General features: G+C 32.7%; 7 protein-coding genes across 7 annotated transcripts; 2 read left to right on the top strand and 5 right to left on the bottom strand.

Annotated features, from left to right (window-relative positions):
• Positions 1–2,736: 2,736 nt before the first annotated feature.
• LOC100797486 (AT-rich interactive domain-containing protein 5) lies at positions 2,737–10,984 on the bottom strand. Its single transcript, XM_003527201.5, has 14 exons — positions 10,722–10,984; positions 10,327–10,609; positions 10,114–10,247; positions 9,926–9,965; positions 8,947–8,999; positions 7,669–7,714; positions 7,185–7,277; positions 5,129–5,251; positions 4,958–5,009; positions 4,807–4,882; positions 4,145–4,211; positions 3,968–4,018; positions 3,385–3,477; positions 2,737–3,266 (listed from the first exon to the last, which is right to left on the bottom strand). Exons 2-14 carry the CDS (start codon positions 10,606–10,608, stop codon positions 3,162–3,164), a joined length of 1,215 nt encoding a protein of 404 aa, XP_003527249.1. The 5' UTR covers position 10,609; positions 10,722–10,984; the 3' UTR covers positions 2,737–3,161.
• A 7,118-nt stretch (positions 10,985–18,102) lies between these two features.
• Positions 18,103–39,909, bottom strand: LOC100796422 (phosphatidylinositol 4-kinase alpha 1-like). Its single transcript, XM_014777191.3, is given in 27 exon segments — positions 18,103–18,597; positions 18,689–18,809; positions 18,812–18,849; positions 19,058–19,266; positions 19,951–20,091; positions 20,471–20,666; positions 20,768–20,940; positions 22,050–22,094; positions 22,241–22,318; positions 23,023–23,289; positions 24,082–24,232; positions 24,326–24,462; positions 24,655–24,838; positions 26,644–26,858; positions 30,287–30,646; positions 30,756–31,295; positions 31,576–31,758; positions 31,879–32,037; positions 33,896–34,113; positions 35,727–35,895; positions 36,182–36,488; positions 36,642–36,769; positions 36,869–37,027; positions 37,177–37,347; positions 37,760–37,921; positions 38,041–38,382; positions 38,718–39,909. Coding segments are annotated over 27 exon segments (6,105 nt in total). The 5' UTR covers positions 39,711–39,909; the 3' UTR covers positions 18,103–18,338.
• A 2,874-nt stretch (positions 39,910–42,783) lies between these two features.
• Positions 42,784–43,566, top strand: LOC100778169 (protein TIFY 10b). Its single transcript, XM_014777117.3, has 3 exons — positions 42,784–43,024; positions 43,109–43,166; positions 43,310–43,566. Exons 1-3 carry the CDS (start codon positions 42,784–42,786, stop codon positions 43,398–43,400), a joined length of 390 nt encoding a protein of 129 aa, XP_014632603.1. The 3' UTR covers positions 43,401–43,566.
• Positions 43,567–44,972: 1,406 nt separating this feature from the next.
• LOC100792914 (phosphatidylinositol-glycan biosynthesis class X protein) lies at positions 44,973–48,358 on the bottom strand. The gene is made up of 4 exons (XM_003527193.5): positions 47,128–48,358; positions 46,681–47,026; positions 46,428–46,585; positions 44,973–45,968 (listed from the first exon to the last, which is right to left on the bottom strand). The coding sequence occupies exons 1-4, from the start codon at positions 47,230–47,232 to the stop codon at positions 45,699–45,701; spliced, it is 879 nt and encodes a 292-aa protein (XP_003527241.1). The 5' UTR covers positions 47,233–48,358; the 3' UTR covers positions 44,973–45,698.
• Positions 48,359–53,015: 4,657 nt separating this feature from the next.
• Positions 53,016–53,882, bottom strand: LOC102664354 (uncharacterized). The gene has a single exon (XM_006582401.1). It carries the CDS (start codon positions 53,880–53,882, stop codon positions 53,016–53,018), a length of 867 nt encoding a protein of 288 aa, XP_006582464.1.
• Positions 53,883–57,763: 3,881 nt separating this feature from the next.
• On the bottom strand, positions 57,764–59,484 carry LOC100789387 (BURP domain-containing protein BNM2A). The gene is made up of 2 exons (XM_003527186.5): positions 59,172–59,484; positions 57,764–58,961 (listed from the first exon to the last, which is right to left on the bottom strand). The coding sequence occupies exons 1-2, from the start codon at positions 59,226–59,228 to the stop codon at positions 57,966–57,968; spliced, it is 1,053 nt and encodes a 350-aa protein (XP_003527234.1). The 5' UTR covers positions 59,229–59,484; the 3' UTR covers positions 57,764–57,965.
• Positions 59,485–64,481: 4,997 nt separating this feature from the next.
• Positions 64,482–65,385, top strand: LOC100787789 (uncharacterized). The gene is made up of 2 exons (NM_001253120.2): positions 64,482–64,630; positions 64,835–65,385. The coding sequence occupies exons 1-2, from the start codon at positions 64,586–64,588 to the stop codon at positions 65,063–65,065; spliced, it is 276 nt and encodes a 91-aa protein (NP_001240049.1). The 5' UTR covers positions 64,482–64,585; the 3' UTR covers positions 65,066–65,385.
• Positions 65,386–72,089: the final 6,704 nt, after the last annotated feature.

Raw genomic sequence — 72,089 nt, 5'->3', positions numbered from 1 at the left:
AGAATTCAGCTGCTGCTAGCTTGACTTTCTGCGCATCAGTGTAGTCATTGCAGGCAAATACGTGCTCAGTCTTCATTTCCCAGTCCAGGTAGGCATCTGGATCACTTCTACCTTTGAAGGGAGGAACATTGAGCTTTACTCCCTCAACCCGGTTCTGCCTCTGTCCGTCATTACCGCCATTGTTACCTCTATTCCCATCTATATTTCGTCTAGCATTCTGATTGGCTTGGTTCTCCAAAGCTTCTAGTCGTCCATAGACCTCCTCTGTGGTACGGTCTAGCAAACGTTGCATCTGTGCATTCATCGCATCCACTAACAGACGTTGAGCGCCGTCCAACTGATGGTACTTGTCACCACCACCACCTGCTCCAGCCATAATTCAACAGGAAAAAAAAATGTGCAATAAAAATTATTAAGGTTTCAGGACCTCACAACACTCTACTCACGTCTCTTAGATGGTAGTACACTCGTGTTTAATGCTCTCAATAGGCTTTTGTGTAATGTATTCCCTCTTGCCTTTTACCACTCGTGTTTCCTCTTAAGTTCCTGGATGGACCAAATTAGACACACAAGGTAATATAAAATAAAAGGAAAGACAATATAATGATCACAAACATATTTGATTTGGGATAACAACTTGGACTTGATTTGGATAATAATATATTAGATTTGGATTTGGATAACAGGTGAGCTTTAATTTGGGTAACAGATATGATAACAAATAAGATATTATAGATAGGATAACAGATAAGATATTAGGTAGGATAACAGATAAGATATTAGATAGGATAATAGATAAGATATTAGGTAGGATAACAGATAAGATATTAGATAGGACAACAGATAGGACAAGTAAACTTCAAATGCTCATAACTTTTGCTACAGTTGTCCGTTTGAGGCCCACTATATATCAAAACGCTCAGAATTCAGAGGAGAATCTAGATAAGGGGATTTGTTCCACGATTTTCTTTCAAAAAAAACACCTCTAAATGCCTCAATTTCGTTTTCAAAGATCAAACACCCACTTTTTTTTTTTCAAAATTTTTGCAACTTTTTTTTTTTTTTTTTTTGCAACTGTTTCCTTTTTTTCTTTCTTTCTTTCTCTTTCTTTCTTTCTTTTTTTTTCGTTTCTTTTTTTTTTTCTCTCTATTTTTTTTTGTTTTTTTTTTCAGACGTCCAGCTATTAGAATTCGTTCAATAGGCAATCATCATTAGGCAAATTTGACAATTTAGCAATTCAGCAATTAGGCAATTTTTACCCCAAACAGAATTCGAATAGGCTGAAACAAAAGTTATGAACAAAAGACAGAATACAATATGATAGGCACAAGAACAAGAAACAAGAACTCAAACAATTTTTATTTTTTTTTTGACACAAAGTTTGAAAGACACAAGAAACAAGAACAAGAACGTGACAAGAACAAGAACAAGAACAAGAACGCAAATAACAGAACAAGGACAAAAACACAAACCTAGACAAATTACGAAGAAAAAAAATAGGATAGGATAGGATAGGATAGAACCTGTATCAAGAGCCGAAGCTCTGATACCAGATGATGTGAACCTGAGTAGGAGTGGATCGTTTGATACAGGCTACGGAGGTTTGGATGACGCCACTTCCGGTGAAGGAAGATAAGTCAGGGTAGACGCCACAAGGATTACCTTGATAAGTCTGAGATTGTTTCAACAAGGAACTCAGAGAGAAACTCTCACCAAATTTTATCAAATGTCAAAACTTCCTTTTATTGAAAACAAAAACAAATACTTATAGTGTATCTGAAGAAAAAGATAAAAATAGACATGGGCCTTCTAAACAGTTTGGGCCAAAATTACAATAAAAATAAATTATAACTAAAAACTTATTTAACTTGGGCCTTCAAGTTAGTTTGGGCCTTCAACAACAATTAGTAGTCTTGGTAGTGCCTCTGCCTCTGGGCCTTCATCTTTCTCCACTTGGGCCTTCAATCATCATCAATGGCAGCTATACAAATGACCAGCCTTGTCTCTATGACGTGTTGGACTTGTTTAAGTCTGCCTCTGGTCATGGGACCTTCAAGTGCTTCACGGTCCTTGCCCTTGGTTATGTCCTCATCATATAGAATGATGACAAGTTGCCTTTAACATACTAGTTAAGAAATAAATAAATAAAAACTATTATGAACACACCTTATTTGATTTCCAATGTATTTATTTTTTAATGACAATTTATTTCTTAATTCTTTAATTTGGGTCTCGGGACTCTTATTATTTTTTTAAAAGGTCGGGGTTCTTATTAATAAGGCACAATACTTTTTAATTATCAAATAAAAAATGTATTTTTTTCATTTTCTTAATTCTTTAATTAGAAAGAATTGCAGGAAAATTTATAGAATAATATTGTATTATTCCTAATAATTACTGACTGTAACTGTTAATTTTAACCCATGAAAATCGATGCCAGCAAACTCAACTAAAATAGTTTAATATACAGAAGAGAAGAGGGAGTAAAGATAAAATCTTAACACATGTCTAAATTATTTTATTGAGAATTACACGAGAAATAAAAGATAGAGAATCTAAAGTCTTTGAATTCCATATTTGACTCTTGAGAATATACACATTCATCCTGGACGTACCTATATGTTCGTGCACTTTTATTAAAAGGTATCACCATTATAGTAGTATAAAACAAGTTAAAAATTTTAGGAGTTAATTTTAAAAGGTTGATGCAATGTGGGAAAAAAAGTCCTAAAGAGATGCTGGAAAGGGAACCAAAATCATATATACGATTAAAATATTTTCTGTTCACATTTGGATTGGAGTAATGATTAAAATATTTTCTGTTCACATCCACACTTAATTGGAAGACGATGTACAATAGTGTTTTTTTTTTTTTGCCAGACTAACATCTTCATTTAGCATTTTCGAAAGCAACGAGCTTTTGAACGAGTCCTCCACCACTCCACTTCTCGGACTCTTGCTTGTTAATGATGCACCAGAACACCAAGTCCATTTCTTTCGCATATGGATAAAAAGGCGTTTGATGGGAAAATTCAAGCATATTGTATTAGTTAAATTGGGTATTTTTCCCTAAAAAAATGTTAAAGTTGGTGGTAGTTTCGACTAATAATATGAAGGGGAGATTTCATAAATCAATGATTCAAGGGAGGAACATTCACATCTCACACAGCTCCTTGCTCAAAAGGAACGCGTACAAATAGTCGACCATGCAAACTAACAACAGCAGATGTCTGAAGCGAATCAATTCTTGCAGGTAAGTTCACAACCTGAAAAACATCAAATTTCAGTCAATCACTTTCAACGAAGATGCCACGTCCTTACATGACATTCTGTTATTACTCTCAGCGTCATACCAAGATCTCTGTTAAGAAAAGGGTAGTTTACCTTTTTGAAGGGGGTAATTCCCCATGGATTGTCTATATGTTCTGGCACACCAGTTATAACAAGACGTCCAACTGGATCTGATTGGACTCGCACCTGGATTTGTTATAACAAAGTCAACAATAAAAGTAGAAACCAAGGAAGCCATAATCAATCACAAAGGAAAATACTCTTTTCAATCTAAAATGAAATAAGGTTTGTATTCACTCTTCAGCATTTAAATCATTTAATGTGCACTTAATAAAATTAAGCGTGAATACACCATTGCTCACTTAGAAGAACCTTTTCCAATCATAATATTAGTTTTTAATTTTAACATGACAAATGAAGGCAAATTATCCCATACATATATAAAACTATATAGGCAGAAGAATTTCCCTCCTAACAAAAAGGCATCGAAAAACAGCCAATATAGATCAGTGGAGATTGTAAAAAATGATTGTACATTCTATTTTATACAGTTACGCTTAAGAAGAAAAATCTATGATAAAATCTACCCAGTGTTTCTGCAAAAAAATACCCAAATATCAAGCCACTTTTTCTGCATAAAAATAAACAATGGATAAAGACAAGCCATGGTGCTCACCTCCTCACGAAGGAGCCCAGGAACTAGGGCATATACCTCAAAACAATCCTTCTGGACAATGATACAGCAAACAGTAAAAAATTAATTATTAAATTCTATTTACAGGAGAAAAAATCTGCCATTATGATACACAAGAAGGACATAAATTAGGTACAGAATACAACCAAACTGACTTACACTTTCACGCACATTGATCTTCACCCAGTCAGCTGGGGGTCCAACATCCACTACTGCTGTGACCAATCTATCAGATGAAAAACTCAATTAGCCTTGGTTCATTTGATACACTGAAACTTTATCATATCTCACAGTGCACATGTATCCTTTTCAGATTGAAATAGGGATTGTATGTGGTTGAATTGATTGAAGAATCAGTAATAATGAAGGGAATCCTCACTGACATTAAGAAAATGCCAAAGGATTTCCCAGGGCACATTCACTTTATTAGTTTGTCTGTGTTTTGGCTCACAAAACTTTGGGGTAGGAAAGATGTAGATATAGAAACCTTTAGGGAGGAAGCAAGCATATCTTCAAGGACTTGAATAAGATATGTATAGGGCAGTATCATTAATAAGGTGCACCAACTTGTTCTGATTAATTCCTTAATTTTATTTTGCTGAAAACCTATGAATCTAATAAAAGAAATAACATTTATTAATTGTGTAACAGCAAAATTAATTTACTCAACAGTAATTGTTATAATGAAGAGAACTTCGAGTGGTGGGTGGCTAATGCCATGAATTAAAAGATTGTAGATGGAAAAGCCAACAGTGCTCAAAGATCATGAATCTATGCACAGGACTATTATAGGTCAATTAACAGAAGACCAGTAACTTAACTGCCGATCTCCTTCAATATTTGCAGATTTTTCAGCATGCTCCAGACCAGACAGTGTCCTCTGTTTATTATTCATACCTGATTCATTGAAGCATAAATAAATGAGATAGCTATTAATTTAGAGAAAGTTGGTGATGTTTGTAGTGACCATACCAATACTTTTTAGGTTCTTTTCACGCTTTGGCGTGGAACTGAAGTTCTTGTCCTGTGCAAGAAAAAACAAACACTCTATTAGTAGAAACATTGCTATAAGACAGAGTTACAGTGATCAACAATAAAATGATACTAAGAATAAGAATGTAAATTGTAAAGGTCTCAACAGACCTTAATAACTGGCTCAGCAACCTCACCGTATCCAAGAAGGCGCTGAGCATGCCAACCTTGCATTGCACGTGCTGCTGCATCCCTTCTTGCTCTACCTGAGCCTGGAGTCTGGTAAACAGCAGGCTGCAAAAGAAACTTATTATTTGATATATACAAACAAAGGGTAGAGGTTGAAATGTTGCATGCCCCCAAATCTCTGTCTCAAATGCTCTTTTCTGTAAAATTTCAACACTCCCCTTGCTTTTCATTTTGCTGTAGAGAACCAGCAGCTACAGACCACCTCTGATGATCCCTAGACTAGAGGTCTCGCAGATTGAGGACTTTGGGAATTGATGGGTTAGAAGTCAGAACATCCTTCCATATTTTATGGCACCACCAACAATGGTTGCAATTTCCAGCATTGTTGGCAACTGTTTAGGTTTCTCCTTTACATTTTCTTAAATTACTTAGTATGATTATGATGATGTGAAGAATTTGAGAGACAGACTAATGACTTATCCCCTAAATGCTGTTAGCAATTATCAATTACGTAGAAACTTTTTAACCTATCACAGTGTTCCCCCCTTTTCCTGTTTAAAATATAATATTCTGCATTCAATTTATCTCAAATATTCTATTCCTTTATAGCTTTTTTTTATAAAAAAAAATAGTTCTTCAGTTTTTTCTTTTTTAAAATTGTGACTGTATGTTGCAATTTTTACATATATAAATAGATACTTTAGATATTTTACTTAATGTAATATCATATAAGAAGATTGCTCCTGTACCTATGTTTTTTAAGACATGAGGTTATTAATATCCAATGTGAGTTGTCAATCATTTATTGTTTAAGCCATTTAAATTGTCAAACATTTTTACTAAGCCAACAACCAACAAATATTTGACAATTCACCTTGGTATGATACAATTATAGGCACACATATGCATATCTCATGGGGTTTTGTGAAATGTAGTCCTTCTAAGATGACAAAATACATAGTATAGACCCTTATATTCTATTCCAATTGCATCTATGGTTTCCTTTTTGGAAAAGGTATGCAAACTGCAAAGGCATCACAATAGAGAATATTGCATCTATGATAAGTTAGCTTTTGTTGATGGAAAACTTATTGGGCCAAATATTTTTGGTTTCTGTTACTTCTCTATCATGGTACAGTTCAAAAGTTATTATTCACAGCAATGATTAAAAATACCCCCATTGATTTCCTAAATCTTTCTACTTAATTGTGCTCAACAAAAAAACTAGGACTCTAGAATATATATATATATATATATATATATATATATATATATATATATTGTCTCACACAGACACACACAACCATAAAAGCCCAATGTTTGCATTCTAACAGCCATTTCGTTCAAAATTCAAATCCAGTGGCATTTTCTTCACACCTCAACTTTTGTGAACTTATTATGCTTTCAACCAATTTCATTGTGAAGAGAAGTGCGACTGTGCAAGTCACCGAGCCACTTGACCACTTATGCTTTTTATAATTTTCATTGCCTTTTGTCTTCTTGTGGTGGTTACTTTTTCTTGTAACATATAATTTCCTCTCTCGTACTCTCTTTTTGTCAGCATTATGGCTTCTATTCTTTTAATTTTTCCTCTCTTATTTGTTCCATTTTCAGTTTTTTGAGGTACAAGACTTATTTCTTCTTATTGGTTTTACTTTAGAAGGGGTTGAACACTTTGGGAAGTTACAATTTTTTGTTCTTTTGATTTATGACTTGAATATATGATATATTAGGTTATATTTTTATTTTATTTTTTTGCAAGTCACTCATTTTTACCAAAAATGTCGTATATTTTATTGATCATGTATCTTACGATTCATAATACAATTCGATTCATGATTCGTAAAATAGCTTTTCTGATTCACAATTCGAATCTCGATTCAATAACCATGAGCAGCATAAGTAAAGAAAGAAGGAGCTTTATTCAAGTTCAAATGACAAAGGAAAACAATACATGATCTTATATAATAAAACTAATCTTCATGTGAGCATGAAATCAAGGAATAAAAGGGGAAACAACAAAGAACATTATACAAACCTCTTTTTCCACATTTGAAGATTGATGGAATGGTCCAACAGGGAGCTGTAGCTCCCCAATCTCTCTCTTGTGCTTTTCATACTCTAAAAGTGCCTGCGCAAATTGAAAATTCAGGAAAAAGGAAACCAGATCATACAAGTGGCTTAAAAAAGACAACAAAAGTAATAGTTGAAATAGTTTAAGCAAAAAGCAGATAATAATGGCAAATCTAGAGTTTCATTGGTATCCAGTCCTGTGACAAAGACAGCACACACCGTGGAAAGAAGTAGAGACAGCATACACACTTCCCTTCTTTTACCTTTGAAGATAGGAACATGAAATAGACATCAACTCAAGCAGAAACTGACGCTCATACGATATTTCAGAAAAAATATTAGCCAATTCTGGTATCAACACTCAACAGAAGTATAAGTTTACTCTAATTTACCAATTATAACAATAACAAAGATGAAATCTTTCAAATAATTAGAGATGAGTGCACTACCTTCTCATAAAAAATTCTAAATGTCCATGAGACTGTAGTGCAGGTCCTGTGAGGAAAAAAATCAATATAATAATGAGCAAAGGGAAATGTTTAGAAAGAGTTTTTATTTTGACTTTTGCATTTTGGTTCCCTTAGTATGGGACACACGTAATCTTAGTTCCCCTAATATTTTTTAAGCCAATCAAGTACCCTTACTTTTAAAATTAAGCAAATGTGGTCCATCTGTTAAGTTACCATCAAAATTTTAACACAGACATCATGACATGGCAATGAAATTTCATATTGCTAGTTCAGTATTGTTCATATAGGGCACTAACTTAATGACTAAATGATCAAACAAAACTGTGTTATGTGGTGTAGTGATATATAGAACTTCACAGTTTAGTCAAATCAGGGATTGAGCTGCACCATGTTGACCTCGACCCTGTATGGTTGGTTTTACTGTCATTTTTGTATTTGACAAGCTAGTATGGTTAGCGTTTACAGTCCACCACCACAAACCTGTCCCTAGAGCTAAAATACCAAATAGCCAATTCAAGATCCAAGCAAATTTTGTATAATATAGTTTCAGAATCTGGTAATTTTAAAGACAAGCATGCATAAACTGCATACAGTACTTATTGAAATTTACTCAGACTCTTATTACCAGCAAACCATATGGATTTAGGTTATATAGATTTTGCTGTCTAAGACAACCTGTTAGATGATGAGTTTTGCTATATTAGACAACCTGTAGACAACCCCAATATCTTTTCCTCATTTCTGTGTAAATTAGAGAGGAAGGTTCATATTATTCACTATCACCACCAGTCAATATGTCAAAGAATCTGAGAATCACCCACTTGATTTCTTCTTTCATTCAACTCTCAAGATGAACAACCAAGTTTCAGAAACCCCAAAACCATTGACCAAGAAGATAATTTTTATGTTCCAAATATAACCACACCTCATCGTTTGGCATATTGTGATTTGTTATCTATCCAAATCAGCACAATGACTCGCCACATCACAAATCTGACAACCACATCAGCTGACTTTATTAACAATTGGATGGCAACTTAACATGTGGACCACATTTGCTTAATTTTAAAGAGTTATAAGCCACATCTGCTAACTCTATGTTTTAGAAACTAATTTATACATGTTGATAACAATCAGTTTTAAGCCACTCAGCAGACTATAAAGAGTTTAACAGTGACAGTAAAAAGCAAAAATATAGTATGAAGAGGTTAAGACGGCTTAGTAAGACTACAAAACAATAATATGTTTAGGCCATACTTTGGGGGGTGGAAAGACTCTCCTACTTGCCGCCACAACTTGGATCCAGTTACCTACATATAATCAATCAATAAGATCAACTTTATCACTTATTGGTAATCAATAACTGGCAGAGGGCCCAAAACTTGATGGAAATTATGTAATCATAGTAATACTTGTAAATATGGTATATTATATTTTTTTTTCCAGCTGGTATATATGTCATGTAATTATGTCAATTAGAGTGACTGTATATTCTTGTAAATATTATTGCATTTATGACTCCTAATATAAATATATGCTCCGCTGTGTAATTCTGACACAAGTCATCGTGCCTCTCATTCTCTTTCATTCTCAACGTGATATCTAGAGCCTAACAAGAGGCAACCCAAATGTCAAATAAACTAAAAATGTAATGATACATTCTGTTCCAAAATTTATAATTAAATTGTCTGCTAATCAAAAAAAGTTACAGGACAAAAAAAAATAAAGAATCTGGGCTGGGTCTCATGAACCTACTATAAGGAAAGTACAAGACCAAATCACATAGGCTGAAGCAGTTACCAGGTCTCCACAAGTCAGACAACAACTATTTGAACATAGCCCTACCATATCTTTCAAAATTCAAAAAGGATTTATTAGATGAATGACAAATACTAAATGATAGGATCTTTGTAAAGTTGACAAGAGGACTGAGGACAAAGTGAAGAAATGCTTGACTTCCACGGCATCAGTTCTCTTTGTGCTATAGCCTACAACTAGTGTCTGCAATCGTTTGTGTAGCTCTGAGTATATAAGCACTACCTAGGCCATCAAACATAGGGAAAGCATAACAAACAGTAGTACTGAAAGCACAACTACAGTATATCTGAGGTATCATCTGGACGTTTGCTAAAATGTTGAAATCTATATTCGATGAAAAATTCCTTTTATCTTACAAAAGGCATGAACGGGATAGAACTATTTAGCAATAACATTAACACAGAAGAATAATCCATACCACATCATAGCCGCCTAGTCTGATAACAGCTCTCCACAACCTGCAGCCCATGGAAAAGTAAGAAATCAGCTATCAAAAGAGATAAGTAACACATTAAAAATTAGTATCAAGGAGGAAGACAGGTCCACTTAAACTAGCCTTAAAGGGGTTACATTGCATGAATGCATCACAGGGGATATTATACGTACTTAAGACAATTGAGTGGCTCTCCATAAAACTTAGGAGGCTTAAATTCCAAGGACCGCTCTCTGTAGAAAGTCTCAAGCTCTTTCATAAATGTTTCTCGATCCAGAGGCGTGCCATACTCATCATAATCAGTCATCTGTGGGTAAGCGGCAAGATAATTACAATCTACAAAAGAAGAAGAAAATGCTCTGATATCTTAGTGGAAGTGGAAGTACCTCGGTATCATTTAGCACATTCTTCATTTCTCTGACATTCTTTTCTTTAGGCTTTGGAGTGATCAGTTCCTGATGCGAAACAGTCTTAGCATCTTCAAGTTCAAACTGATTATTGCTAATTGCACTGGTTGCTGGCACGTGAGCAGGATCAGAATCGCCGTTTTTGATATCATGACCCTGTAGGACCATTACTTGATCAGAAGCCACACGATGGCTTTGCAAAGTGGCATCAACAACATCCATATCAGCAATGCCATGGCTGGGTTTCTCACCATCCTCCATCCTACATTTATAACAAGGGAATGCAAAATGGGGATCGTAGCCCTAAGCTGAAAGAGTGGGTAATAAATACGATTCGATTCTTAATGAAGGCCTCGGAAGTAGAAGCAGCGTACCTTAATGGGGAATCTGATCCACCGCAGCGCTTGAAGAAAATGTAGGGTTTGGGATGAGGAGTGTGTGTTTCTATTTAAATATGATTGGAAGCAGAATTTGAATGAATGATGAAAATAAAACAATTGGCCCCCATATGATATAGCGGTGGGAGAGAAACTCCGGTTACCTTCCCACTACTCTCTACTACTACCGCTTCGTTTCCTGCATGTCAAAATACTATCTTACCCCTTTCTCCTTCTTTCTTTCCTTCCAACTTTAACATGTCTTTCATTTCTATTTAATATATTTTACAGCTTTTATATTAATAAAACAGGAAAGAGAATTTAACTCTTTTTTTAAAGAAGAAATCAATTTCTTTAACTTGATCTATTTTATAAAAAAAAAAAAATACTTTTAAATAGACACTCTTTGTCTTCATGCGATCAGCCATAAATGTTAATGACTCTATATACTATATAGAAGGGGAACTAGTAAATAGTAACATTTAAGAAACGATGGTGTCCATGAGAAGTTCCTTGCGTTTGCTTCGTTGCTTCCGACAAGAGTGTGGTAAAGTCAAAGCAAATAATAAATGAAAACTCAGCATTGCATTGAGGTTGCTACTTCTTGATTTCATTCAGTAAATTGTATAAATTATCTCTTAATAAGCAAATCACACATAATGATTAGTAGAGCTCAGATAGGCCTAAATCTAACATAACATTGCTGCCATTTATATATCCAACACCTTCTTAATCATATTTTGCATCTTTCCCAAATTAACATTTTAGATTATATCTTTCTCTTTCTCTTCACTGTCACGAGATGTCGTCACCGGCTCAATATTCAACCGCTGAACTCCACGAGATGTTGGCACCAGCTCAGCATTCAACCTCTAAACTCCATGAGGTTCTTCTTTCTCCTCTAACCACCTCTGAACTATAACTTTCTCACATAGAAACTTTGTTGAGCGTACAAATTGAATCGGAAGTTATCCTTGTTGACAGCTAGCGTGATTTTTAAGATATATATACCAAATTGTGCACAATTTCGTTTAATGCCACAAACGAGGTTAAAATTTCAAGCCAAGGAAGGTGGGAACATGCTATTATGAAAGGGCATTTTAGAACGCAAACCCTTGTCCACACCAGAAAGGGAATGAGAATCTGTGGCGTAGTGACGAGGGTGTAGGGGAACGAGGGAGATGTTAGGGTTAGGGAAGGAAGTGCCAGGTTATTAAGGGTAGTCTAGTAATTTCAAACGGACAGAGGGGGGGGGGGGTACTGGATAAAGATGTGGGAGTTGAGGATTCAAATCCTAACATTGTTTTATGAAAGACTTGCATTGTAAACGTAGGCCGAGAAACTGGGTCTGGTCCATATCATTGGGCTTGTGGTCTCACAACTAGAAATGGCCAAGCTCATTAATTAGCTTTCCTTATCAAACAAAATAAAAAGAAGCTTTACTTAGGTATGTAATAAAAAATCTCTTAATTTTTATAAAATCACTTTTATGTCATAATTTTTTTTAAAAAAATATGTCTATTTAGTATCTATTTTTTCGTAAATAATATGTCTCTTAAAAAATAATATAATAATCATAACTGCTATAATATTATTATATTTTATTATAAAAACGTATTATATTTACTAAAATAGATTAGTCAATTAAATTTAGTAGGATTTGTGATCATGAATAAGATAGAAGAGAATAGAGTGATTTCATTGATACCATAAATAATTACAAGAGGGATATTTACACACCGCAATAATAAGGGATGATATCAGCAGTAACAAATTACAACAAACTGTACAACAAATTACATCATTAATAACAATAACAAAATAATAACTAATTGTCTCTTGATAATTTTCCTTTACAAAATTAAAATATATATATAAAACCTAACAATTAACATTTTTAACTAGATAGATTTAAAAAAAAAACAAATTACTGAGTAATGTCAAAAGAATATTAGTTAAAGAAATAATAAATCAATTTTTTTATTTATTAAAAGACATGATACAATGTATTGATAACATTATTTATTTATTTTTTTACTTTTAATTACTTCATTGATACTTTAAATACACAAATTGATATTTTCCTTTTGAAATAATCTTAATTAAATAATTAATTACTAAATTTAACTTATCCTTAACAGGTGAGCAAAGAACCTTGAAAGGCATAGCAAAAATGAAAGAGTACACAACGTAAAAAACTAGGTAGAGTTAGATGAATGTTGTAAGTTTTATGTAAAAGCTAAACATAAGTTTTGACATAATAGCAACTTCCTCTCCTAAAAAATTATTGCAAAAAATACAAGCAAGTAAAAAAGAAAAATAGATGCACACAAATTTTTGTAATAATTCATTCCACCAATCGATACTACATCTAGTCCTTGACTCAATATCAAGTTTTCCATTAAACAACCACAAAATTATAGGGAACACAATTCCTAACTTCCTAATTAAGTTTTTTTTTCCACTGGCCACTCTAGGGATTTTTCTAAGAATCCTTTAAACAAATCTCTTCAAACTCAAAGCAATAACCCATGGTTTTTACGAAAAACAAGTAGCATATATAGATTATCATTTTTGTTCAGAATCAACTACAACAAATGTGATAGTCTATCTAACAATCACATAATATTTACATGTTATAAAGAATGTTTCTTTCAATAAAGGAAAGTAATTAGTATGCTTAATAACTTTTCAACTCATCAACCTCTATATATAACCTTGTGAACTCTGAAACTTATATATATAAAGAGATGTAACATTTAGTTGTCAGAAGAAGCTTTTTTTTTAACATTTTTACATTTAATGTTTTTCTTATTTTGATTTTTTTATCAATAAATGTTAGTTTAATTTGTCAGTTTTGTTAAAAATATCAGCTATCTTTTATCCTCTATTTCTATGTGTATATGTGGTGATTGACTATTCGTGATAGGTAGAAAGTTTTCATTTTAGTGTAATGACGCACTTACTTCTTCTAAACACACATCTTATTCACTTCTGCTTCCATGCCAGACATGTTTTTTGAGTAATGGGACTTGGTAAATTTCGTAAATTTTGTCTCTTTTGAATAGGATGAAATAATTCTTCAATCTTATGAAGTACACTACACTATTTGACATAACTTTGTCTTTTTACTGAGATGCTTAATTGAAGTCATGCATCCAATAACAAATTAGGTGACCGACGAAGAAGCTAGAAGACTTGATCATACGAAAAGATCTATATAACATATCAGTTGTTCCTTTTTAGTCCAGTGAAATAGCCAATTAGTTTCATACCTCCATATGACGTATCAACTGTTCCTCAATCAATTAGTCTAATATTTGCATACTTGTATAAAAGTTGGCTTCGGTGCAACCACATTCTTCTGTCTTGTTTTAAAGTTAACAATCAAATAGTTATAAAAAAAAGTTAACAATTAAATCTAGGGTCATGTTTAATTTAGTTAGATAAACACACACTCTCTACTTTTAATTCAAATTTATTAAAAAATACAAAATAATAAATCTGAATCATTAAATAAGAAAGTAAACATACAAAAAAATGTATTTTTCAATATTTTTTTAAAATAATAAAAAAATATGTTTAAAACAGTTAATTAAAAAGTATATTAATAAAAATTTTAATTTAACAAATTTTCAAAAACTTAATTAAGACGAGTGTAATTCATAACAATCATTTCTTCTTGTCTTCTTGTCGATTTCCATTCACAATGAGAAGTATTTTACTTCTCATTTTATAATGACTTCTCTCACTTGATAAGAATTATGTTAACATGCACAAGATGATCATCTTTGATTTCACGAAAGAGAAGAATATATTGTTTGTCACCATCCATAATTTTATGATCTTTGATTTCAGGAAAGAGAAGAATACATTGTTTGTCATCATCCATATATAATTTTATGGTAGCACCTACATGCATGTTACATTTAGGTTTTAATTCTTATCAAGTGAGAAGTCATTATAAAATAAATATAAAAATTTAATTATTAATTAAAAATTAAGTTATATATATTTACAATATGAAGTAAAATATCAGTCATTAATTTCTCAGCTTATAGTTAAAAAAAGAAACTTTGCCATTCAATCCAGGTTGAACTTGGACAAATATTTTTTTCAATCAGCAAAATAAGTATAACTTATATATATGTGGGCACAAAGGAGACCCAAAACCCGTATACATGGGATTAATAGCAGAAAATAACAGCATTGTTGGTTACAGAATATTAACATTAGTTCATGTAAATATGCAGTAACCAAAGCAACAATATATTTCTCTACAAAAAATACTACCCACACCATTTCAGCGAGCCCAATCACTGCAACATTTAATTCTCATTGTTATCTAAAAACTTTCAATTGTAAATACTTTCACAAAATTCTTTTATCTAATAATCAATTTCTTTTTAGTACATGAAAAATGAGAGTGTTAGGTACCTAGCTAATGATATTTCTTGTTCTTAGGCTAGATTGATGTCACATGGCAACGCAATACCAAATACAAAGAATCCAAGGCTAGAATGTGAGTTTCGCAGAACCACGCGGAAATTGATCGATGTGGGACTTGCTACAGAACCTCATCAAATACAATCTTGACACACCAATAGTAACTCCCATATGCTGATACAAACTTTTGTCAAAAGTGATCTACGTTATTGTCTAGCATCATAACCATATCCGACAGAGATAGATATATATGTTATACCCATGATTCTAGTTCATTCGGTGGGAATTTTATCTCCCAATAACGTGAAGACTTTAATATTTTCATGGAAAAGGCTGATAAGCTACACATGTAAGCAGTGGCAGAGGTACGCACATAAAAAAACTTCGTACCCCATTGCCCAGAGGCTCTTCGCTATGCGAAGATATAGGGGAGGGGAGGGATGTTGTACGCAGCCTTACCTTAATAATATCATATTAGGAATTCATTTGAAAGTGATCATCATCAATTATCAAAGGAAGAGTTGGGTACCACATTTTTGGTTTAAGGCTGTTATAGCCCCAAAACTGGTCCACCCATTATTCAACAGGATGATAACAGCACCAGAAATGCCTTCTTTTCCACAACCACCACCACTATTGGTTGCCGTACGTGCCACATGCCCAAAAAGACAAGTTAGACACAAACGTAAACGAGATTCTCTTGCTCTAACGTACCAAGAAAGAGCCAAAGAAATCGCAACACTGATAAGTTGGAATGAAAATCTTTGATCCTCACACGTATGTTGTTTTATGTAATGGGTTTTTGGTCCCTCTGCCTACAGAGTCCAAGTGTCAGCTTCTAACAGCAATGAATAGTAAATATGATGGGACGCCATACTGCAACATCTTCATAGTCCCTACCAAAGTTGGGAAATTCGTTAACTTTGGTTTGAGATGATCGTGATTGGTGAGGAGCATGATGGTCGATAATATATATTGATAAAACTCGTTGAAATTATAAAAAAAAAAAAGAAGATGCACCAATATATTTTATATGACATATTATGTGCATGTGGAATACTGCACAGCGAGAAATTAAATATCCTCAATTTATAAAAAACTAAAGAATTTTAATTTAAATAAATAATAACTATTGGATTAAAATTAATGGTTATGATGAATTTTAACAAAACTAATCATTTCATTAAAGTTAAAAATAACTCTTCAATCCTAATTTTATCGTCCCTTTTCAGATTAATGTGTAGTAACAGGGTAACTTCAAGAAAGTTAACAACGAACGATCAAAAGAAGATGTGATAACCTCGGCGTTGTGGTGGCTCCTGTGACCGGGAGTGAGGCTCTACAAAGGTTAGTGACAAGGGATGAACAAGTTTTCGAAGGAGACGCGATAACTTTGACTTCGTGGTGGCTTTAGCACTAAAGAGTGTGACCGGTGACGATAACCAGAGAGTGAGAAAGACAATGACTAGAGAGCGACACCGACAAGGCTCCACCACGAGACTTTGACATCAGCAACAGCGACCAAAGAGCGACCAAAGGACGTGTCAAACCCAATTTTTGGTATGATTTTCTCTTTTTTTTCGTATTCATTACTAATTCAATAAAATGATGATTTTTTTTTTCTATTTTTGAATAGAATGGCCATTGATCATTTTATTATTATTAACAAAGTTGATTTTTGTAGTTTTTTAATTTTGAGAAAATTGAAGAAGGTTAAAAAAAAGGAATGGGCAAATGCTAGCCATCAATGAAATACGTATTTATCAATCGTCCTAGTATATTCCTCTTTATATAGGCTTGTCGATTATTGCTCTAAAATGAATTACTTTGAGAACTAATAACTTGTTAAGATTTTGTGGGCAATAACTTTAATTAAGTTGAAGATTTTGGTAGTGTTTTCTATTTTTCAGGATGAAAAAGTGATCACCATTGAAATTGTATTTGTTGTCATAAGACTAAAATTGGTGTTTATAGAAACTTTTCTTTTCACATCTACAACTACATGTTGTGTCACAAGAGGGAAAACTTTTGTATTGAAATGAGATATTTGAAAGGGTTTAAAATTACATCAATATTGTAACTTGGCAAAGACACGAAGTAAGCAGAACCAAGATGAGCAAGATTGTAAAAGGAGAAACTTTTTGGTGGATTTTGCTCAAGAATTGAGATGTACCTATATGAAAGTGTAAGATGAAAAATTCTTTAGGAAAATTTTTGTATTGAAATCAAACTTATGTATTGAAATGAGCTGCAAAAGGAAGCAACATTTCGGTTCCAAAAGTAATGCGTTTAATGTGAGTTAAAAAAATATGTGAAGTAAAAAGATGAGTTTTATTAAAATTCATTTTAACCATTAATTTTAGTTCAACGGATTTTTTACAAACTGAGGAGATCCGCTCCCGGTACTCCTCTTGGATCCATCCCTGCAAGCAAAGTAAAAGAAATGCAAGCAAAATATTTCCACAATATTTTGTGATTTTGTGAATTCATGTTACAAAAGTATAAAAGATTAAATGTATTGTGGGATCCATTTAAAAACTTTAATAAATTTTTTTATTGGAGTAAAAATTGGTTCACTTGTTTAAAATAAAAAAATGTGATGTAAAAAGTGTGAAATATTATTAAAATATAAGAATTTTTTATGGATTTATTGGTCGAAGATTTTCTAACTGATTAAATTGCGAAATAGGTACATATTTGACTGCATGCTAATTAATATATCATTTGTCATCATTCGCTATGGGTTAAATACACTTTTACGATATTCACAAAAAAACTTTTACGATTTTAGGGAACATTTTGGTAATGAAAAAGGATCCAAACCCACACCCACCATTTCTCTAGTTTAGTTTGGTAAAAAAAAAAAAAAAAACTATAGGCATTTTTGTCTAATAATGATGAGTAACTGGAGTCTAGAAAGGGAGCTTGTACGTATCACCTCAATGAATTGTATTTACCAATAATAAATAAGATTACAGAGCTGTATTTTTACATTACGAGGAACCCCCAAAAAATATTACAGAACTTTTGAATCTTCATTCGCCATTTACTACTATTCCCTCCTCAATACTATAACGGTGAAAATTCCTCAAAAAATCATAGCACAAGACAACAATGAATGTAAAATTACAAGCAACAATGTACATGATAGGTAAGCTCTATATTATCTTACTTCTCGATGCCTTGCTGCAGATACTGTATCAAGTCATAGCCAGCAGTGGTCCACTTATTATAAGCATCTTTACAAACATGTGTCATGAAATTGGCTGCTTCACGCTCACTCATCTCCGGATGAAATCTCTTCCGAAGATTGCCAATCGGGTCACCCCTGCTGAAGCAAGGTAACCCGCTGTCTAGCATTAATGCCACAGTAGTGATGATCCCATCCATTCGTCGACGGGCAGCAAGGTACCCCTTCACGCACAAACTACATGTACAATAAACATGAAAGAACGCTGAGTTTTTTAAATGACGTCCAGGAAAAAAAAGTGTGATCTAGATAGAAATGCCATTACTACCTTAAAAATTGATTCCATGTATCACTCTTCATAACACCAGATGGATCTAGTAATTGTGTCATCTCATGGCTCAGCTTAAAATGAGCACTTTCAAAACGCATATTCCCACCGGGAGAAGTTCTAGGATGAAACCGAAGTCAATATGAACAAGCCTCCCAACACTGCATCAGCATGCATATTAGTGATGCCATTTATTGGACCATAAAGCAGAAAGAGCAGGGGGACTAAAAATCACAAATAAATTGAACCAAGGGAGCCAAACAATCAGGATGTTCAAATGCTTCATAGGCATCTAAAGCTAAATTCAAATCCACTAGCAATAATAACTGACTTGCTGACAAAGTAATGGAAGAAGCACAAAGATCTTACTTATCAAAAAGAAGGTTCCCATTGTGCCTATCCTTTGGTTGAAGCAAAAGACTAGCAACAGCATAACCAGCACTGCTAATGATAAAGTTCTGGCGTGCAGCCTCAAAACTGGCAGACCCAACAGGTCCATAGTCTTGCTGAAATATCTCAAACAAACCTCCATCAGTTGTTTCCCCCATCTGACTTCTACTGCGCGTATTTGGCACAACCTGGAAAATGTAACAAAAATAAAAAATTACAAATCCACAAAACAATTGCCCCATATATGACACAAGGAATTAACATTGAATCTTGTTACCAAGGAAACTGATCGAAGTCATTTGATATTGTTTTGATACAAGGCCAAAAAACAAGTTATAGCATAAAATAATAACAAGGAAACAGAACCTTTTGACCTAACCGTTATAGTATATAGTTAGTTCAGCACTTACACTATTTTCCAACTTTAACAGAAGAAAAAAAATAATACCATCGAATTAGCATCATATGCATAAGAAGAAAAAAAGAAAAACTGAAATAAACTTCTAAGAGAAAACAATGAGAAAAACTAAAGTAAACTTTTTCATAAGCTAAAATTAGCTTATGCATAAGCTAATTTGTAAAAACTCTCTCATATGTTTGATTAAAAGACTTCACATGTGATTAAACTTGTTTGTGTCCTAGGATCATAAAACTTGTGCTTAACACGAAAATTTGATAACCACGACAGTTCCATGTCCTAGACTGAGAATCCAATTGCTCAAAAGAAATACATAGCAAAAATACACTTCCAAGTACTACCATAATTAGGAAGTTATCACTGCACTGGCATTCTTCATTCTGATCAAGAAAATACTTTGGCAGGTGAGCCACAAAATTTTCACGATGTTATAACTTATTGGGAATAAACTCACCTCTATTATACCTCTCTCGGGACCAGTAGGCAGTACACCATAAGGAAATAGATAAAGATTTAATCCAATGGCTTCAAATAAATCTCTAAGTAGTGCTATCACTTGAAGGGCAAGAACATCTTGTCTACAGTCATCTCCAACCTTAAATGTTGTAAGAGAACAGTCAGCCCAAGAATGACAAAACACATGCACAAATTAAGCACAATTGACAAGAAGCAAGAAAATAAACACACGGTGCAAAAAAAAATGGTTTATCTAACACTAGCCATACTCCAAACAATCACTACTCTTTATTTGGTTCATATTTCATTTGAAACTATCTCTAACCATCTAACAACCCACACAAAAACGGAAAAAACGAAAGTATATTTGAAGAGAATATACATATATAACACGGGTAAACATGAGCCAGATTAAAAATATATTCGAAGAGGGCAATTTGCTAAGTCCCAATAGCGTAATGTTCTGCAGTTTTGTTGACAGGATAACAGGATATCATCATAAATACAACCCAGCTAACCTTGAAAATGCAAGCTTGTGGCTTTACATCATTTTCGTCCCCATCTCGATCAATTACATTAAAAGTTATCATGATTGGAACTTTTGCGGCTGATTGTAAGGGAATACCACTATCTACTCGAATACCCCTAACAAGCTTGTTAGGAGCTGTCGGTAAATAAAGGTCCTCACCGTCCATTTCAATTTTCTCCAACTCCCTACCACATGGTAAAATAAACATTAACATCTATCAAAAAGCATTGAAGATTTAACTAAAAAATTCACAATAAAAATAAGCCTTCAGACATTTGCCGAGTACCTTCGGATACCGGCTCGGCGTTCTTCTTTAGGAAGTGGAAATAGTACACCAGAGATGGATGTAACTTTGTCAAAGAAATCAAACTCTCTTTTAAATATGTCAAGTGCCTTTGGATTAAAACCGTCAATTATACGCTGCCTTACAGCTGGCAGCAGTTCTAGAAATGAATTATTCTGAAATATAAACACAGATAAAAAACTATATAACGTATGATTTGAAAGAAAAAAAAACAAATTATATAATGAAAATAAAGAATTCACTTTGAATATATTAATATTCATATTAAAGAGTACTAGCAACCCATTCTCTAATACACCCTTAACTATAGGCTGAAATTTATTGGAAACTAAAAAATCATGAGTCAGGTTCATCAAACTAGGAGTGGTGTGGGACTCACATAATTGTTGTGATTTCCAATAAATTTCAATCAATAATGAAGAATGTGTTGCTAATGTTTCTCAGTTACATTTTCAGTTTTCACAAAGTACTGTAAGTAGGGCTGCATATTTGAATGCTAGTTTCAAAGAGTAAAGACTAGAAAAATGTATCTGCAAATTGAGGAACTTCATGTAATCTGATCAACTGTCACCTTGATTCTAAACTCAAGATAGTGTTTACTCATTGCATATTCTTGACTGTCAAGACAACAAACATATTACACCATATAATTTGAATGTGGGCCTACAATGGTCTGACAACAAAGAGCCTGAATATAATATTACACATTGCACCTCATCATTTAATTTTGAAGCCAAGAAATAGGAAATGCACTGATTGCTATAACTGTGCAAGCCTGAAACTAAAACTATATTATCTCCTATTTTATGTCTTAATTTCCACCTTCGGAGTCCCAAAATGCATCTCACTTTGAGAATCAATATAACAAGTTCTTATTTTACTCAATTGTTCTTACTTTTCTTTCAAATTCAAAAACAATGAGGATACTTTTGACAGTGCTTGATTTGATATATTAAAACTAGAACATGTATTCTTAGAAAGGAGTGCTATGTAATTCAACATGAATCAATTAATAGCATAAACATAACTCTTAAATTACATTTATCATTAATAGTAATAAAAAAAAAGAAGTCAATGCATCAGGTTTCAGTGATCAATGCTCTGAATTTATTAGACATTGCCTAAATAATGATGCAACTGACAAGCATAAATCCTAAGATTTGATGTTGACTTGAGTTTAAAATTCATGTCATTTTCATCAGCATATGATAGCAATAACTAATTAACTATACTATAGATATAAAGAAACATTCTTTTGGTATACCTTCCCACTGTTTGGGTCTTTTCCTGTCTCGGGTACAGTCTCACCCTGCCCAAAATAAAATTGGTGTTTAACCACTTATTAAATAAAAAACAAATAACTTGGAATGAATGCAAATCTACATGTAAGAAAAACACAATTATAAATAAGAATGAATTGTATAACAAGTAAAAAATAACAATCACAAGTTATACCTGCAAATGCCAGATAAGAATATGGGCAAATATGTCACTTCTTTGAGCAGCTCTAAGCAAATAACCTTCAACTAATTTCTGCAAAAATAAATGTATGCAATTGGTTACAAAGCAAAAACACATTGAAAGTCATTATTGGACTGATGCTATTTACACTTTTACATCAATTATTAGAGGTTAACTTCAGAAAATGTTCAATTTAGAAAATTTCAAAAATGGTTAGAAATTTTCATTAGTGAAATATCTGAGCTGAAGATGTTTCACTCAATGGGAATTTTTATGATGTCAATACTTTATAAGTTTAAAGAAAAAAAAAATGGAGAATGGACTAAAAAAATTCAGACAACAATGCATAGTGAGATTCAACAGGGTGAAAAACATTAATATACTGACATATTTTTGTTTGAGCATCCATGATCTTTTCAAAATCCCAATGTTATAAAAAAACTACGTACCCCATTGCCCAGAGGCTCTTCGCTATGCGAAGGTATGGGGGAGGGATGTTGTACGCAGCCTTACCCTTGCATATGCAAAGAGGCTGTTTCCGGATTCGAACCCATGACCAACAAGTCACCAAGGCACAACTTTACCGCTGCACCAGGGCTCGCCCTCTAAAATCCCAATGTTATCAAAGCTTAAAAAACACAAGGCTTATTTATGCTGTAGAAATGGTGAAAGAAAAAAGGTAAAATCAGGTTTTATATGACCATTGACAAACAATAGGAGGAAAGCACATACTAAGGGGGATAAACCATGAAACTAAATTTCAATAGATATCTAACCCCTTCATCATGTCGCAACGACTGCACCAGCTGTGGCATGAAAAAAGTTACTCGTTCAGGAGGATAGGATTCCAGAACCCTTAGAACGTATGCCATGACCCGTGGATGACCCTTGTACGCAGGAGAAAGGAACTCTAAAGCTTGTGTGATAGAACAAGGAGCCCAATGAGGCAATTGTTGCAAGAGCACCGAACTGTCATCAACTGCCTTTGGGGTGATAAAGTAAGGTAATGCTTCTGGTATGTTGCGAACATCCACTATATTTGCCTGTAAAGCAAAGGAATTGTCTCATATTTTACAAGATAATGAATTTAGACGAGTTAATGAGAGAGAGCAACAAGAACCACGGGAATGAAAAAATAAAAAATAAAAAAAGCCACACAACACAAGAATAAATTCTCCCCTTCACAGGTAAATAAATAAATTATATATAGAGAGAGAGAATTATTGGACATGACAGAAAATATAACTCAGGTAAGGATGATTATATTTCCTCCTTGAACACACAATATTGCTTTTGAACAATAACTATATAACTGAAATTCTTATTAGAATTTAAAATGTATGAAATTTCAGTTCAGGACAACCAATTCAACAGCATCATATTGAGCAATAAGTGTATTTGTTTACTTTAAGTTTCAATTTTCCATCTTCATCCAACCCAAATGTGTAACTAACAATGCTTGTGAATAAGCCAAAATTTGTTGCAGCAGCTAGATAGATCAGACATAAAATTGAATATTTTCCCCTGTAAAATATTAGTTTTTTTTATCATCAGCCAATATATTTCCTTTCTCTATTCCTTGCCTTCGAAGACACTCAACTGACTAGGACTTTCGGTTCACAATAAAACTTCGTACCCCATTGCCCAGAGGCTCTTTGCTATGCGAAGGTATGGGGGAGGGATGTTGTACGCAGCCTTACCCTTGCATATGCAAAGAGGCTGTTTCCGGATTCGAACCCATGACCAACAAGTCACAACTTTACCGCTGCACCAGGGCTCGCCCTCTTACTTTCGGTTCACAATATTATTGAAAAAACAAAAAGAAAAAAACTTACCTGTACAAGCTGAGTTACTTCAGTTTTTACAAATGCATTGGTTGGGAACCTTGAGGCCAAGGATAAAGCAAGCCTAGGATCCACAGAGAAGGCAGTCCTGGTATATTCTATCCATTTATCTGCACTAATCTTGGGTCGGGAACTACTTTCCCTGAAAATACATACCAGATGTTTGAAAGCTTAGGACAAGATGAAAAACAAAACATATAATGAAATTCCAGTGGTCAGAAACAGATATATATACTTTGTGTTAGTAGGCTGCGCCCAGACGTCAAGCCTATCAGCCTCATGCTGGCATAGCATTAAAAGTAGCTGCCTCCGTTTTTCTCTTCCTACAGAATAGTTCTCCATTTGACCCCAAACAGGATGATAGTGGTCACTCTATAAAAAATGTAGAAATTAGGATTAGGATATTTTTTAGTCCATTAGGAAAGTTAAAACCATTTTCATAGAGAAAGATGAAAAAATAAGTACATGATAATGATTTTAAGATTTAAAAGTCAACAATTTAATGTTCCAAAGTCCCCAGTGTAAGCACTAAGCAGATGTTAATGCTAGACATAGAATTATTACCGCATCAGCCAAAGTGTTTCCATTTTCTTGTCCATTTCCTTTTGAACCAACTTGGACGGTATCTCCTTTCATATTTGAAAGGTATTGAACAAATAGAGAAACAGACTGAGCCTCACAATGAGCAAAGTTTGTATAGTTTGTGTCATACCATTCAGGCTCAAAAGCAAACCAACCCAAAGATGCCCTACAAATGCAGCAAAAAAAAAAAAATTCAATTAGTAAGAAAGGTGAACATGATGAATCCAATTTTGGTCCCTATCTTTGCAAGAAACTATTGCTCCAGCAGAATATCCCATGAAAATATTTATAAAAGCCTAAAAATCTACTTTACTGCAGAGCTAACATGAAATACCAGACAAGTCCTTCACAGTTATACCATCCCCCCCCCCCCCCCCCCAAGCCAACCACCCACTTTCATCTGATTAATCTACCAAATAATCCAATTAAACAAATAACAGATTTAACACTATTAAGGTGCGTTTTATAGGCTGAGGTACAGTACAAGGAGAACATCACAGAACAAATGTTTAAGTTACAAAACAACTTTTTATCCAGTCTATTGTTTGGGGTACATCGCACATTGGACAGCAAAGAGAAAATAATATAAAATTTACTATAATACCCTTTTTAATATTAACATCTTAATATAATTCATATTATTATCATCATAAAATAATAAATTATTATATTCCATAATATATATTATATAAAATATTACCTTGGAACATAAAAAACTTCTTCATAATATTATATATATATATATATATATATATATATATATATATAGAGAGAGAGAGAGAGAGAGAGAGAGAGAGAGAGGAGGGATCAACTAACTCCAAGAGTAATTTTTAAGAGTTACTCCTCATCCTCACCCTTCATTTTCTTGAAATCTAATGGTTGTAATGAGTAGTTAATCTTAACCATTAGATTTCAAGAAAATCAATGGTGAAGATGAGGAGTAATTCTTTTAAAGTTACTCTAGTAACTTGATCCCTTCTCATAATATATGTATAATATATAATTAAAATTAAATGAATAAATAAAAATTTATTTATAAAATCACTCACACTTACATGCTTATTTCTTATATAGTTTTAAAATTGTCACATAACTTCTATATTTGTTATATCAGCTTTATTATATTGTGAAGAAGTTTTTTATATTCTAGCGTAAAAGGTTTGTGTTTCAGTTTTTTAATGAAGAAGCAATGTTCAGCGTCATATAGCATTGGTGGTTATTTATTATGATAGTGGGAAGAAGAAACTGAGGAGAGGGAGTGGTGGGGGATAGAGAAGAGAGATATGATGGTGTTTTGGTCTTTTGAATGTGTTGTACTGGGAACAAAAGGTTGTCCCGTAGATAATTGAGTAACAAGAACAGAAGTTTTTTTCCTGTCCCTCAACCTCTTTTTTGTTCTGTCCCATGTTCATTTTTAAAATAATAAAATCAAACATTGAACAAATGTTTTTGTCCTGTTCTGTCCCTTACTTTTTAGCAAATCAAACAAACAGAACCTAAGAGACATAAATATTTATTGTTAGTGGAACAAGGCTTGGTTCTTCTTGATTTTCAGTAGAAAAGATAAAATAAAAGAATACAAAAGAGGAGAGGCACAGGGACTGATTTGACTCAAGCAGAGTCAGTCTACGTAACTTCACCAGTTCCAAATTCCAACTAATCCAAGTTAAGTCCTGACAAAATTTGACCATCTTATAAAAGTAGGCCTAAGTTGTGCAGTTTCCAGAAAATGTTTCAAGCCACCAAGATAAGGGAATTAAAAACATGCAAGAAGAGAGGAACTGACAACAAATACAAAATGCATGCTTCATGAAGAAGAAGAAAGGCACAAATTGATGAATAAATAATAGCAAACAAAGCAATATTTCCAGCACTACTCTTAGCAGTTAGAACAGGTAAAGAAAAAGAACAATTTAGGAGAAATGCACCAAGAATGCCAAAAGAAAAACTACAAGAGACACTCGTGTTCACCTATAAATCCGATCTTCCAGCAGCTGAAGCCCCATTTGAAATTTTTGCAGATTGCCCTGAAACTGGCAAGAGCAGTACTTGAGTCCTAGAAGCATAAGAGTGAAAAAAGTGCCACTGGCTGCAGGATGGTGTGAAAAATTCCAAGGAAGCTTTGTTGTCCCCTGCAACATCCTACCAAAAAGCAGGAGTTGCTCGACACTTTGGTGTCGAATTGCCTACAAGAGACAGGATAAGAATGATTCAGGGAATTAATTCAAATAATTGCAATATTTTAAGTTGAAACTAGATTCGGTATTTAATACAATAAAGGAAGTAAGGGGTAAGGCAATGCGCCAATGCCTTCAAGCAATTTGATCTTACTCCAATAGGTCAATCACAATGTTTATCAACATATTCAGTGTTAAGAAAAACCCATTAGCAATTAGTCAATCAGCATAAAAGCACTAGCAACTACTCCCTCCGTCCAATAATAATTGTCGGGTAAGAAGAAAAAACAAGTCCCAAAATAATTGTCATTTTAGCTTTTCAATCTAATACATTAATTACTTTTTCCCCTTATATCCCTTATAATATTAATGACAGGCAAAAAAATCTATAAATGAGTTAATGATGAGAAGGTTAATTTTGTAAAATTACTACTCTCTTTGTTTTCTTGGTCTGTATAAAAAAATCTAGTATGACAAATATTATGGGTTGGATTCCATCTTGGAGTTTTTGGAGGCTTTGGATCTTTCTATAGCCAATACATGGTTTAAGAAAAGAGAGGAACATCTTATCACTTACAAAAGTGGAGGGACATGTTCTCAGATAGATTTCTTCCTTATCAGGAAGTCTGATAGGAAGTATTGCTTGAACTGTAAAGTTATCCCGGGAGAGAGCTTGACTACCCAACATAGAGTTTTGGTTATGGATGTAAGAATTAGAGATAGGGCAAAGAGAAGAAGTCCTATGGTAGCACCAAGGATCAAATGGTGGCACTTGAAAGGTGAGAAACAAGGAATCTTCCAACAAAAGATATGGGAGGGATGGTGTGGACAATCACAAGGAAGTGCAAATGATATGTGGAACAAGATGTCCCAAGAGATTATTAAAGTGGCTAAAGAGACGTTGGGTGAATCTAGAGGTTTTGGACCTAGGGGTAAAGAATCGTGGTGGTGGAATGAAAGTGTTCAGAGCAAAGTTAGAGTAAAAAAGGAGTGTTTCAAGGAGTGGTCTAGGTGTAGAAATTCTGAAACTTGGGATAAGTATAAGATAGCTAGAAATGAAACCAAAAAGGCGGTGAGTGAGGCAAGAGCCCAAGCTTTTGACGGACTATACCAAGCTCTAGGAACCAGGGACGGAGAAAGATCTATATATAGGCTTGCTAAGGGTAGAGAGAGGAAGACTAGAGATTTGGATCAAGTAAAGTGTGTTAAGGATGAAGAAGGCAAAGTCTTAGTGCATGAAAAAGATATCAAGGAAAGGTGGAAGGCGTATTTCCACAACTTATTTAATGATGGATATGGATATGACTCTAGCAGTCTAGATACAAGAGAAGAGGACCGGAACTATAAGTACTATCGTCGGATTCAGAAACAGGAGGTAAAGGAGGCGCTGAAAAGAATGAGTAACGGTAAGGCGGTGGGGCCAGACAACATACCTATTGAAGTGTGGAAAACTCTTGGAGATAAAGGTCTTGAGTGGCTCACCAAACTCTTTAATGAAATTATGAGGTCAAAACGCATGCCGGAGGAATGGAGGAGAAGCACGTTAGTGCCAATCTATAAGAACAAGGGGGATATACAAAATTGTGCAAATTATAGGGGAATCAAGCTCATGAGTCATACCATGAAATTATGGGAAAGAGTGATCGAACGGAGATTAAGAAAGGAGACTCAAGTTACTGAGAATCAATTTGGTTTCATGCCGGAAAGGTCGACCATGGAAGCGATTTATTTATTACGGCGGGTGATGGAGCAATATCGCATGGACCAACAAGACTTGCACTTGATTTTTATTGACTTGGAGAAAGCGTATGATAGAGTGCCTAGAGAGATTTTGTGGAAAGCTCTAGAGAAGAAAGGGGTTAGGGTTGCATATATTCGAACTATCCAAGATATGTATGATAGGGTATCGACTAGTGTTAGGACACAGGGTGGAGAGTCAGACGATTTTCCCATCACAATTGGTTTGCATCAAGGGTCAACCCTTAGCCCCTACCTTTTTACCTTAATTCTGGATGTCCTCACGGAACAAATCCAAGAGATAGCGCCGAGATGCATGCTTTTTGCAGATGACATAGTCCTCCTTGGAGAGTCGAGGGAAGAGTTGAATGAGAGGTTGAAAACTTGGAGACGAGCTCTAGAAACACATGACTTTCGCCTAAGCAGAAGCAAATCGGAGTATATGGAATGTAAGTTCAACAAAAGAAGGAGGGTTTCTAACTCAGAGGTGAAAATAGGAGACCATATTATCCCTCAAGTCACACGGTTTAAATATCTTGGGTCTGTAATACAGGATGATGGAGAAATTGAAGGGGATGTGAATCATCGCATTCAAGCAGGATGGATGAAATGGAGAAAAGCATCGGGGGTGTTATGTGATGCAAAGGTACCGATCAAGCTAAAGGGAAAGTTTTATCGGACTGTGGTAAGACCGACGATTTTGTACGGAACAGAATGTTGGGCGGTCAAGAGCCAACATGAGAATAAAGTAGGTGTAGCGGAGATGAGGATGTTGCGGTGGATGTGTGGTAAGACTCGACAGGATAAAATTAGAAACGAAGCTATTAGAGAGAGGGTTGGAGTAGCGCCTATTGTAGAGAAGATGGTGGAAAATAGACTTAGGTGGTTTGGGCATGTAGAGAGAAGACCGGTAGACTCTGTAGTGAGGAGAGTAGACCAGATGGAGAGAAGGCAAACAATTCGAGGCAGAGGAAGACCCAAAAAGACTATAAGAGAGGTTATCAAAAAGGATCTCGAACTTAATGATTTGGATAGAAGTATGGTACTTGATAGAACATTATGGCGGAAGTTAATCCATGTAGCCGACCCCACCTAGTGGGATAAGGCGTTGTTGTTGTTGTTGTTGTTGTATGACAAATATTATGGGACAGAAGGAGTAACATTTGGTGGCAATTTAACACTAAAATAATAATATCCCACAAGATCCATTAATCAAGAACTGATTATCAATCTTCAAATAAAGAGTGGTTCATGAATATGTTCCTGAATTCATTAATTAATCCGTGTCAAACAACTATAACATAATTGTTTACTAAAAATCCAGTAGATTGAAAGAGAAATAAAAGATTCGAGCCGACAAATTTTACATTTAACTATGCCCATTTATATATAGCACCAAACAAAATATAGCTTCCATGTTAATGTAATGACAGCAACTTCAACTAATGATTCATTGATTATTAATTTATTAACAATCACAATGTAAACAGTGATTCAAAGGCAAATCTTAGGTTACTCAAACCAAACAATTTACCCAATAATCAGTCATGAATTAATGAATTTTGTTTATACAATAGGAATATGAAAATGCAGTATGGCCATTTAAGATCAAAATAAACATTTACAAAAGGCAATCATATAATGTTTAGATAAAGTGGCCAAATGAGAAAATGTAAATCATATGGTGACCAATGCCTAACCTCAAAGCGATCAATGAGAAATCCAAGCCATAGTCGATGAGCAATTATCTGCTCCACAGGATCAATCTCGGGCTGCAATTCAGGCTCCCCAGGGGACAGGTGAGGCCTGAGTTTTGCAGCAGGTCCAGAATACCTTGCTTCAGATGCAAAAAGACCCCGCTTGGTATCAATTGTCCATAACCATGCATCGACAAGCTCAGCAAGGACAAGAGCTCCAAGTTCAGGTGCAGCAGAAACCAACCATGTCCATATGAAAACACCAGTTTCCATTGCATCATGAGTGGAAATGTAAGCAGGACACCAACAAAGAAGACGGAGAAGTTGTGAGAAGCCCTCCACGTTCGATTTGGATCCAGAACTCTTGTCCATAAGAAAAACATAAACTCAGATAAAGGTATAAAATACAGATTCCCTGAGAGTTCTAACTTATAGTATTACCAACTAAAATACAAGCAAGAAATGTGTTTACCAAATGTGACAAAAGCAGCACAGTGGCCTGAGAGCAAGTATCACGAAATTCAGACCTGACCACTTCCCCACCTTTCTCTGCTATGTTGACAAACTGTTGAAGTAAACGCACAAACTTATTAAGCAACATTCCATTGAACGAGTCATCCTCAGCTTGTGGCTGCTGAGGAAAAGCTCCAGATATAATTCTTTGAAGCCCAGCTCCAAGTCCAAGACCAGGAGGTGCTGTACTGGACTGAAATCCACCAATGCTGTTATACAACCTTCTCATTCCAGCAATTTCTCCAGCATGGTTGCACTTAACTGTCGCTGCAGCTTGGTTACACTTACCAGAACTGATAACATCTAAATTAAAAGACTCTGATGCTTTTAAGTTTGCTCCTGAAGCTGCAGCTGCTGCAGCCATGACTGCAGGAATGTTTGCTGTTTGTATTGGCCAGTTGTCATTTTTTCCAGTGCCAATTCTTATCTCAGATAAAAGTAAAACAACATCAATTGTGGGCTGTGCTCTTTGCCAAGTATTCGCTTTACAAAGTTTATCCTGACGTAAAATACATAGAGATGGTGCAAAGAGAAAATTGTGAGGACTTAATAAAAAAAAGACACTTTTACAATGTCACCTATAGAAAAGTTTAACGGAAAGATATATGCATTAGCAAGTAAAATGGAAGGAATTAAGGCACAATAAAATGTATGCAACCACCACATTTTGGGACCAATTTCAGAAAGCAAGCATGCACCCATCTGTTGAGACAATGATGACAAGGAAACTACAAAATCTTAAAATATTGATTTTCATCAATGAAACAGATCAGTTCAACCTGAAGAAGGCCCTGGCTAGTGCATGGAGCACTTGAAACTGATTTAATTATCCATTCTCGAACAATTCTCTGATACAAGGTACGGACTGTTGCTGTCCAAGCAGGATCATTGATGACCGCAGTAGAAGAGTCGCCATTAAATGAAAATAGCAAAGAATCTATGCAGGAAGAATCCCATAAAACCTGCAAAGATACCATTAATCTTAAATATATTGCAGATGTCAAAAAAAAAGGCAGAGACACATTAGGCAAGTAATTACATATACATGTAAGCATATTTATAACATACTGTTGAAAATTTACCTGTGGAAACTTATCTCTGAGTTGATTCAACAAGTTCTCTGCAATATCTCGTATATGATCCTCCCTCTGGGACAGACTTTTTATTAGAAAACAGGTATGCATTGTAAGTATTGAATCTCGGGTCTCAGCTTCATGGCCTATTTCAGAAACTCGATCTTCCTGAAACCAGACCAATTAGTTGTGTCCATAATCCACATAGTGCAAAGACATAGATAACAACACAAAAATTAGTCTTTAACAAAAAGAAAAACATAAACAAGCGCACATTAATGAGAGCACCAGTAAATAAGCTATAACTACAACCATTAGGTCACATACGCCTAATCTAGATTTGTTCACCATAAAAGTTCACAATCACTTAAAACGGCATGAACCCATTGAATTTGTCAATACAAGTATACAGATAAAACAATGTTCAAATTTCTTTTGAATGAGTTCAATTTTGGACATAAAAAAAGTAAATGCAGATGCTAAAGAGTAACCCTTAGGGCCTTTTTGCCCCATTATATATTTTGCCAACTATACACCATCCAATAACTTTGAAATAAATAATGTTTTCTCAAAACCTACCGCTGGATTGAAAGTTCCTTTCACATAGATCATGTATACAAATTTTTATAATAATCCAAAATTATTTGATATCTCATTCATATAGATCAAAATCAAAATAATATAAACTTTTCAAAATATATTAAAATATGAATCATTTGATCACCTTCTCGCTGCTCTTCAATTTTGATAAAATTTAATACAAACAATCAAGGTAAGATAAAGTTGTAATTCAACAGTTGGATCAAGAAAATTCAACTTATTCAAAAAATTAGTGATGGTGTAATAGTTGGTAAGACCGTAAGAGTTACATTGGTGCAATTTGAACCTTCTCTTATATATATAAAAAGTTGAACTTAAGGCCTAACTCAACCCCATGAAACCAGCTTGCCAAATGAAGATTGTGGATTGCCCAAGCCTTATAAGCACTACCTAGGTCATATCTCTAGTCGATGTGATATTTCAACCGCCTAAGAGCTGATGTCCATTCTAATAGGCCACAATTAAGGTGGGCTCGGGGTGACCACAACTAAGGAAACTTTCCAACATATATATTTATCATCTTGTGTCACTACTTTAGTCCTCCATAAGAAAAAATCAGATGAAATCTTAGACCTTTGTGGGACTTATTTGATGAAAAAATATTTGGAAGATTAACATTGTGATACTAGTCTTTGGAGGAACAATTTAAGCCGAAAAGAAACAAATATTGATTTTATTTTGTTAACCAAGCTGTGGGTATTAAATTGTGAAGGAAAAAAAAACTCTAGAAAATATAATGAATTATATTTTCATTAAGAAACATGAGTTGTTCCTCCATATGCCTCAAGTATACCTTGCCAAGAAGTATGTGTTGAGTATAATATCTAGTGAAAATCAAGCATTTCTTTTTGATCAAGATTATGACACAAAATAAAAATAAAAAATAAGGAAAGGGGAAAAAAAGAAGCAAATATAAGACTTCAAATTAGAGAGAAGAGGCACTTTCAAAAAAGTGTAAAGTAAATTAGCTAGCATAATTAAAAGCATAGGTAGAAATTTCAATGAGCAAATTGCTTCAACAAAAATTATGCATTTAATAACATGTTTCATGTCAAACTTCTAGATACTACTACTTAACAAAGAATTATGAAGTTGTAATCCTTCCGTGATGGATGCATTCAACCTAAGGTTCAGCCACCTTTGAATGCATTCATAAATATAAAATGATTGATGAAAAGTAACATTCATCAAACAAGAAACAGAGAACATAGACTTGTTTAACATATGCACACTTAGGCATTTTTCATACCACCTTAAATCTTTGAGATGAATAGTAAACAATTGCCAGCTCAATTTTGACAATAACTGCTTATCATTAAGTAAACACATGTCCTGGCTTCATGTGTTGAGGTTTATGGTCCTCATGAGTACACATAATGGGAAGTATTAGCAATAAATGTAGTAAAAAGGTCAAACTGATGCCTACCAGCCATGACAGAGCTGTTTCAAAAGCCCTGTGGACAATTGCTGTTAAACACTGAAAGACAGCTGGCATTAAATTTGGAGTCTTGAGATATTCAAAGACACAAGTAAAGGCACTTCTTGCAGCATCCATAGTGGTGCCACCAGTTAGGATTCCACCATTGCTGCTGAAGCGGATGATCTCAAGAAAAGCTACAGCAAGAAGATAAGTAGCCTTCACTCCTGCAAAACAAATTTTTTTTTTAAAAAAAAAGCACCTTAACAGTCATGATAGAGTGGGGATTATACAAAAATGAATATCAGAGTTAAGGGAGGGGGAAGGGAGTAACTCCAACCTAAATATAAAACAAGAAACCACATTATAAATTGTAATTTTCCAATTTGTCAGGCTAAAAAAGTGTAAATTTAACCATGCTGGAAAAAAAATTGGACATGAGAACTTAAATATATAAGTGGCAAATAAAATTTGTCAACACTCAACAGCACAAGGCTATGAACGAGCTGTGGGTTTAACCAATATGTAAAAATAATTAAATAATAAAAACAATCGCATTAACCTTGGAAGGTTGATTCATGTTCAACAACCAATAATAGCTAAGTTCACACATCTATATAATATGAAGTTGATCAGAAAACATGTCATAGAAGAAATAATAATTAATTTTGATGTTTATCAATGGCACATGGCTATGAACAAGTCATATGGGAAATGCTAGTCTAAGACATGACAACATGGTCAAACACTGTCCAAGGCATGTGAAAAATTTTTAGGATCCAATCGCTGTGGAACTTGAGTCCCACAATGGAAGTATGGGATTCTAGTGTGGGGTTTATAAGCCCCTGAGCTCCCCAACTATGATAGCTAGCGTTTGTGGAGTGGTTCTCCCAAGGTTCTTATTTAATTGATATGAGAGCCTTCCACCATGTCACTCAATTGCAAACAAGCAGCATGGGTGATGATGCCAACATTGCAGTGTTTGTTCAGGACTAGTCAAAGGGCTAGTGCATAGCCAACCCACATGGGCGTTGGGTCTGTGAAGCGTGGTGGAAATAGGGTACGGTTGCAAGGTATGGGACCTGAGTCCCACATTGGAAGTATGGGATTTGAGTGTAGGGTTTACAAGTCCTTGGGTTCCGCAACTACAATGGCTGGCTTTAGTGGTATGGTTCTCCCAAGGCTCCTTTCAAATATCATCCTGAATTTTACAATGAATTGTATCCAACAGCAATGTGTCTTGACATGGAAAGGAGTGTTATACAAGTAAAGGATCTGATGAGCCTGACAAAAGATGTGGGACGTTTCAAAAAATCTGAATATGGGACCTGAGTGCAACAATGGAAGTGTGGGGTTTACAGGTCCTTGGGTTCCCCAACTACAACGGCTAGCTTTAGTGGTATGTTTCCCCCAAGGCTCTTTTCAAATATCATCCTCAATTTTACAATGAATTGTATCCAACAGCAATGTGTCTGACATGGAAAGGAGTGTTATACAAGTAAAGGATCTGATGAGCCTGACAAAAGATGTGGGACATTTCTAAAAATCTGAATATGGGACCTGAGTGCAACAATGGAAGTGAGGGGTTTACAGGTCCTTGGGTTCCCCAACTACAACGGCTAGCTTTAGTGGTATGGTTCCCCCAAGGCTCTTTTCAAATATCATCCTCAATTTTACAATGAATTGTATCCAACAGCAATGTGTCTGACATGGAAAGGAGTGTTATACAAGTAAAAGATCTGATGAGCCTGGCACAAGATGTGGCACCTTTCTAAAAATCTGAAGGTGTTGATAATTCATATACTTAGAGAATTACTAAAATAAAGCAAGTGCAATCCACCTGAGATTGTGGTCATTGCTGTGACATCAACTCTCCCTCCTAAAGCTGCAGAAAGAGCAGCCCTTTGTGCAAGTGCAGCTTTCTCATTGCCACTGCCTTGACGACTGCCTGGGTTGTGCAAAGCATTTAGTTCTAACTCATCCTCGAGCCATTTCACTGAGCTAACAACCTGGGCAGAAACAGGATGATATAAAAGTAAAGCTTCAGTCTAGTGCACAGTAAACTATTAAATTTTGGGGGTGATACAGAAAGCTATTGACTTCATAATAACATCACAGGGAAAAAAAAACTAAATAGTACTGCACTCCCTCTAGATTATGATGAAGCATAAATATACTGCAAGGCAAAGCAACAGATTTCATAATGTTATTATATAAAACTATAAACATGCACAACTAAAAAACACTAATGGAATTTTTTACCCAAAATTTGAAGATCTTCTACAATCAACTTACTAGTGGAGGAGTCCCCTGAGAAATTCTTTGAATAGCAGAAGACCACTCCACATTCCACATATATGGTCCATTTACAGCTTGGAGGGAAATTGCACCCATGCTTCCCACACTGTTCAGTGTACTGGAAACTGACTTTGTATTTACTGGAGTCTTCTGTATCGGTGGCGCTAGGCCAAAAAGAGCAACATAGAACCATAGGTTGCGAAATAGTTTTAAAAGTGATGGCTCCACATTTAAAGTAGGATCAAAATCGGAACAAATTGCAGCAACTGCCGGGAGCAGAGGACCCAGGAAATCTGCTCCACTCCTGCAGTGAGTAAGCATCAGATGTGAAATCTTCAGAATGCATAATTCATCATGGAAATGAAGTTGAATTTACACCTATTCAAAATCTCAACAAAAATTTCAAACATTATTAGAACATTGACATGTCATGTGCTCAGCATAGAAAAAGGTGTACCTTCCACTTTTAGCCTCAGCAGCTAAACCAACATCTGAGCATAGGGAGAGCAGTCGATGACGAAAATCTGAACGCAATCTATCACTAGTAAGACCACTAGCAATAACAAGAAATCCTGCAGGTAGAGTCTAGAATGTAATTCAACTAGTGAGAATCCATTTGACAGTTTATTACACCAAACAAACCAAATCTAGCATGCTGTTGACATTTATAGATATACTACATACTTCAACTCGCTCAGTTGTGGCTTCAGTTGCCTCTGTTTTGCTTTCAGCTGATCCTACACTGGAAAGTTTGTTCAAGTAACTTCTAGTCATCAAAACCACTGTTTCACGGTAAGATTTCTCAAAACCTAAACTGGCCATTCGAGACACAGCGTCAAGAAGCTGTATAGATCACAATAAAAATGTTGTAAGATTCATAACATAAGAAGCCAAAGGATGATACATAATTGAACAAAGAGAAGGGTCATAAAATATGTTGACGAATTTCATATCAATTTTAAAATACATGCTCTGAAGACAAAGTTCCATACTCGGAGTCTCAACAAACTAGGAGTTGAAGCATCACCCTCTTCTAGGCTTTCAATAAAAAGAGGTAATAACACGTCTACCAGCTCAGACTTGTTGACTGCAGCACTCAGCTCAGCAAACAGGCGTATAACATTAAGCTGTACAAAAGGAACTTCAGGCTTCTCTTGGTTGTCCTGTGGCAAGACAGGATTCCGTAAGCAACCAAATAACTTAATACATGAATAGATACAATAAAATTGTAACAAACTTAAACAGATGTCAATAATGTTGGATGACCAACCACGAGATACAATGTAGATGAAACAGGAAAAATCTACTAACCATATGAATGGATATAATTACAATAGCAACTGATGAGATTAAAGGGAGTGAACACTGAAGTACAAGTCCATAAAATATATGGAAATGTATGAAATACAAAATTAACATGTATAACATCTGAATGTATGGATATGATATTCTTTGCAGAGATATGTACAAAAACAGAAAAAAAAAAAAGGATAGTACAGTGTTGGCACATATACATTTATTTTTATTTATTGCCAGTTTCTGCATTTGAGGACATGTGACTATTAGAATATGTACCTGTTCTTCATAATCATTTCGTTCACGTATGCTTGTAGCTAATCCCATTATGTATGTGTCAACAGGGGCTCGCTCCTTATTCCAGCAGGATTCAATTATCTGACAGCTGGCCTTCATGACACTCTCAAACATGCCCCCATGGGTGTTACTCCATGTATCAGGCTGTCACAAAAATATTTCAAAATTTAAAAAAAAAATCATGAAATTGAATGTCAATTGGAATGTAAGTTTGAAAAGAAACCATCAATGGAAATATAGTATTGAAAAGTAACAAAGTGCACCTGAGCACAAACGTTGAGAACAATTGGCTTTAAGCGAATGAGCAAAATACGCAGCGGCTGTCCTCCTCGGGCAATAGCAATATGTGCTACCCCAAGAAGCAATGAACTGAAGAGCTCTTCACACGATCTCAACTTACGCCATCCAGAGAGTAAGCATGCCTCAGCAGCATCTATCAGTATCGCAACTGCCTCATAAACCAACCTCTTAACAGACCTCGAATCAGAATCCAGTGCTGAGAGGCTCTTGATTTTCAGGTTCACCGCTGCTTTATACACTGACAGTTTGGTATTAATCCTAGCTTTTAAAAGAGACCCCTGCTCATGCCAATCCCTCTTCCTTATCTGCAAGAACATACAAACATGAAACACACCTCACTCTTAAAATTAACCTAGATAGAAATGCTAACAGCACACTCTTCTAAAAACTCTCTACTATTAGCTGAATTTTATTGGAAATCAGAAAAAATTTTAGGTCTCACTTATAATTTTGTAATGTCGAATTAATTTAAGCCAATAGTAAAGAGTGTATTAGAGAATGTGTTGCTAACACTTCTCTTAACCTAAATCTTAACTACATTTCACAATCCACAGTGAGTAAACCAAGACACTCACTAATTCAAACAAGCATAACAAATAAAGTGACGACAGAGGGAAGGATAGTAAGGTACAAATTATACCTTCAGAAACACAGACATGGACTGTATCTGTTTCTTCCCAATTAACCTAACCTGCTCCAAAAGCACAGGTTCAACGTGGACCTTCTCCAACACGTGAGCAATCAACTTAAAAGCTATTTCCTGCCTCTCCAAGAACTCCACGGACTCTTCCTCAAACAAAACAAGATGATGGCCAGACGAGACCACGCCAAGACCACCATCATTTAAACCCAAATTCTGTGCCAATTGATCAGCACTGGTCCTCCAGACATGGTTTCCCCCATTCACCATCCCTCTCGACGAGGCGGTGCTGGCATCATCCGCGGCCTTAGAAGCCACACTGCTCGAGGAACCCGAAACATTCTCATTCCCGGGACTGTCATTGTAATTGGTCAGGGATTGATGGTTCACACTGATGGGCGAGCTCTGAGCCGAGGAATTTTCCGCAGCGAGTTGTTCCCTCGGCGTGCCTGGAACAGGCCCCACCGTAGGCGCAGCGAATTGATCGATTAAACAAGTCACCAATCTGTTGGCATCGGAGGACGAAATTGGAAGAAAGTTCTGCGAGAGAGCGGCCAAGAAAGCCCTAGCAATGCTGGAGCGCTGTTCGCGGATCGCGGAAATCACTACCTCGCCGGAGAAGGCGGCGAGCTCCTCGGCGAAATCCGGCGAGGATTGCGCGGCCTTGGAGACGTAGCCGGTGAAATCGAGGAAGAAAGAGGCGACGGAATCGAGGCTGAAAGGGTGGGGCCAGAAGGATTGAGTGAAGGAATGGGGAACGGAGCGGAGGAACTCGAGGACGACGGACTTTGGGCGCAGATCGGCGGAATCGGGGCAGTTGGAGAGGAAGCGCGAGACGGCGAGGACGGCATTGAGCTGAGAGCGCGAAACCCTAGGAGAGCCCGCCGAGAGGTACTCCGGCAGAGGGCATTTGTCGCATATCCACGAGAGCTTATCGGAGAATTGCGAGGGATTCTGCGCAATGAGGTCGCATAACTCGATCAACGCTTCCATCACGATTTGCAGGGGAAATAAAATCGAACGGGGAACGAGGGAAATTGGTCCCAACGTGAGAGTTGTTGCATTCGATTCTCTCTGTATCTCACTGCTAACCACGCAGCAACATTGTTGCTGTTCTTCTGGTCATGGCCATGCCAATGCCACGGACATGCTTTCTTCCTCTTTTATTTCCTTTTTCGTTTTTGGCCATTACGGTCTTTGCCCTGCACGTGCTTTTTTTAACTAATGGTCATATATTTTTCTTTTACTAATTTTAATATACTCTTTATTTTTATGTATTAATATAATAAATATAAACTTTAAATCATTATTATAAAATTTTAAAAATTGTAATATTGAATGATAGTGTAAATTAAATTAAATTCTTAATATATTCCGCATTATCATTACAGATTGCAATGTAAAAAGAATATATTTATTAAGGATTATAACTCAAATGATTTAATAAAGTGTGTGAGTTAATATAATTTTTTTAGTATTTATTTTTTATTCTAATAAACATATGATTGACAAATAAATTTGTTTTTTAAATATATAATTAGAAGTTCTTACATGAAATATCTCAAGAAACTATTCAATAACTCTAAATTCAAAAATATCTCAATTCCCCAAAATAAAAATAAAAAGGAAAACATTTCAGAGATTTTGAATTTGCTGAGAGGTTTAAAGTGGCATTTTGTTTTCCCTTAAGAAGGTCTTAACTTCCGTCTCACCATCCAACCACTAGATTGGACACTTTTGTTTTATTTTGGAACATTGACTACTTGATAAATTCATATTATATTTGGTTCGATAGTGGTCTGTGCAACTTTGAAGTTCTTGTAGGAGAAGCAAAAGGAAAAGCTAATATTAATTAGATGGACGTTGTTCCATGAGTTTGTCTAAAGGTTAATTTGGTTGTGAGGAAGAAAAAGGAAAGAAAATAAATAAGTGAAAAATAAAATTATTTGGTATGTAAAAAAAAATATTTGGTATCTATAAAGATTATTTGGTTGAAAATAAATAGAGTAGAATAAAAAATATTTAAATTAAAGTTATTTGGTATGTAAAAAAAAATTAAATTATTAGTAAAAATACAATTTTAATCTTATAAGTTACTGGTTTGTTTTGTTTTTCTTATTCTTTTTGAAAAAGTAGTTTGTTTGTTTTTCTTAATTTCTTATGAATAAAAAAAGCTGGTTAATATCATTTTTTTTTCTTTTTATAAGGTTTGGTTGAGTAGTTGTTTATGAAATCTCAACTTGGGGTTTCCAAAAATGGGTCTCCATTATGCAATAAAGCGCTCACATTCACGACAGGCGCCTAGGGATATGCTAATCGTGAGCGCACAGTGCAAAAGCTTTATGATGGAGTTGGTCCTGTTGAACACTACTTTAATATGTGATGAAGAAGATAAGAAAATCTTCCAAAAAAATATATAATATATTTATTCTCCCAATTTTAATTTTATTTTGTTTCATATTATTTATTTATATTTTAAAAAAAGAGGCAAAACTATACACTAATGACACTGAGGCACGAGTCTTGATTCTTCTGAAACTTGAAAGGCATATGCCACAAGGAACTGCGTAATTGCGGGACGCACAGAACAGAAGGCAGCGACAAACCGATATTATTCAATTAATAACTCACAACTCAAACAAAACGTGGTGGAAATTACTCTGAACAATACCACAATATAATAATATGTAATAAAATTTATTTTATAGAATTAAAACTTATAATAAATAAATATTTTTAACATATAAATTATATTATAATCTAAAATATATAATAAATAGTTTTTAAACATATAAAATATATTTTTATAAAAAATGTTGTTTGCTAGAGAAGCAACAACAAATCATGTTAGGCTCAAAAATTTTCAGTATATAACTTTTTTTATATATATGGGCCATTATATATATTCTTTGTATTTATCAAATTAACCATCATGAATGAATGAAATGTCTTGATGTTATTTCTCTAAAATAACATATAAAATATATTTTTATAATTAGGATACATAATTTATTTTTTTCTATTTATTTTAGTTTCTGTAAAATTTAATATTTTTTGCAGTCTAATGACTGATGACGTTTTTTTAATAAGCACATCTGTTATTAAGGAGTGATATATATATATATATATATATATATATATATATATATATATATATATATATTTAAAATTTATTTATGATATTCAGTTACATATTGTTAATCAAGCAATTTAACTAACTGTTGGGGGTGTAGGAAGAATGCCACTTATGGTTTAGATTAAACCCTAAATCATAAATTTAACACAGTATCAAAATTATCATTTATACATTATAAATAAAACCAAACCATTTAACAGATATTAAAATTTAAAAGAAACATAAAAAATATGGCATTATAGATAGAGGTAAGAAGCAAAAAAGATGCATGCCTCATAAGTGAAGTAGTTTTTGAAAACCTAAAAAATAATAGAGTTAGACGTTTATATAAATAAATAAAGAGAAAAAGATCTCAACCACGATGGAAAAAGAGAAAAAGATTAAAAAAAAAAAAAGTCAACTGAAAATAATTTGCTTTTGAATATGAGTCCTAAACTAACTGTCCATAATTTTCTCCTTGAATTGTTAGGCATTTCGGAATTTTCTCTTTGAAATTTGCAAAAATAAAGAAAGGCAAGAAGATTAGTTTTGAGGTATTTTGAGTGCTAAGAATATTTCTGGGTAGAGGAATGCTACATAAGAGGAAGTGTTGTAACATATGGACTTGCGCGTGTTTTCTATATGAGATTATCGTAACAGGTTATACTTCTCACAGGTTCACCTTACACATTATGTCACTCTGCAACAACCATGGAGTTGTTTCCCTCAATCAAGGCACCAACAACCATGCAGTCTGTTTATCCTCGCCACTTGGAAATTCCAACTCTTGTTAATCCAAGGCGTGTTTGTTTGTTTGTTTCTTTGTTTGGTTAATTTTGAAAGAAAATTAATGAATGGCATTCCCTAATCTAAACTTTTTTAAGTCACCAAACAGAAAGAGTCATGGATGCATAAACAGTTTCATAAGATGTGATCCTTTTTTTTAGGTCTATGGAGAAGGAGCATAAAGCTGCTCAGTTGACCATCTTCTACAATGGGCAAGTTGTTGTGTTTGATGATTTTCCAGCTGATAAAGTGCAGGAGATGATGTCTTTGGCATTGGCCACCAAGGGAATATCCCAAAGCCAGAACTCCTCTGCATATGCTCACACTCATAACCAGCAAGGAAATAATCATCCTTCGACTATTCCTAATATCATCCCTCAAGCACCATCCACACCAATTGCTAATGGTGCTTTCTTTTGATCTCTGCTATGCTTGAGATGATCCTATGGATCGCGTTTTTTCCTGATCATAAATTTCATTTTCCATACAGACATGCCAATTGGTAGGAAAGCTTCCCTTCATCGGTTCCTTGAGAAGAGGAAAGATAGGTATGCAATTAAAAATTCATCGAATAAGCATAAAAATTCATCTTTTCATGTTGCAATTATACTTAAACTACATCCTCTGAATATTGCTCTTTTGGCCTACTTGATTAATTTTGTTAATTTTTTTTTTAATGCTGTATTTGCAGAATTGCTGCCAAAGCACCATATCAAACAAACAGACCTATCTCTGCTCCTAATAAGCCGGCTGAATCATTAGATGCTAAATCACACACCTGATAGATCTTACTTTAGTCGAATTATTATGATTCCAAAATATTCCCTGTTATTAGCGTTTCATTTTATTGTTACATTCTGATCATTTCTTTTATTTGTTGTTACCTTTCTTCATTTGTTGCTTTCCGTCGCTCCTTTTTCGGCTAAGAAAGAGAATCAGTTGATGTTATTGATTTTTTTTTTTTGAAAGCAAGAGTATATATTTATATTAATATAGAACTGTACAAGGTGTACAGATGGATAGTTACAAGTCAGCAAAAAAACATCATATCCCATACCACCTATGGCCCAAAAAACAATCCCCGTGAAATTATCTAATGACTGAAACTATACATGAAACAGAACACATACAAAATCAATCAACGTTGTTGCAGAATTTTATTATAAAAAGTCCTAAAATACTTTCCTGAAAGTAGTAGGTGGCAAATTATCCTATAATTGACGTCGTTTCTTTAATCTCCATGATAACAATTATTTTTGATAAATTTCTTATCTGCCGACTTTATTCACTTTAGAAAATTGTATTTGCGAGGTCAAAATTTGCACAAAGAAGTATATATCATTTTTAAATTTAATTATTTTGAGATAAGGGTGTAAACTGTGTTGTTTGAAGCTGTAAATGATATAATTATCAAAATTTTGTAAGCAATCCTATTAGAAAGAAAAAGTTTATCATACACAGGGGTCATACTCAATTCGAACAAATTTTCTTTTATAAAAGACTTATTTGATCTAAATAAAAAAATGTTTAATTATGTTTAAACAAAAATGGTAAAAGCCATAAACAAGAGGGCAATAGATACCAGGGAATTAATGAACAAAGACAGGTGAGTCTCAACATTTTCTTGGAACATGATTGGCATAGCTGGTTGCTTAATAGCCTGCCTAATCATGATATTATTAATGGCAAGCCGTGGAGTTCGATCTTTGCTGCCCTGTTGAAGTTGGTGTTCCTGGATTTGGGTCACCATCTGATCTAACTATCTCATTATAATATATTAAGTTATTAAAGGTTTGGATATCTGACCCCAATTAAAATCCAATATGGATTGAGTAATGAGTTTTTTTTAAAAAAAAAAAATCAACCTAATCTAATTTATATTCCTATTTTGATTTTGTTTTATGTTTTCTCATGTTAATATAACATTTTTTTATATATAATAAAAATATTATATTAACATTAGAATCATTAAATTTTTTAATCCAATATTATTATATTTTGATCTCTTTTGGGTGTTTTTAGTCATTATATACTTAAAATAGAAAAAAACAAATTATTATTCTAAAAATAATTAAATTTTACAAATTTTTTTAAATATTGGAATTGAATTAACCTTACAAACAAATAAGTAATTTGATCTTTTTATCGCATTGGATAACAAATTTAGTCAAATCCGACCTAATCCGTAAACACCCCTAAGTTATGAAGAGGATTTTCTTAAAAGACAAATAAGTAATTATTCCAATAAGATATTGCTAATCAATACCATTAGGACATTAGTTAAAAAATTTAAAAAATATGTTACAAAAGTAATAGGAGAATACGAAAAAAAAATCATAAATATCACAATGTTGTGTCTCCTATAATAAAAGTCATGGTTAGCATTTGCATATTATTAATAACCCAGTTTAAAACACAAGGTGTGCAATAAAATGATTTAGAAGAGTACAAGGATATGTTTCTTATACAAATAAGATCGGTACTCAAAACATTCCAAAATCTAAGAAAAAAGCCTACTGTCAAAAAGCCATCTAAAATCCTCTAGCAACAGCTGTTTTAACGACGCCCACACCTTGCGTATTACTAATGCTTTTGCTGCATTATGATCTGAAATAATCAAACACTAGTACTTCATCACTGCGTAAGCATTCCTTCACCCAATCCAACACATAAGAACGCATTAGTTCTCTACAACCAGCTTAATAGAATTATTTATTCACCAAAAAGAAAAGCTTAATAGAATTATTTAGACTCTGAAAAGTCTGATAACTGCACGGATCCGGATCCTAAATGCACAATCTGTTTCTGCACGTCGTTATTGCTGTCGGTAACCACTTCCCAAAATTCCGATTTATCCACAGCATATCCATTGCCCGCCACCTGCTTGTAATATAGCCTCATCCCAAACTGGGTCTTCATCCGACCTCCATATAACTCCATCCCCACATATAAAATCACAACCTTCTTTCAACTACAAAGACACCCTCTTGGATTCACAGAGAACACACCTTGACCATTATTCCAATGCCAATAATAGAATTTAATCACCTCAACAATTCCGTCTACCTCCTTAGGTATATTCAAAAACACCAGGGTTGATATAATGATGCAACAACAATTGCAATAGTTGATAACAAAGCTGCAATAAATGTAACGGCAGAAACAAGACCAGCATGTGCCTTTATTCCAGAAGGTATTCTCCAAACAATATGAGCACCATACAGATTAGCATCATCTTTTTCCAATTTAAAGAAGCAATTGTGATTTTCCATCTTTTCTTTTGTGCTGCAGCGCACTACCATATCCGGTGCACCAAATTCAATTGCCGAGTACCCACTTCCATTCAGAGGCTGCAAAAGAAGAGAGAAAGAGATGAATTGAGGCAGTGTGTACCAGCTAAGGAACATGAAATAATATATACTAACACCTTAATTTATTACTAACACACACCCCAACATTTTCCTGTTGATATATTCTTCCCTATTAGGTAAAACTTATGTGAGTTTGACTAAATTCTCATTCCTCATTTGGTAGTTTCATTCTCAAACTAATAGGACTTACGTAAATTTCAACCAATAAGAGTGTGTTACTAACAATTTTCATACTAGTACAATATTTTTTTCAAGCCACGACCATCTTGTTCTTGAAGAGGGGCAAATTAATATTACAATATTAGCACTAATGGTTAATAAAAAGTAATTAGCCACGGTGATGTTGCATATAATCATCATCTTGATATCTAGTTGAGGCAATTATCGTGGTTACAAGCTGAAAATGGTATTGAGATAATTGAAGCATAATAGCCTTACTTGATATCGAGCATGCAATGGAAGCTCCATGTTAATATCAGTTGGCTCTTGCAATATATTTGGATCAACAAGCAAGTGAATTTCAACAGCAGAACGATTGGACAAGAATGAAGGCAGCTCCAGATTTGTGTCACCAAAGACAGCTATATCACTGAACTCTGCAATAAAAAGTGTTATTCATTTGAAGAAATTAAAAAATATGGATATATCTTTTTGTTCTATAAATATGAAAAAGCAGGTGCAGAGTATTTACTGCCTCGCTGAACGAGATGTTGTAACTCAAATGGATCAGCAAAAACTCCAGAAGGCAATCTCTCAATAATCATGAATTTACATGAGTTGCTTAACAGTTCAGAAAAAGACTTTGACGGTTGGGTTTTCAATTGGATTAATGTAGACACAGTACGATGTGAACCTTCACCAATAAGAGTGCGCTTTAGATCTGACAATCTCAACACAAAATTAAGGTTATCACACGAACCATAAGGGACTTCTTGAGACATAAATTTTTCAAAATCCAAATCGTGTAAATTGATGTATCTGTCATAATAGGACTGCATCAGAAATTTGTTGACGGGAGAAAAAGGTTTAGCATGCACCTGAAAAATGCAAGAAATCATTCGGTAAAATTAAAAGCAAGTAAACAAAGCAGAATCAAAATGCTGGAAATTTAAAATATATATATATATATTTTACTGACCGGACTTGAAATTGAATCAGCAAGTGAAGAGCTTGTAGGGGAGCATATAAGTGAGGCCCACGCTAAGAAATAAATGAAGAGTTGAATGCATCGCCAAGTTGGCATGAGGTAACTGATGTGATGTTAGGGTAAAAGGGAAGATTGGGGTAGTTTAGAGAGGGATCAATGAGACGCACACACCCTAGTAAAATATCTTACGAGATGCAGATTCAGAGAGGACACAAATTCTGATACAGCAATGCTTCACACAAATTTTTCCAGAGACAACTGCACAGATAACGCAAGCAGTTCGCACAGTTATGTTTGGGTTTTAGTTACGGATCTGAAACTTCTTACCCGATAATTCATTAAGCTCACCAGAATCGGATTTTTACCCTTTTTACCCCCCACTTTTTAACTTGTCTTCCATATAACACAAATTAAACAAAAAATATATATATATTCTAAATAATGACTTTCAATTTACTTCTTACAATTTTAAAAAATATAATTTTAATATATATATTGTTAATTATAATTGTCATATTATAAATCAATATATATTATTTGTATCTTATTAATTTGTATATATATATTATTACTATTAGACATATATAAACCACAATTTTTGGTTGAATGCCTGTCCTTCATTTCATTTCTCCAATCTTTCTACCTATTTTATTTTTTCATTTCATTTTGGGTTCTGGTAGATTGACCTTTTCTTATTTTGGATTTATTTTGTTTGACATCTTTGTTTCTAGAAATAAATTCAAGGTGGTCCGATTAAATTTAAAAAAGGCAAGGAAAAAAAATTTGAAAATAAAAATAAAAACAAAAAATGTATTTGAAAAAGAGTGTTGCAATTGTTGTGTTGAGTGGAGGAGGAAAAGGGAGAATACACCACGATGACGTGGCGGGCGTTGACGTCGACCTTCAAATCGAAGGAAATGGTGAGTGGGCCATTGGACACGGTTCCGGAACCGTAGGATTCAACTCGGACGAAATCAACGGCGATGGAGAGATCTATTTTGCGAATCAGGTTAGCCAAGAAGAGGAATGCGCCGATGGCCACGCCGACGACCACGGGAGCCGGAAAATGGATGCCAAAGTCGGCGGAGATTTCGGCGGCGAGCTAGGAGACACGGCAAAAAATTTGGTCTTCGCTCCATAGGATTCTCTCGATATGTGAATGCATGGTCAATGGGAAGGGAAGGGAAGGGAAGGGAAGGGTTTATGGGATGCGTTGCGTTGCAGGCTTGCAGCCACCTGCTACACTAGGGCTTATCAAATACCGTGTTTCGTTCGACTTATTACTTTATTTAGAATAAATTACTTTATCGAAAAAAATAATAAATCACTTTATTTAGAGATTAGAGATGCATATCCTTTATATAAGAAAGAAAATATACTTAATAACTGTCATGTAAAAAAAAGTTTTTAAATAACTATCAATTTAATTTTTTAATGTGACATTAAATATATATTTTTTCATTTATATTTATAATATTAATGATAAACAATCAAATTTATAAAAAAATTAATAATGATAATATTTATTAGTTTTTTTCTTTCACAGTTTCACACGACATGTGCCAAATAGCTTGGAAAAGTCACAACCATTTGCAAATTTTATATACCCATACAACCATGATCCATGCATAATGAAAAAACAATTTTTTGTGTAACATCGGAACTTCTTCATTAAAGACTTTTTGGAAGTTCCAAAACAACTTGATTAATAACCTTGTACTTTAGTTGCAGCGCGAGAGTCTTACTCTTCATATTGATGAAGATTATTTTGGTGGAGTGAAACGACAGTACAATTGTTTAGAGACGAATAACTATGTATTGATTAATTGTTATTTTATTGATAGGAAGACAAAGATTATGTAAGATAAGTGATAGAAAATCACTTGTTTACAAAATCATAATTATTAGTTAGTTGAAGAGTGGATAATTAATAAGGCTTATCCAATGTAAAGTTGCACAAGTTAAAAAAAATCCTAAAATAATTAGGATGACAAAAGTTTAACGTGCATCCCAAAATCCTATACAACACTTAAAAAGAAAAAAATATATAAGTATAATAAAGTTTATGATGTGACAAAAATAGAAAAATAAAAATAAATGAGATGTGTTGGTGGAATGTTTATGTATCATTATTCTTTTTTCTATCTTAATGATGATAAAATTATGATCCCTTTTAAATGTATCAATTGTTAGTGTTTTTATATCCTTGATTTATTACAAAATCTATTATCGAAATATCATTCATTCCTCATTGGTTGAAAAGGAATTCCTTGGATCAAGAGTAGGGTCATTATATCTAAATAATCCTTAAAAATTATTAATTTGGGGTATTTTTTGAATAAAATTTAAATTTATGTTAGTATCAATTAAAAATAGTTAATTTAATCACTTTTTTTGGGGAAAAAAATCACTTTTCTTTTAGCCTTGATGATTTAGCCACATGTTTCTTATATACAAGATCAAAAGCAGTGTTATATCATCCTCCCTCTAAAAAGGAAAAAATAGACTAGGTCAAATTATATTTTACTACCTAGTCCTATATCATGGAACAAATCACCAAGATCAAGAAAAGTAGTGGACACATTTAATACTATCATAAATTTAAAATTTATTCCAAAAATATCTTTAACTTTAAATATTTTAAGATCATCACATTTGATGCTACTTTTTGTAATTCAATGAGTAAGTGTCTAATAAGTAGAGTTAACAATAAATTAAGGATTTAAAAAATAACCCTCAATAAGTTTAAAAACTAGTCATTTTGCTTATAATTAGGATCAAAGAAAAAGTTATTTTGTTACTTATATATAAGACTGAAGGTGGTATCAAACTTGATTTTGATCTTAGTAAAAAATATATGGTTTGAGACTGGCTTCTTTATTTGTCATAAGCCTTTTTTAAAGACCTAATCTAGCCTAGAAAGTATGGTATGGCCTAAAAGTTTATTTAAGGACTTATTTTGTGATTTAACACCAAGATAGAAGTAAAAATAGGTGTGTTAGATTTTTATAAGATTGAGTTTGATGTATTATGTGATGACATAAATATATTTTCAGGTTTATTTTCACATTTATGATGACTTATTTAAAATATACTTGTTTTGTAATAAGACCTTTCAATATGATATAAATTTATCTTTCATTAAACTTATAAATTAAACTCTTTATAAACTTTACCATGCTAATATATAATTGTTTGTAATAAAGTTATATAATATTTACCAGAGGACATATCATATGATAGAAATGTATCATAAATGAGATTGAGATAATTAAATTTGAATCGTATAACCAAAAATGACAATAAGATTTAATAACATGTGATTACTTAAAAATTCATATGGATTTTTGACATTAAATCTTAATTGTTCATGTATGGTTATGCAATCTAAATTTAATCCTCTCACTCTCTTGTGATCCCTCTTATAACACATGTCATCGTATTTACTAAATGTAGATCTTTGAATTTTAACTCAAACCATATTATTTCTTATAAAATAAATGTCAATTAGGTAAGTCAACTTTATTGACTGTATTTGAATGTGGGTTTTTTTCCGGTACCAAGTGTATGATTTAATTTGTATTGTTCAAAAAGTTTTTGTTTTATAGTATGAAAAAAAAACACAAAACAAAAACTAATGTATGAGGAACAACAACCCTAAGTCCCAAGGCAAGAAAAAAACAGAAAACAAAAACTCAAGTAACACCCCGTTTCATTAGTAATCTAAAACCACTTTTTGAATTAACCATCAAAATAAAAGTGGGTGTTAACTTAAGTTTTTAGGGGTGCATGAAAAAATGCCCCAAAGAAAAAAAGAAAGCAAAAATGGGCCTAATGAACCAAATCAAACAACAATAGTGTAAGGGGGTTGCTATTGACCCACTACCATTGCTAACGATCCCTATTAAGGGATTGATACTTTTTCTTCTTCCAAAAATATCCTTTTCATGAAAATAAGATTTCGTTGTATAATTGCAGGAGGAAATCATATTTTTCATTATGTGATGGGGGTTTGAATAAAAAATACACAATAAAAATACATTGCTATTTGTCAACGAAATTGAATTTTTGTTATATTAAAGGGTGAAAGAAAATATAATTTTGTTGTATTGTTTCAACAAAATCATATTTCCGTTATTATTTTAACAACGATGGTGTGTAACTTGGTGTCGTAGTGCACACAAGGTGGGGCTTGGCTCCATGGTGTGGAGTGGGTGGGTGGAAGTGTATGTCGACGCAATGGTGCAGGAGAGTCGTAAAGGACACGTAGCAGCGTGGATGGAGTTGTAAAGGTTGTAACACCCTCAAGTTTTGCGGCACGCAAGGTGGTAGAGAGGGTCGCACACTGTTAGTTCGTGGTTGTGTTGTGTGTGACCGACATTGGGATCACTAGGACAGTGGTAATGAGTCACTCAGAAGGGGTCTTTTCTTAGATTCATTGAGACCAATATTAACTCCCTAATGTAATTATTTATGGGCCCATTGTTGTCAGAAGACAAAAACAAAACAAAAATGACATTTGAATTATGCACTCCCTTATTTATATCTTGGACCCCCTTGCATTTTGAAATGTAAATTTACATTCTAGAATACACTTTCTAAAATATAATGAGAGATGCTGGATTCAATAGTGAGAGTGTGTAAGAAATAAATTCTGAAATAAATGTTAAATAAAATTGTTGGTATGATTGGCCCAATCAAACTTGTCTGTGTGTAAAAACAAAACAAAATAAAAAGAAAATTAAATTAAATTAAACGTTCACCGTTATGAACAAATTATCTCTCATCAATTATTTATGATTCAGTGATGAGGGTGTCATGAATATTTTTATTTTGCATTTTCTAGTGAAATGTACAAGCATAATTTTATTTTCCCATTCTCATAGTTTTAACGGGACCATTATTTTTTTTGTATACATATATATTTGAACATGCGCTGGATTATTAAACTATCATCCAAAATTAGTTTTTTTTACCATATTTCTACGAGTAAAAAATAAAAATAAATACTACCTGGGTTCTCCAATTAAGCTCTAGTTCAACATTAATCTCAAATTTTAAAACCAGGTTGTAAAGTGCTCCCCAATTAAACTCTAGTTAAACAGTAAATGGGCTGTTAATAATGTAATCACACAGACACACTCCAAATGCTCTCGGCACGCCCAGGTTGCACCAAGAGGACAACGTTAGACATGTCATCAGAACTACCTGCTTTATATATTCATCACTTTCTAACACTGCATTCCGAAGTGAAGACATGAAACATTAGATTACATGGTCATATAATTAATGTAGCATGTTTCAATGTTGAAACACATGTTGAATTTGTGGAGGAAAACTAAAAATTTAACTCTCTCATAATACATTTTTGAAAAAGGAAGGAGTTTTAAATGTGTACAGGACAAATCAAATAAAGGATTAAAATTTGTTCTCATAGTTAACCTAAAGGCTTTAAAGTTTGTAAAAATATCTTTTAAGATTCTTCTAATAAACCAAAGATCTTATTACGGTGATAAAAAAAAGTGTTGCTAGACTCATTCTTTTTAACACCTAATTCTACGGTGAATTCTCCTTAATGTAACTCGAACTTGATGATGGCTTTATATTTATATTTTCTAAGCAAAAAGACAAAACCTGAATAAGTAAAAAAAATATCTAGAAGTGCATAGATAAATAGATAATATGGGCATTTTTCAATATATATATATATATATATATATATATATATAAGTCTCGGAGTTGGAGATAAACAGATAATAGATAAAGCTAAAGTATCACATTGTTACTGAATGCATAAATAAATAAAAGAGTATCTCTTGGAGCTAATAACATAAAAAATAAAAAAGACCTAAAGATAACGGAAGCGCAGTACAGTAGGTCTAATCGAACCACTCGGGAACAAGCTGTTTGCTGATGGTCATGTAGGCAAGATAAAGAAGGCGATCTTTGGCACCAGTTCGATGGTTGTTGGTGTGCTTGCAGAAATATTTGAGTTGACCAAGGTTGCAGAAACCCAGAATTTGTCCCAGCAACAAGAACAACCAATTAATTGCCCTTTTCTTATCCCCAAGGATGGGTTTGGCGCTATTTTCTTTTCCGCAATGCACACACTTGGACAACACCGGATTCACCCAAGCCGCTGGGGCCCTATCATGCATGGACCCACTTTCTTTCTCAATGAATTTCCGCAACTCGTTCACTTTTTCCTCCAGATCAAGCGTCACCTCGAACTCCTTCTCGCACCTCTTGCATTCAAACCTTCCGCTGATGGCCACAACATTGTTTTGCAATAGATATTTGCGGTTGTGCACGGTGGCCCGACGATCCGTCGCCCAAGGGAAAGGTGCAGGCACTGTTTCGCTCTTTCCTTGGCTCCACCGTTGAGACGAGCCACGACGAGAGCGACGTGTCAAAACGGACGTAGGAGCAGCATTTACATCCACAACATAATTATTATTAGCAGCACCACCACCACTTGGAAAGTTAGGGTAAGGGTTAGGGTTGTGGTTGGAAGATGACCCCAACCAATTAGGAGTAATGCTGTGGTTAGAACATGACACCAAGAAAGGGTTAATGTTGTAGTTTGAAGATGAAACCAAATAATTAGGGTAAGACATTTGTAGTTCCACCAAGGAGATGTTTGTTTGAGGAAGGGTAGTTATTGGAGAAGACTGTATCGTTATTCTCTCTGGACTACCACACCTGAGTGAGAGAGTTAGATCATGCTCATGATCTTCTAAGTCCATTGCGTTCTTCATTCCTGGGGCACGGAAAAAATTATCCATGGGAAAAGTGTGAAGAGAGAAAGAGATATGACTTGAAAGTTGAAACAACAAAAAACTGGGAGCCTCTGAGAATATAAAGACCATCAAGAGTAATAAGCTAGCTAGTAAGATAGGGTTTGTTTTACTTTTGTTATCTCTTTGATAAATGATAAACCAATCAATGGCTATTCAAAATTTGTTTGAGGGGTGTGACTCATAAGACTAAAATTCTACTAGTACTAGTACTCGTCTCTCTTGGGCTCACCGAACATTGCGTCCATTCAAACATTCAAAGTTCGATGCTCGAAATCTTAACAGCGATATTAATGCAACTGATTATATTCCTTGAATGTGATATTCTGTTAGAAATAACGGACTGTGTCCAAGAGATAAACTTTATCATGTACTGTACCCGAAGAAGACTCAATCCTAATATCTCTTTGAATTCTTAAATTTCAAAAAGTAATAAACAAAGAAATTAATACCTTTGAATTCTGATGTGTCTAAGATCAGATAACTAACAGACTCATTTTTATACACTAAATGAAACTTCTCCTGCACGCATTGGTATACGTGGAGTTTTAACCCACTTTCACTTGATTCATTGCATGTATGAAACTATGTTTTTGCTCTCGTCTTAATTAAGTCCTATTTAATTTTTGTCCTTTTTTTAAAAAAAATAATATTTCAAGTTATTACACGTGATGGACAGCAGGCAACACTACGTCAGTCTACGTGTTAACTTGGCTGACAATTTGAGAATTGCAAGGCTGCTTAAAGAATTAAAATAAACTTAACAAATTATCCAAACGAAATGAAAAAAACCAACTTTAGTAAGTTCAATAGTTCATGTTCATCAATCAAATTAAATTATTTTCGTTAATTTCTAATATTTATTTAGTAGGTTCACTAACCGAACAGAAAATAATTAAAATTGAAACAAATAAAGATAGAATAAAACATTACTTGCAGAGTTATGGAGAATGCAAGGTTACCAAGATACATGTCTAAGTCTTCATTGGAGTTGCAAGTTAGTTTAAATGGGCTTAATAGTTAACTACAGTGTTAAAGTTAAAAGCTTGTATCGTTTCCCAGGATTCTAATAGCTAATTGTTATAATTTGTACATGTATTTGTCTTGGGCATCAAGATTCAAAAGTGCAAGTTTTAATGTGCTTACTAATTGAGTATTTTAGTTGGAAGCTTGTGTTCCATTTCAATATAATAGTAATTGATATTTTAGTTTGTATATGTTCTAGGATAAATCTTTATATTATAAAATTAAATTTATAATAAAAAATATTTTTAATAAATAACTATATTATAATAAGTAAATATATTCAAATTATTAATTATGTGTTTAAGATACACAATGTACGATTTAAACTATGATATAAGGTTATCTTTAACTATAGATTGCTAGTTTCTTAAAAAGTTATTTAAATTCAAATTAAAGATAAAGCTACAAAAATATAGATTGAAAGAGATACGTGGTTAAAAATAAATCGCGTATAGAGATAGAAATAAATGGATGTTAGAAATGGTTGAAAAATAACTTGTTGCGCTAGTTGTGAAAATAACGACTTAAAAAAAAGAGAGAGGAGATAATGCCTGAAATGCACATTCAAAAGAAAGAAGATACATAAAATGTCCAATAAAAAAGTTATTGAAATTAAATTTAAAGATAAAGATAAAAAAATATAGATTAAAAGAGATATGTGATATAAAAAATCAAGTATTAAAATAAAGATAAATGGATGTTAGTTTGAATTGGTGTTTTCACTCAATAATATGTGAAATACACATTCAAAAATAAAAAAAAATAAAAAAGAGAAAAAATTATATATTCACATTATAAGTTTTAAAGAGACATAAAATTATAACTCATGATATATAATAAATTTATTGATTTTTAAAATAATGATCTTAAAGTAATTCAAACGATAATTTGTAATAAGTGACAAAATAAAAATGTCTAATTAAAAGAATAGAAATAGGAAGACTATTCTTGAAGTTGTGTACTTAAATTTATAATATATGAGTAAATTAGTGAATGAGAAAATAATTATTTGAGGTGCAATAAAAAGGTTAAAGGTATAAGGTGCGTAAATTACAAAATTGAAGACTTATTCCTCATGATTATTTTATTTTCTCTCTCTACATATATTCTAATTTTTAATATTTCTAATTTCATTTTATTGCAAGAAACACTTTTTCTATTGAAGTTTTTCTATACATAGATCAATCTATTTGTTTTATTTTAAGACTAAATTTCAACAAATCTTACAATATGAAACTATTTTTGGTTTTATAATGGAATAAAAAAATATAAAATTTTAGGCGAGATTAAATTGAAAAAAATAAATCTATTGATCTTGAAAATTGTTTAAGATTTAGTAAATATTTTAATATCAATGGTACGGTCTTGATTATTTTTCAGAATTTTTCCTACAAACAAATTTGAAATTTCTACCAGAAACATGTGACGGATACTGTCTTAGAAAACTCCAAGCAGAAGCGAGGATTATTTAGAGTACCATGTATAGGCCCAAAGACTTTTTGTCGCAAACCAAGTTCTACCAAAAACAAAGTGAGGGATACTATCATAGAAAACTTCAACCCAAGAGAGAATTAGGCAATTGTTATATATACCTCCCTTTATCCCTTTATTATTAATATACCTCCTCATTTATTTATTTTTTCAAAAGTACCCTTTATATACACCTTTTAAGAAAGATAATTGTGCTTAAATTAGATAAAACCATTAAGAGAAAAAAAATTCTCTCAAAAGAAACTACTAGGTGGTCTATGATTACCACTTATTCATGATCCAAATCAATCTCTATATAACATGTATTCAAAATTATCAATAAACAAGAAAAAATAATAATACTATATGCTATGAAGATTAATGGAGGTCATGTAGCCTAGGATCACCTCATAGTTTTTCCTTCCTTCCAATATTTAATACATTTACATATTCAAGAGGTGGCAAATGAGTTGAACTAGTCGGATCCCTATGAATCTGTTTGATGAAATGTAGGGCTTGGGTTTAAAACTTTTAGCTCAAATTAAATGCAAACTTTTAAATCTGACTCAATCATGACTTAATGCTAACTAAGCCCATTAAAATATGCAAAAACTGGACTTTTAGAGGGCTTAGACTTCATTTTTGACCCAAGTTAAATTCAATTTTTTGCTCAACCCATTGTACCCTACAACGTGCATCTTATGAGCCCACATTGGGCTGAATATCCCATTTTGCTAGGTATAACTCAAGACTCATTTAAAATTATGGTTTAAATACATTTTTATTCATGTAATTTTTTTTTTTTTAGTTTTAATCATCATAAAATGTGATTATTTTATTTTCTATCCTTAATATGTTTTAAATAACACTTCTTTTACTGTTTAAAATATTTTTTTACGCATCAAAGCATTATCTATAACAAGGAAAAAAACAAAAAAAATACATTTTTACAAAAATTAAAATGAAAAAATAATTACCAACAAAAAAAAATAAAAAAATATTAAATTACAAGAACCAAAAATATATTTAAGTCTAAAATTAAGTTCAATCAATCGTACATTAATTGATTCCCTAATTCACATGTCGGTTATCCTCTTCATATGTGCAATTTATAGAGGAAGAATGTGGGTGTTGGCTGACGGCTGATGACTTCATTTTTTGAGTATGAACATCTATTCTCTGTTCCATAATTAGCTCACAATATACTTTCTAGTTAGTAGGCCAACTGCAATGCTTCATCCATATCAGGTAAGGTTGTTTCTTGTTAAAAAAAAAAAAATAAAGTGATTGTTTATCTGAACTATGCTAAAGCAAATATGGACAAAACGAGCATATGCAGAAGATAACGATTAGATTACTATTCTAAGGCACACCAGAATAACATCTTTATTAACATAGATACATATATAGTTTTTCATCAAGCTTCCTAGCTAGTACACCAGGTCTATACTAGAACTTATGTTGTACCTGACACAGTTTGATATACTGGAACATATATAAGAAACTTTGATGAAGAACATGAAACTATATATATAGTTATGGAGGCAGAGGCAAAGGCACCCAGACTAGATTATCAGGAGGGAAGAAGTGACACACAGGTGAGGTTCCCGGCTGAACTTTGAGCACACGAAAGGACACGTGGTCCCGGTCCCACTTAGAGGTGTCCATGTGGCAAATAGCTGCAGCTTGAACTCTCCCTCCATTCTCACCTTCTACCATCACCTCATAGAGATTGGTGTCACTATGCTGACTGTGGCAGTAAAAAACTGCATAAGGGTAAGGCATGGGGTGACACCCTATAACATTTGGAACTGAAATCACTTTCACTTCTGAGATTGTGTAGTTCTGTAGCAGGGCTGTTGAATTTGTGAGATGGACAGTGGTCAGAACTTTGAATTGTGCATTGGACCCAAACAGATAGTGCGCAAAATCAAACAAGGACTCCAACGAAGTGGCACAGAACTTGGTCTCTCCTTCCATGGGTTCAAATTCACATTGTTTGAGGGTATATTTCATTGCCTTGGCTTGGGGAGAGTGTTGTGGGATGGAGAAGAATTTGAGAAGGGATGGTAGGTGTTTGCATGAGAAAGGAATCTGGTCAGCTTCTTCTCTGGTCAGAAATTTTGGAGATGTTGAGGAGTTTTTCTTGGAAAAATAGACGGGCATTATTTTCCCAACCTTTAAATCATTTGGGGTGAAGAACACATTCAGTTCAAGGTCCATGTGTTTGTGAGATGGCTTATAACCATGCACATCCTTTCCAACCATCTTTTTGTGTTCATCTTTATCCTCCTCCTCATCTTCTTCTTTGTCAAATCCCATTCCTTTCTTCACTCTATCGTCCTCGTCCTCATCATCATCTTTATGGACATGCTTCTTCTTTTCTATATCAGCGCCTTCGAGCTGAATAATACTGTCAAGTACAAGACCCTCTGTTGCAAGCTTTTGCAAATCATAGGATACTTCTTCCTTCAGTTGAATTTCTTTCCCAGATGTTGTAGCTATCTTTCTAGCTCCACTGTCTTGTAGAATCTGCAAGGTCAACGAGTTGAAAAATCAAGGGGGAGGATCATGGAGAGATTGATTAATTTCTCTTAAAAGTAACCGTTCTCAGATCAACAGGAACCAAAATCATTTGAAACAAAGTTATTCAAGAAACAGTTGAGTAAGACCTAAGTTGCAAATCTGTAAAATGGAGATAAAAAGAAAGTTTAAAGTCAACAAAGATATGATTTAACTTACCAAAAAGGCAACCAGGGTGCATGGGATGAATCTCCAAGAAGCAAATCCAAGTCTCATTTCTTTGTTTTTCCTTGAAACTTCTGGCAGAAAAGGAACAGGAGCTAACTAAAGAGACTGGATCATAGGAAAACTACAAAGCTCAGATTTCAGAATCAAAAAGCTTCTCATGCCGTAGTTTCGCGTCAATTTATGGCGTGTTTTGGGGTAGGTTTTACTGTTTTAGCTGGCAAGTGTGCGTTTCTCAAGTGGTTTTAAAAATAAAAATATAATGTTTGATTATAATGAATTAAGTCTACCTTTGAATTTAAAACTTTGCTTGGTTAGAACTTAGAAGTTAAAATTGGGAGGAAAGAAATAGAGAAAGAAATAGCAGTGGAATTCAAATAAAAATTATGTTGTTTATTATATTGATAGAATTAATGATATTAAGAATATATAAATAAAGATGTCATCTAAATTGTAAGAGATGTATTTTTACTTTTATTTTGAAAAGGGAAGAGAGAGAAAATAAGGATAGTTGTAAAATCACAATTTTATCTCCAGTTAAAAAAATGTCAGCTGTTAAAATATATGAATAAAGGGTAGTATAAAAATAACTATGAGCCTGTTTGGATTTCTGCTCGAAGACTCCAAGATCTAGATTTGTAAACAGAATTCCTTTGAATCTTTTGGACTCAACTTATATTTGAGAGGTTTCCATTGGTTTTCCAAACATGTTTTATGGCTTTCAAAAATAAAACAAAATATGATTAAGAATTATAAATTAAGAAGAAGTACTCATTAAATAAAAAGTGTAAAACTTTTATACTAATCCGTACATTTTAAATAATCATAAAGAATATATAAAAAAAGTGTATTGGAAAATATATTATTAGCATTTTTCATCTTTTTATTTTTTTTAATATTAGCATTTTTCATCTGTACAAACAAAGGCTTAAGGCACTCAAGTTACCGTTTGACTAAAGAAAATGTTCAATAAATTAAACATGCGTATAGTCATGAAATTATGCTAATTGTGTTGAGAAAAAATTCAACCAAACGGACTCTAAGTTTTATATAATTTATTGTTAAATATGTTATTAAATTATTTTGCTTTAAACTCAAATTTAGTTGAAGATAACTTGTAAATGTTGATATAAATTATAAAGGATAAATTTCAGATAAAAAATTTAAGTGCTTTCAATGATATTTTTTAATGGTTTTATTTTTAAAATTAACATTCATTTTTATTGCATGAATTAATAAAAAAAGTGTATTTTTATTAAAATAATTAAAAGTATTTTTACTGGCAAAAAAAATTAAAAGTATTTTAAATGTGACATCTAAACTTGGGGGTTGCACACATGGGAGACCTTGGGCTCCTCGCAAAGCTTTATTATGTTTTTTTTTTAATTGCAAATACTTGTTTATATTGATTCAAATTAAGCTTTATTATGTTAATTACTGTACTCTGTTTTTAAATTCACGACGGGTTGGTTCCTCGTGGCTATTTGATGTATATGATGACGCAAATAAGTGAAATAACAATTTGCTTAAGTTAACAATACACGTTAATCTAAAAAACAATTTACATTAAACGTAATTTAAATACATTATCAGCATTTGTTAGTCAAACATATATGTCACTCACCTAAGTCATTTGATTATGACTTAGAGAGATGTTAATTATATACTTTATCTTTTACAATATTTATGTCAAAAAAGAGAAATTTTATGTAATAAAATAAGTAAAGTAATAAATAAAAATAAAAATTAATGTTATTAAAATATAATTAAAAAAGTACTATTTAAATAAAGTAATACAAACTTAATTTGTTAACAAATAGAAAAGAGCGAGACGTGGTATTTATATAACAATTTATATAATATTATTTTTTTTAATTTATATTTCTCCATTACACCATTTATTACCTTTCATATTTTTTTCTTCTATCACATACGTATGTTTTAATTAATTATATATATTTACTTTCCATATTTTATGTATATTTTGAGTCCTGATCTTGTTCATCTCAACTCATATAAACAAACAACATTTTGGCCTAGCATCTATCAAACCCAAATATGTATTTAACACCTAACTATATATAACCCAATATTCCTTATCACTTGAGAACCTTTATGACAATACATATGTCTCGCATAAATGTGAAGCACCAGTTATGACCATAAACAATTAGTACCAAGAAATTCAATTTAGGAGAGCCTCTCACACAAAAAACCACCAACTTAAATGGTAGTAGCTTTGTAATGAGGCTTAATGAGTAAAAGGTATGTACATTTTTTAGCGTTTACTAATTTAAGCATTGGAATTTTTATAAGTGACTACACTATCACAGAACTTATAATTTAAAGGTTGCTAGAGATTCTAGATCATTGTCACAAATATTCCTCACCTTGAAATAATGTATAACAATATAATATACAATATTTTAATTTCATCCTTAATTATTTTTTTCAATTGATACAATTAGGTCTTTAACCCTAATTTTTGTCATTGGTAATGAAATCATGGCAAAGGCCTATGACATGCCATTTTTATTTTGTCTATTTTTTAAAAACTACTTATAATATCAAATTGATGTTGATTCTTAATGATCAAATTAAGTATTTGAGGTAAAACTCCATTTGGCAAACTTTTGACTATAAGGAATATATAGTAGATCGAGCATGCATCTATATCAGAATCAGATGCCATTCTCTCCTTGCTGGCCAGCTTTCTGGGCATCGTGGTGTGTCATAATCACTTCTTTTGACTATTGCAAGTCTCATGTATAGTGGGAATCCAAGAGCGTTGACAAAACTGTTCAATCTGCGGAGCTGTCATGGTTTTGAAAACCCACTAAAACTTTTGTTAATGGCTGTGGTTGAATAAAGACTCTCAAACGGAACTCAAAACCTGTTACAAACCAATTAAAGTGCCAACCCTGATACATACATTATCCATATATACATCCATTTTCTTATTATCCCCTCACCATATATAGGGTCAGATCTATACATCGAGAAAAGGACCATTATCATAAAATAATGCCTTTTCAAAGTCTTAGCCTGCGATTCAATCTAGCTACTTTTCTTCTTCTACCATATCTCTTTTCGCTGTATACACGTGTGAAGCATTTAATTTCTTTTGAAAACTTTTTTAAAGTCATTTTGACATTATCATATCAAATCATCAACACAATATTTTGGTTTTGATCCAAACCAAAATGTGGCTCTGATTTTCCCCCGAGTTAAATGTAGGAAATGATAAAAAGAAAAATGCAGGGAAAGGTATACACAAACTTTCTTCTTCCACTAATTAATTAAGTGAATGTTTGTGGAAAAGCACGTAACCATAAATGGCTTCCTTCAAAGGATAACTCTCTTCTCCCACATGTATATCCTCCCCTTTTCTATTTCATTTTTTCATTCTATGATAGTTGACTTTGGCAGATCCAGATAGGTCACAACCGACCCCTACTAGGCAAAAAGAAGTAGAAGACAAGCATATACTAAATAGATATGCCGTGCATGAACATGTGCAAGGGAGCAAAAGAAAATGCAACTAGCTACATTTTGATTTGATATTTATTTATGACCATAAGTCCATCATAATCATCTTATTAGTGATGCACGTTTGAAGTTGACTTTGGAAACAACCCAACCGAGCCTTTTGGCAAACTCTTATTATCAACAATATTGGTCCAAAAGGATAAAATAATTAAAATTCAAATTTTAGATCCACTAATAAAATATTGTTTTCTATTATTTTTTATAAAACAAAAGAAAAGTCTTTAATTTAAAATATAAAAAATTCTCGTAAAATTTATGGGAGTCTTACTCACAGTTATATTCATTATCAATTCAGGGTTTGTGTTGTGTTACATTGATCTTATCTCGTGGGTAACAACCCAAAAATAGACCCGCTGATTACCTTAGACCGCGAGCTTGCTCCAACTGATTACTATAAAATATAAAATATAACAAAATTAAGAAATATTGTGACAAAGTGCTACGACTTTTGGAACCATGTGTAACCGGTTGATGAGGTCTACCGTTGATTGGATAATTATGTGAATAAGCGAATTTTCAGAAAATATTGATTCAGTTTTTATAAGCACGTATAGAGACTTAAATTTAATCTTTAGGCATAATATAATATCAAGAGTCAAGGCTACATCAAGAATAATTTCAAACAAAATTTAAAGATCAAAATAAAAATAAAAATAAATATCGTCCGTAGGAAATCTGGATGGAAGAATTTTTTATAGACTTTTTTTTATGTTTGGTCTAAAATTTTGAAGAAAATAAATAAATTATATACTTTATACCGCCATTTAATTAAAAACATAACTATCTATCTTAAAGCTATAGCAACAATGATTTTTTAATTAACTTGACAATATTTTTTGATACATGCTGGTTGATACTATCATGATCATTAAACTAAAAAAAATTCATAATTTTTTTAGTTTTAAAAATAACTATTTTTTTTTAAAAAATAAATTAAAAAATATTTCAGCTTTATTTTTTGCTAAAACACGGTTAAACCTCATTTTTGCACGATTTCAGTTTCTTTTCAAAATTGAGGATTTAGAAGAAAATTTATGTTTTCTTTTATTTTTTTCTTACCACCTAAAATATATGATTAAAAAATTATTTCTTTATTTTCCTCTTACCTACTAATTTTTTTTCTAGATCATTATAAACATACACTCATTTTTAAGTCATTTTTTTTTTCATGATCATCACATAACGGAGTATTTTTATTTTCTACCTCTCTTGCTTGTAGATGTTATGTTTAGAATTTTTTATCTTTATCTCCTCTCATTTGGTCCTTTGAAATTTCCAGGCTCCTGTATTAAACAATGCGTTAAGTTAAGTAGTTGACCCTTTGTATATAGGCACAGAGTGAGGAACAGACTTGTCGGTCAAAACTTTTTCTATTATATGCCGTGTCGTCCGTGTGTGCATGAACACAACACTGGAAATCGAATTTGGGTGCTTATACGGCCTAGCTAGCTAGCCACTTTATCGTTCCCTACCCACTATCTTGACCCTTAAAATAACAATTTAATTAAAGAAAATAATAAACGTGCATTCTATATTTAAGGCTATATTGAGACAAATAACAAGAAATAAAATTATAAAATAATAATAAGTAATAGTAATTGAAGCAGAGAGAAATAAATGCACGTTTATAATAACCTTTTAATTAATTATATACTTGATTCTTTTTCCTACTATTGTTATAAATATATATATATATATATATATATATATATATATATATATATATATATATATATATATATATATATATTATGTGTGTGTGTGTTCATCGTGGGCCACTTGTGCCCTAAAGAAATATCCAGAGGCTAGCTGTAGTCTGTAGACAACTCTAGCAAAGGTGTCCACAGATTAGCGTAGACATGAAGTCCAATTTTGCTGTTTTCGTAGTCTTCTCTCTTCTCTTGGTAAACCTTTCTGAATCTGCCCTACGAAAAATTCAGTTATTCCTCTTTCACCTGCGTTAGTAATTTTGTTTTAGCAAATTAAAGCTATATCTGTATGTAATTTCCTAATTCCATTAAATTTTACTTAATTCTCGTTGAAATTTGAACTGATGAGTAACATGCAATTGTTATATACACGACCCTTTCAATTTTGTGAATATATAGGTTGCCAATTTGAGCTGTGCAAGGAAAGACTTGGGAGGGTATTGGAAGAATATGATGAAGGAGCAACCTATGCCACAAGCAATTAAAGACCTTGTTGAGGACTCACAAGCATCAGATACAGGGAAGAAGGATCTTTTTACTAGGGACTTTGATGTAAAGCCTAATGTCATATTATATCACACCCATGTTGTGTCCATGAAGCAGAAGCAGAAGCCTTTTCTCCAGAATTGAATCAAGGTTGAAGTAAAGCACAGGATATGCTACGGTTGAACAAACTATATATTCATATATAAATGTGACCAGTGGACTATGATGCATATTATCTTGCATGTGTTGGGCTAGTACTGATTGGCGTTTGAGGCTTTATTTTGCAGGAAATTAATTAAGCTGATAGTGTTTCAAAACTTGTATTTTATTAAAAGCTTGAGCCCTTTAGTACGTGATAGATAGATATAGCTTTAATTAATTGTGGTTATCTAGTTATATCCTTCCTTTTGCTGCATCTGCTTTTGATGGGTTTTGATGAAATTTATAACAATAATTATGCTGTATCTTGTTCTTGTCAGGATTGTTTCTCTTGATAAATTCTTAAGCAACTAACTTAATTTCTCCAGATTGTTGAGAATCCTCACAACAAATTGTTTGCCAAAGTTCCAAAGGAATGCCTTTCCGCTTAGAAGATTAAAATTAAATGTGATCTTAAAACTAAAAACCAAATGCCGTGCTAATTTTCCTTTTTTTTTTTTTTAATGATAATGCAATTTAAACATCTGAGGGCGAGAGTGGGCAACGTGCCATGTTGCATGAATACAGGTATATATGAATATGATTAGTATTAATCGAAGAACATTGCTATATCAGTAACAAACATTATTGAACTAATAGATAATGTGCAATTTAGTTGGTTAAATAATAAAAATAAACCACGCCAAACGTAAATGATATACTATAAGTTAAGTTTGTGCAATTTGTGTCGTACCGTTTAGTATTTCTCTATATTGTTTATATTGATTCGCTGTCATTACTATTTAGAAGCATTAATTTAATCTCTTACAAAATTTATTATAAAAACACTATCATAGTCAAATTTGAATAAAAGTGATATAATTTAAATTACAATAATAAATACGTCTCTATCTTAACGAATACATATTAGATTAAAAGTAATTAATACGTAAGATTGTGCAATTCGTTTCGTACCGTTTAATATTTAATTGTATTGATTTGCTATCATCACTATTTACTGGTATTAATTTAATCTCTTATAAAAATATTATGACAGTCAATTTTAAATAAAAATAATATAATTTAAACTAAGATAATAAATATGTCTCTATCTTAACAAATACATATTAGATATTAAAATAAAAAATATTTGTAAAAAAAATTTAACTTAATTAATTAAATATGATACATGAATTATTTAAATCTAATGATACTATATTATTGTTTTTTTATAGATAAAATAGAATACAAAATATCCAAATTCTACATGAGAAGATATATGTTTATAGGAATGCTAGTTATAAATGCTAGTTTCCCTTTGAAATCAGGCTTGATTCTACGTGTAGAATTAACTCTCCTTCTTTGTCTTCTTTCCCCGATGAGTTATTCTGCTTTTAATAAATAACAATATGAAATTAACAAAACACAAATACTTCAAAACATCACGTACTTATTCAGGACGATTTTAAAAGGCTTGTTTGTTAAGAAAATATGCCATTTGTAAACTGTGTTTTAAAAGACGAAGTTTTATGTATAATTAGACTTTTCGCATATAAAGTATTATTCACTTACAATTTTGTCCTTTAAAAAATATCTCATTATATTAAAGGAGTAAAGTATTTATAAATTATCATTAACGTTTATTCCTTTTTTAAGGAAATTAACCATTATTCCTATTTAATACGAGACTTGTTGTAAAATGGAACAAATATATAAAAATATCAATATCTGAATAAATTATAGTATCTTATTATGTTATTAGCAATGATTATTGTTTATTTTTAAAAATTACATATTTCTTTTGATTTGTGATATGTGTTTTATATTAAATTTATATATTAAAAATTATTAACACATCTATTTTTTTTAGAAAAAATTTAAAATTATAATCTAACAAACATACTCTTTTTTTCTTAAGAATCAAAATATGTCTAATATTGACATATCTTGTGAGAGAAAAGTCACATAACTTTTTAAATAATTCTATAATATTAAATTTTGATATTTCATTTTTAGTTATTCAGTTAAGATTTAATTATTTCACTCTCCAATTAAATAAATAACTTTGTTGTATGATAATTATATATTACTCTCTGTTTTTTATTTGAAATTCATGAATATAGGCTTATTGGTGATCGTAAATATGTCATGTCTCCCATTTGTATCCGTATTTTTCTAGTACTAGCAGTCCAAAGGAGCATAAAAGTTTGTCCTTGCTCCGCAAATGGTGTTACCGCCACCCCCCATGAACAAGAAACTGCCCAATATTTTAATTGACAATTCTAGAAGATAATTGACATTCTGGCAGCCTAAACGCTTGATTTCTCTCTCTTATACGGACTGGTAAACGTGTTTCATAATGTCTTGAGTCAACATAATAACATAAGCAGAAGAGAATATTCTTACTTGCTGTACAATCAATTTTATTATAACAACTTTATTTATTATCTAGGTTCAATTTAAGTTTTTAATTTTTTTATTCAATTTAGTCTTATAATTTTTAAAATCATTTTAAAAAAAAATATATTTTATGGTGGTTTAAAATAACTTGATGATGATTTAAATTGCAACAAAATATGATTTCTTATCATTCAAACTGAAAAATTAAATTAAATTAATTTTAAAAGTTAGAGGATCAAATTAAACCTAAACAATAAATTAGAAGATAAAAAATTAATTTTATCAAATTAAAATATCATTTAGTAACCTAGGCAATAATAATCAATATTTAAGGTCAATATTAATTATTAAATTCAATTTTATTTAATATTTTTTAAAAGTAAATTGTTTTTAATTAGAAAATGGTATTGAAAACTCCTGAAAAACTTACTATAACTTTTGCCATTATTATTATATTAGTGTAATAACCTGTGTTCTATATTAGCATTTAATTTACAATTTATAATTTTATTGTGATTTTTAATTCATTTACCAATTGTTTTATATATATATATATATATATATATATATATATATATATATATATATATATATATATATATTCACATGCACATGCTTTATATCATTTAAATTTACATAAATTTTTTAAATATCTTCATAAATTTATTCTTTTTTGTATTTAACTTAGATTAGATATATATGTGCATAATTTAATAATGAAAAATACTTTAGTTTATAGTAGTATGTTTGTAATTATTAGGTTTTCTTAAAAAATAATTTCATTAAAGAAAGAAACAATTTAAATTAACTAATACAAAGATAGAATGCTTAAATAATAATTTTGTCATTTTATTTTATTTTGACTAACAATGAGAAACTCGTAATTTACTTTCTCTAACTATTTCAAATTGGTTTAGTTAATTTTCAACTACTACTTCCTCAAGCCCAATATGTTGGCGGATTTCAGATGTTTATTTTTATTATTATTATTTTGATTAGTGTGGCGCTTTATGTTGAAGCCCATTTTTGATTTTTTTTTCGGGCCATGGTTGATGGAATAAAAGTACATATTTCTATTTTTCCTACCTCTGCACATTTAATTGGCGTGGATTGTAATCGATCTTTATAAATTGCTTTCATAAAAAAAATACTAAAAATATCCTCTCTTGTTTGGTGGCAGTGGTGAAAATCATCAGATCACATTTTTAGATGATTATTTTTAAAGTAAATATTTTTTAAATAAATTAAATTTTGAAGATTGTGATTAAAAACTAATACATATAAAATATGTTTTTACTAACTTGTTTTTTTTCCATTTTATACGAAAAAATTGATTTTTTATAATATAAACTAATTACTACAAATAATTTCAAACTCTTATTAATGATTTTTACACAATACAAATCAAACTAAATAGATTATCTTAAAACAACTTTTCACTTAATATATCTAAATATAAAATTTATTTGATATAACTAATTATTAAAATAATTTATTTTTCACAACTAATCCAAATACACACTTTTTTTTTAAGGAATCCAAATACACTCTTAGTTGCCCCTTTTCTTTCTTGTTCAAACTTCATAAAAAGCATACCTAATAGCCTTTTCTTGACCCAAGGGTGTAAATGAGTTAATTTTCTCAAACATCAGGGTTTTTTTTTTTTTTTTTCGGTCGAAGAGTTATTTTTAAGATGGATAAGCAAAAGTGATTTTGTTTCGGTGGATTCTAGAGTGAAGTAGTAGTTTTTCTCCCAAATAACCGTAGGATATAATATTAAAAAAATAGACGGATTAGATTCCTTACCAGTTACCGTTCAGTATATATGTTATTATTAATTACAATTTTATCAATTTATTAGGTTATAATATGAATCAGTTAAAATCTGTAATAAATAAATAAATAAATATTATTTAGAATAGTTCTTCTCTTTGTTTCTCCTAGGCCCCAAATTCATCTTGCTATGGACGACGACAGCAACAAATCCATGCTTCACCGTTTGAGCAGCATCATCCTAAATGTGCCTTCCTTGTCCGCCGCATCATCATACTTGGATGTTTTTACATATCTGATTTTTTTTTCAGATCACCAACACATAAATTAATAGACAACTCCCAGACACAACGCACACCCACAGATAAGAAGAATGCTAACGAAGATCTCTCAAACCCAGCTTTAGATCTCCTCAGCTACAACAATCTCTGACAACATTAACGAATAATCTCTCTTCATTTTCTTTGTTACCGCTCCATCAATTTCCAAACTAAAAATGCCTTCCACTTTTTTTTTTTTAATAATTCATTCATATTAATCACGTCAAACTGAATGCACGTTGAAAGAACGGTGATATTCATTTATAGATCTCTTCACCAGTGGATTGTTGACGGTGGAAGTAAATCTTAGAAAGAAAACATAAAATATTGAAAGAGAGAGGCTACTATCAGTAATTTTGTTCCCTTAAAGTCACGGTGAGGGAGGGAGTTTTGGACTTCACCCTAGAAGCCACCGTTGGTTTCATGGTTGACGTCTATTTGTTGAAGATAACAAGGTTAATTCGTCCGTCTTCTAATTCAAGCAAATGAAAATTAGTTGTCAGCTGTCACGTTTTAAGATTTATTAAGGCAGGATAGAGAAGCTGGTGGGGCATATCAACACATCGTTGACAAATTAACGATCTTGATTAGGTTTCTATATTCTGGATGAGCTTTAATGGGATCCAGAAAAATCATGTCTCTAAAATGAACTTAATGTATGTACATTCATCTTCAACCTAATACTAGTGTTCCTTCTCCATTTACTCTATCAGAATGAATAAACGGGTGTTTTTAGGTTTTCAAACTAAAATCAAAACATGCTCTAAATAAAATAACACGTAACAGTGATAAAATAAATAAACCTCTTACCCCTTTTGGAGGTGGAGGTGTACTTATTTATTTATTAACTACAAGGGGAATTGATTCATGTATAAGTGAATCAATAAAAACACAGATTCAAAATTATGAGATAGAGACAGTTAACTTATTGTTAAATGTATCAATTTTATCATAAGTAATAAAAATTAAAATGAAAGTCTAAGTGTCGAATTCATAAAAAATTTGATTATACTTAAGTGATGCAAACTCAATTATTAAGCAATAAAAATAAGTAAAAGAAGAAAGAGATAATGAATTGTAAGTGTGAAAATTTAGGGCTAAAGAAAAAAAAAAGATAACAAGAAAAATAAATAATAAGTTAAAATGTGAAAAAGATGAAATTAGAATGTAATGATGTTAGAACCTAATAGGTTAAAATTATTTATAAAATAATGTAATGTAGTAGATTTTTTTTAATTAATAAAATTATTGTTTTCACTCGTATTTATTGAATTATTTTATCTTTAATTTTGCACACGAAAGACCTAGTTTTTCATGGCTGTGGCTTGGGAAGAATCTGAAAAGAAAAAAAAAGAGTTTGAGAAGGTATGGTAGTTGGTTTGATGAGAAAGGAACTGAATCAGCTTCTTCTCTTGCCACAGCTTGGGAGAATTTGTTGGATCTCTCTTAGGAAAATGAATGGCCATTCTTTTCCCTATCTTTAAATCTTTCAAAGTGAAAAACACCATTAGTGGAAGGGTCTATATGGTTGTGGTCCATACGAGCATGTGTGTGCTCAGTGTCTAGTTTTGGCTGACCCATGGCATGCACTTCAGTCAGACCAGAATATATATCTTGTATATTACTAAAGGAGTTTTTGTGAACATCTGCAAGTGCAAGTTCCAAGTATTTGTTTTCTGTTCCAGCCAATTCCCTGGCTCGGCTTCCATAGGAACAGTGCAACAAATTAAGAAATTAGGAATGAACAAAAGAAAATTTTATTGTTTACAAATGGTTGCTGCTTGCTTCTTAATTAAAGAAATTAACCAACAAAGAGACAGTGTTGCAAGAAAAATTAAACATTTAATATACCAGGATTACTAGTAGATAAATAAAGAGAACCCGAGACATAAAATTTATGAACCCGAGACAGAAAATTTATGAACATGTTCATTTGTCCTTTGTATATATTGAATCCTTTTCCAATTATCACTTTAGTTCAACTTGAACTGAGCAAGGCAATAATAAACCGGTGGGTTAAAACTTAAAAGTGTTCAAATATAGAATCCACTTGGTTCCTGTCTATCCTAGTAATATCTAACAAATGATTTTCAAACTGATTAATATCATTTGCACGTCATTCCTCCACCAAATAGGCATAAACAAATTTTCTTTTGTTTCTACAGATAGCATAATATAAAGATTTTATATTACTTGCTGAAAACGTGAGGCTGGGGGGAGATCAATTACGGATAGTTGGCAGCAGATTCAATCAGCGTAGTAGTGGTACATAATGCGCAACTTTATTAGTACTACCAAATCAATAATATCACCGTAGATTTAACTAATCTGTATTTAAATGTCTTAATGTCAAGTCATTGGCGGAGTTCGTGAATCGTGATAACCGTGGGAGATTTTGGTGGTAGATTCTGCATGACACTATGGAGACAATTAACATTATCATTAATTAAAGTATTGAAAGATTTTGGTTTTATTACAAAAGTTAAGAAAAGGATGTGTGATAATATATGAGTAGGCTGTCTCTATTTTGTTTTATA

The sequence above is a fragment of the Glycine max genome, chromosome 6, assembly GCF_000004515.6.
Source record: "Glycine max cultivar Williams 82 chromosome 6, Glycine_max_v4.0, whole genome shotgun sequence".
NCBI lineage: Eukaryota > Viridiplantae > Streptophyta > Magnoliopsida > Fabales > Fabaceae > Glycine > Glycine max.
The sequence above is the reverse complement of the archived record's forward strand: the minus strand, read 5'-3'. Positions and strand labels throughout refer to the sequence as shown.

Coding starts and splice junctions, on each gene's coding strand:
- LOC100789387 (XM_003527186.5), bottom strand. CDS start 59,228: ATGAGACTTGGATTTGCTTCTTGGAGATTCATCCCATGCACCCTGGTT. Junction 58,962..59,171: donor GCACCCTGGTTGCCTTTTTG/GTAAGTTAAATC, acceptor TTGACCTTGCAG/ATTCTACAAGACAGTGGAGC.
- LOC100787789 (NM_001253120.2), top strand. CDS start 64,586: ATGAAGTCCAATTTTGCTGTTTTCGTAGTCTTCTCTCTTCTCTTG. Junction 64,631..64,834: donor TAGTCTTCTCTCTTCTCTTG/GTAAACCTTTCT, acceptor GTGAATATATAG/GTTGCCAATTTGAGCTGTGC.
- LOC100792914 (XM_003527193.5), bottom strand. CDS start 47,232: ATGCCAACTTGGCGATGCATTCAACTCTTCATTTATTTCTTAGCGTGG. Junction 46,586..46,680: donor ACATCTCGTTCAGCGAGGCA/GTAAATACTCTG, acceptor TTTTTATTGCAG/AGTTCAGTGATATAGCTGTC. Junction 45,969..46,427: donor CATTGCATGCTCGATATCAA/GTAAGGCTATTA, acceptor CTTCTTTTGCAG/CCTCTGAATGGAAGTGGGTA.
- LOC100797486 (XM_003527201.5), bottom strand. CDS start 10,608: ATGGAGGATGGTGAGAAACCCAGCCATGGCATTGCTGATATGGATGTT. Junction 5,252..7,184: donor CTTCAAATGTGGAAAAAGAG/GTTTGTATAATG, acceptor TTTCTTTTGCAG/CCTGCTGTTTACCAGACTCC. Junction 5,010..5,128: donor TTGCTGAGCCAGTTATTAAG/GTCTGTTGAGAC, acceptor TTTCTTGCACAG/GACAAGAACTTCAGTTCCAC.
- LOC100778169 (XM_014777117.3), top strand. CDS start 42,784: ATGGAGAAGGAGCATAAAGCTGCTCAGTTGACCATCTTCTACAATGGG. Junction 43,025..43,108: donor ATCCACACCAATTGCTAATG/GTGCTTTCTTTT, acceptor TTTTCCATACAG/ACATGCCAATTGGTAGGAAA. Junction 43,167..43,309: donor CTTGAGAAGAGGAAAGATAG/GTATGCAATTAA, acceptor CTGTATTTGCAG/AATTGCTGCCAAAGCACCAT.
- LOC102664354 (XM_006582401.1), bottom strand. CDS start 53,882: ATGGACTTAGAAGATCATGAGCATGATCTAACTCTCTCACTCAGGTGT.